The 60,948-nt window shown below is 41.2% G+C and overlaps 1 long non-coding RNA gene across 3 annotated transcripts; it reads right to left on the bottom strand.

Moving 5' to 3' along the window:
* Nucleotides 1–8,068: 8,068 nt before the first annotated feature.
* Gm33651 lies at nucleotides 8,069–30,301 on the bottom strand. Of its 3 annotated transcripts, none has more exons than XR_376148.2 (4): nucleotides 30,231–30,301; nucleotides 17,135–17,273; nucleotides 9,080–9,176; nucleotides 8,069–8,342 (listed from the first exon to the last, which is right to left on the bottom strand). It is a non-coding gene; the product is annotated as a predicted gene, 33651 (long non-coding RNA). The 3 variants fall into 3 exon arrangements; XR_376149.2 differs by having other exon boundaries at nucleotides 8,116–8,342; nucleotides 9,073–9,176; XR_376150.1 differs by lacking the exon at nucleotides 17,135–17,273 and having other exon boundaries at nucleotides 8,174–8,342.
* Between the last annotated feature and the right edge of the window lie 30,647 nt (nucleotides 30,302–60,948).

The following is a 60,948-nucleotide window of genomic DNA, read 5'->3' as shown; positions in this document are numbered from 1 at the left end:
GATAAAATGCTGCAGTCTACTGATCAAGGAAGACATCGGAAAATTACCATGAAAGCATCCTTAGCCTGGCAGATTCAAGGTGAAAAAAGGGCTCCGTCTGCCAACCGGCAGCCAGACATTCCAGGCAGACTTAGCCGGCTCCCTTCCTCCAGCCAGATTATCACTCCATGTAACCTGAATGCTTTCTCACTGCAGAGGCAAGCACTGGCACCATCAGAGAAGCCTGGGCTTCGTCATGTCTTCTCCTGACGCCATAGTGACTCATCATGTCCTCTGTGGAGGCATTTCAGAAGACATCGTTTCTAGGAGTAGATCAAATTTTCTCCAGTACTGATTTTTTTTTTGACAGCAACAAAACATATTAAAGACAAATAAGATATCTTTCAAGACATAGAAATCTCACCAAGCAAACTATTCACTAGGAATTTATGAACACTTAAATACAATTGAAAAATAAGAGGTAACTCCTTAATTCTAGTTCATTTAAGTGTCTGTTTATTGAATAAGTATATTTTGCATCTTGGGCTGAATTAAATTTACAGAAGTAATGAATTCTTTAGTATTAAAAGAAAAAAATGTAAAGATTGAAACCACTAGATAATTTTATTATCAGGAGAATTAAACAAACAAACAGATAAACACAACCCCCAAATGTGAGTTTTAAAAGTCAAGAAACTAGAAAGAAAGTAGCATCCGGTTTCAAAGCTCAGCCTCCTTAGACTTCATGTAACAGCTAATTAAACATATGGCATATATTATCTGAACCACAAATTAATTTGTTTGGCTAGAGTAGGTACAAACAAATGAAAACAAAGGGAATCTGCACAGTTTTAACTTGAGCAAGATGTGGAGCGCCCTGCTGGCCACTGGCATTTGGTTCCTGTCTGAGCCACTCACACTGGAACAGCTAGCACTGTGCCTACGGGAGTCCCCTTTCCAAGTGGAAAAGTGAAAGTGGCAAACTTCACATGGGAGCACAGATGAGGGTAGTTGACAGCCTAAATGACAGGCAAGGAAAAGGAACAGAAATGAGAAAAAAAATGGAGAAGGGATGAGAGGGAAGAGGATAGAGGGGGAGGGGAAGGTAGACTGGGAAGCGAAGGCAAGCAAGGAACCAAGTCATTGATCCCAAGGCACTGAGACCCTCTGGACAACACAGCACTGGGCAGTCTACATCTATCCTTACTGTAATGTTGACTCTTCATAGCCATGTTGATAGAAAGACTAGCCCTTTAAAAGAAGTACTTTACTCACAAGGGAAACTGAGAGACTACTTGATATTAAAAAGAGTCACTGGGAAAATCCATATTTGGAGCCTTCAATCGATTGTTGGAGATTTTATGTAACATATGTGCTTATTCTTCAAACAAATGGAGTCCTTGTCTGAAAATGCTGTGGGTAGAGGCCTGGTGCCCAGAGTAAAATAACCAAGTGAGTGGTTAAGATGAGGCCCTGCTCTGGGTTAGCAGTCCATCACTCAGTGTGTCCTGCTGCCTGTGTATCAGATGCAACCCTTCTTATCTGTTAAGTGCATAGAACAATTTAGACCAAGCATGCTGAGTGGATTAACTAATGATCGTGAACCACTTTGGAAATAGAAAATTCCCCCTGTGCATGCAGAATTAATAATGATTAGATAACACCGTCCTAAATTCTACTTTTGATTCAAATAAACCTTTTCTTGATGGCGAAAGTTATGCTATTAAACAAAAGACTTTATTTCAACTAGAGGCTTTCACGGTATTTTCATTTGAGTTGAATTTCTGTTCTTCAGATCCATATTTCTGCCAATTTCTATCTCTTGTGCTTTCTCTGGCACAACCAAAAGAACAAAGTTAATAACAGAGAAAGGACAAGCTTTAAGAGTGCTGCATTTATCGTCAGCTGTAATTCTGCTATTAAGTGGTCTTGGCATTTGCGAAATTCCTCTCAATCTTATTTTTTTTTTCCTCAGAGGGGGAGAAAAGCCACTGAAAACATGGAGTTTAATCCAAAAATAACCCTTCTCCACATTCTATGTTCTAAGACTTTTCACTTGGCACTCAGTGTGAACTTTTGTCTCCATGGGACAATCTGCAAGATAAACACCCTGTCTTTGTATCTCCTTAACCATTTTAGAAGGAACACATATGCATGCCCTTGGGCACACACATACACACACACACATAAGCACATGCACACACACATGAATGCTGGTGTGTGTGTGTGTGTGTGTGTGTGTGTGTGTGTGTGCACATGCATGTGGGTCCTCATGTACCTGTGACACACAGAGGATCTGTAGAGGATTTTTTTTCACTTGATTTCTGCCTGTGGAGCAGATTGAAGATTTTACTCCACTGTGATCTTCAGATCTTCCACCCAGTTATTCGCCTGCCAAGCACAGTGACCAGTGCGGCTGCTCCTGATGGTGGGGAGCATATGGTACCGCTGTGAATAGTTTTGCTCTCACTGCTGTGAAATCCCACGCCTTCCTACAGAATGTGTTTGGAGGAGCAAATGGTGTCTCTCTTTGCTGTAGCTCCCCTTCCCTGCCTGCGGATCCTAGTCGATTCAACTTCAGAAGGAAGGGAACCCTGCAAACTCCTAGGCACTGGTTAATGCTGGTTTGGGCGTTAATGATACAAGTTAACTATTTCTTCTTCTCTCCACTGATTCATGCTGAACTTCCAAGATCAATAATCCTGAACCAACCAGCCCTCACTTATGTTTGTTTTATTCTCTGTCCTCTGTCTCTTCCTCTCTCTAAAGAGGAAAATCTCCAAGCAGGACAGGATTTCTAAATGAAGATGGGAGGCTGGACTTGCAATTGGAAATATCAAGCTCTCATTAGCCTTGCCACCTTGGCTGAATTTATGCTGAGTCTCTTCTGTGAAACAGGGATTATGGATCCTTCGCATCCTTTCTAGTCCCAAGATGCTCTGTGCTTGGCACATGGCGTCCAGGTCTGCTTCACCCCCAACCACCTCTCTGAGAGGGTCTCTTGCTACACATTCAAAACTAATTGCTGCCTTTCATTTCATAGAGCATCTCTAGAAACTAACTTGGTCACTTGTCCCTGAGTTTATATCTGAACTCCCCTCGAGTGCTTCTGCGCAGCCGTGTACATAAGCGGGCTCTTACCCTTCTGAATTTGGTAAAAGAGGAAAACACTTTAGACTTCAGCTGGAGTTACTTTCCTTATTTATATTGACTCTTCTTTATGTCACTCTGAAGCTTTGGCCCTTGAGACATGCACCCCAATGTCCTTAGAGTCACTCACCTGCGCCCTTCGGCCTCTCCCTGTCACTGATCTCCCGTTCTGCCATCACAGACATGGGCTGGATTGGCTGCTGAGATGGAGCCGTTCAGAAGTTTGGCTGTGAGTCCCTGTGAGCCATCTTTAGGACTTTGCGAGCAGAGGGGTTTGAGAGCATCTTGTGCTGAAGAGGGCTCTGCAAACTTCGGTCCTCGGCATGCGTCAGTGAGAGGATGAGGGTTTGCCCGATGGGAGGCTTCAAGTGCACCGGCACTTGTACATCTACTTATCTTCAGTCTCAATGATGCTGTTTATGAGCGAGCTATTTAAATGGGAGAAGCAGCTCACAGAGAAGGAGAAATCACAGGTTGGAGTGATTATGTTGAGCAGGAGAGGCCTGAACACAAGTCCAGTGGGAACCAAGGAAGGGGATCAAATTAAGAATGATTAATGGCAGGTCCCCAGAGGCGTCACTGCATCGGAAGGAGAGAACAAGCTGAGTAGGAAGCACTTGATGTTGAAAACGAGCATGCGTGCGAAGGAAAATGGATCATTCTGCAGATGTTAGCAGCTTCTGAGGAAGGGGAAGAAATGCGGTGGAAAGAGACGCTGGACAGCTTGTGCCCAAGGCACCCTAGCTGCTGTGGCATCTCCCCTGGCCTTTCAGAGAAACCCCTCCAGATGCGTTTTGATAGGGCCTCTCTCATGAATGACTCTTGCCTTAGAATGGGGTGTGACTCCAGAGCAATAGGTACCAGCTTGTGGGGAAACTAAGGGCTGCACTATCTCCCTTTTACTTGCATAATAGAATGATGTGACCAGAAGCAACTTCGAGGAGAACAGAGCTTCTTTGACTTACAGGTGGAGAGGGAGAGAATCCATCATGGTGGTCCTGACCTGCTGACAGTCAGGAAAAGCATGGCCTCACGAACTCAAGCAGGCTGCTCATAATTACATCCAAAGCCAGGAAGCAAGTAAAGGGGACAGGAATCCAGGTCCAGTTGCAAGACCTAAAACCAAGCGCTCAGAGGCATACTTCCTCTAGCAAGACCTAACCCCTTAAGGTCCCATAAGCTTCTCAAAGAGTGTCACCAACTGGGGACCAAGTGTTCAAATGCATGAGCCTGTAGTGGACATTTCTTATTCAAGACACCATAAGGGCCAAGACACCTCTCCTTGTAAGCCTGTCCATGGAAGTCTTGCAAAGTGTGTGTGTGTGTGTGTGTGTGTGTGTGTGTGTGTGTGTATGAAAATATTTGCCTGAGAATAAAAATATAAGAAAATATTTCTAGTTGCAAAAGTCCCAGAGTCATATTGCGGTGAGGGTGAGCATGTGTGTATTCGCATGTGTGTGCTGGTGTATGTGGTGTGTGTGTGTGTGTGTGTGTGTGTGCACTCACACTGGTGTAGATGGTGTATTCGTGTGTGTGTGCTGGCATATGTGGTGTATGTGGTACATGTGTGTGTGTGCACTGGTGTATGTGGAGGCCAGAAGTAGATATTGAGTCATTCTAGATTACTTTCCACCTTGTATATTGAGGCAGAGTCTCTCATTTGAACCCAGAGTTTGAGAACTCAGCTTGCTCCAGGGAACTCCTGTTTCTGCCTGGCAATTATGGGGAATCTAAGAAGCCTCTCATGCTTTCGTGGCACTTCAATGGGTTCTCAGTATCTGACTCCAGTCTTCACAGCTGTGTATGAGCCTTTTCCACTTCTGCCTCTCCGGAGTGGATAAACCTCATAAGCAATTTTGTCCTGCTCATTAAGTGGAAGATAATCTACTGAGTGTTTCATAGATGTCAAATGCTATCATTTACCTCTTGTATACATGAGAAAACCGAGGAACAAAGATATAATCAACCCACAGTCAAGGAGTTACTGGGCAAAGAGTTTAGATTCAAAATAGTGTCTGTCTTCTGTCATCAGACTGCAAGCCTGGGAAGAATAACAATTACATAGAGTTTGTAACCATATCCTTGATGCTTTGGTGTAGTGAGAAATCAAGCGTATTAGTTAAACAGTTGAATACTGAGACTAAAGCTTTATTATCAATATGATACCAGGTCGAGAGTAAATAACTGTTCTCCAAAACCAAGGGAAACAATAGACAATGATAGCTAAGATATCGATTTGATCCCCATTCACTCAGTACATATTCATGGCGCACCATCTTTGTGCCAGGACTTTTGTAGCATCGTTCTCTTTGTGTGGTGAGGGAAATGACTGTTGTGTGACTTGTGTTGGTCACCTCTAGTGCCCACTCTAGTTGGACTCTAACTTTCCTTGACAAGCCTCTGCCTCCTCCCAATGAGCCTGGCACCATCCAGAAACCAGTTTTGTTGCCATGCAAGAAGCTTAAGGCTATGTTTTTCTCCTTTCCCATCAGTCTTGGGCTTTCAGGACCCACTGGGGATAATGACTTTGTTCTGGGGAGGGTGTAGAGGTTGTGTACGGGATGGGGTGCAAATTGCAGGCATTTTATTGTTTCTTCCCCCTTTTCTCTGAAAACTTTCCAGAAGGAGAGATCTATTTGAATAGTTTTCACAATCCATCTTAAGGTCAGCTCTAATACAGTTGGGACCTGGCAACTGTATGATTTCAGCATCATTACACAGCTGCCAAACCATGCTAGATGCCCACCTTCCCCTCAGGAGTGTGACTCCGGCTGCCTGCACAGCTGCCCTGCAGCCCCCTGGGCCAACCCATTCTCCCAATTTCTGGCAATTTGGTCAGTGCCAAATAGAAAATCTGTCCTATGGATGGATGGAAATAGATGGCTACAGGAGTGGGAATCTTGTTTTTTGGTAAATTTCAGGGTTGGGCACCCATTGAGTCCCACTGTAAATATCCCTGTGACCTTCCTTTTCTCTTCATTTTAGTAATCGGCTTAGTGCTTTGGCAACAGAGACTCAGGCTCATATAGTGTCTGGCCCAAAGCAGATATTCAATGAATGTATGTCCAGTGACTAAACCAGAAAGCACAAAGGAGAAATGAAGACTCAAGGGACCTTTGTCCTAGCGTCTCTAATTTTATAATTAACATGATAAGAGCATGGAAAACCACCCTTCTTTGAAACAGTTGCATTTGTAAAATAAGATTAAATAAGATGAGTATTTATTTTTTTTCTTGTTTGTAAATTTTACAAAGAGAAGTTTCGAAACTTAATTCCATAGTAGTAATAAAATACACCAAAACCAGAATGAAAAGACCAGAGGTAGTTTTTTCCTCTGCCTGCCCCTGACTAGCTGTGAAAATTCAGAGAAGGATGTAACTAAATCAGCATATAGGCTTCAAGAGGATGATAAAGGACACCTGGGGCAGAACAACACTAGCTTTGGACAGGTAAGCTAGAGGAATCCCAGTGAAGTCAGCATTGAAAAGCTACATAAATCATTGTTTCAAGCCACCTACTTTCTGAAAGTGTTGTTATGCAGCAGTTCTATAGCAATATCTAACTGATACAACACTCTATGATTACATCAGAAAGCAGGAAGGATAGATTCTTTGTTTTGAAATTGAAGTCTGTAAGCTCCATTTTAAAATACATTTGCTCTTCTACATTTGATGAAACTAAATAATACATTTTGGTAAAGTTTTAATAAATGAGAGAGAGTAAAAATTGGCTCAAATTATCTTCCTGGTTCAAAATGGAGGTTCTAATGGTGCCAGAAGCATTGTAGTAGGTAAATGAGAAACATTTGAGGCTGTCATTAGCTCTGAGCATTCTGATTTTGATTTTAGATTTGGGAAGTTTTATTAGAGAGGGGCTTAATATATGGAAGCCCAAAATTTGATTACACAGTAGTTTTCTGCATTTCTTAACAATATAGTCCACTTGTAACACCCCCACCTTAGGCAGTCTAGCTATAGTTTTATTCAGATTAATGAAGTTATAAAACATAGTGCCAGAGGTAGACACTGATGGATAAAAGAGCACCTGCTCACAAAGGCTGCTGGGTCACGTAAAAGGAAGAAGCCTGGAAGATTCCAGTCACCTGTGGTCTATCTTAAGCACTTAAGTACCTAGGTAAGTACCTGCCAGGCTGTGGGCAGACACTTATTCTTCTAGGCATGAGGACTGAAACTAGCTTGTAGGATTCAGCATAGCAGGTAAGAGGACACGGGAGCTGCTTGGTTAGCAGGAGACTAGCAAAAGTTCTCATCATTTTACTCTCATCAGAAAGGTAGTTCAACCTGGAAGAATGTGTCACCCCCAGTACCTGTCGGAAACCACCTCCATGTTCCCTCTTCTTGTGGACCATAAATACCTCAAAGACAGGACACTTGCCTTGTCACACTTCTTTTGGATCCTTCAAGCCCACCAGGATACCTTCTCTTAACAACTCTTCTATATTATGAAATAAATGAATGATAGTATCACCCTGACTCATAAGTGAGGATGCCGAGAATCAGCAGGGTAAACTAATCTTTGGGAATCACCCATATGGACAAAGCTGAGTGTTGAACAAGTACCCAACTGTGATGAGTCTATAGCCTACCTCCTTGTATCACACTTGAGTCAGAATTTTGTGACAGTAAAGCAAAAAGCTCATGTAAAGAATGTAGCCTGGTGGCAGACTCCAAATAAGTGCTACTTGCTTTCTTTATATCTCCTGATGCCATGAAATCTCACTCCTGGAAGGTCATCTTCCTCTCCTGAATGTTGTTTTCTTAGGAGATACTAGCACAGTGTTGACCAAGAGATAATAGAGAAGAAAGCAAATTTTCCAATAGAATAAAGGCTAACTTATGGTATTGAAATTAATCAGATTATTATAAATTCATTAGCAACTATGCATATTAATAGTTTAAATACATAGGAAATCCAGTAGTAACATTGCATTTTTTTATTTAAAAGAGATCATATGGTATTTTTAATATAATTGTATATTTGCAGATTACCAATATGCTGTTATCAAAACTGAAAGAGACATTCAAAACTACTGTAAATAAATATACACAGCATTTTTCTCCAGGAGATCAGGCTAATGCTTTCCATTTTTCTAGTTTATTGAAATTTCGCATTTCAGGAAATGAACAAGGGCCACCTGTATTTTTATTGAAGATTTCACAATGGTCTCCATGTTTCCATCTCTGTTTCTGCATCTGTTGAATCAGACAGAGTACAGTTACTAATTGGCTTCAGCCTTACCAATGGTTCTCTAATTTATCATAGTATCTACAGTTCTAGATTGCAATTAGTTATTTCACATCAGTCTTGCCCTCTGCTTGAGTATAAACTTACTACATACATTGTCTGCTCTGGCATCTCCCTAGCACTTGAACAGTACAGCCTGTTGTGAGTTCATAAATCTTTGCTAAGTGGATGATATTCTCACTACAGAATTAAGAATCATACCATGATCTCCAAGGAAATAGAGGAAAAGAGAAAATGCATATAGTTATGTCTGTGTGTGGTAACTGAGTCAGAGCTTCCAAATACTGTATGACATGTTTTCATGTCTTATTTCAATTTTGCACATGTACAAATTAGAAAATAAAAATTTAAATGTAGGGAGCTGTTTTTCCTCCCACATTGCCTTTCCTGAATAACGATGAATAGTTCTCAATATGTGTTGGTCTAACACAAAATCTGTAAATTTTCTGAATACAAGGAAAATGTATGGAAATCACATCAGAACTAATTAAGTTTGCTTTCTTAAAATTAGGATGCAAAATATTTAGTTTCATGAGAAGAACAACTGATACAATTAGTGCTCATTCCTTGCCCACTCTTTTACTAAACAAATCCGCTAAGAAAAGGCAGGAAACAGTGAGGTTCGCAGCCTCCCCGTCAGGGTTCCAAGTTTCATATGTTAAACAAAGACAGAGCAACCTTAAACCTTTTGATAAATATGAGGCTTGTGGTAACTGCAGCATTCACTTCGGATTCCATTTCTCCAAGTTCCTGTCAGCCAGATGTCACTTGCAATGCAAACACTAGAAAAATATGAAATAATAATTTCATACATCATCTATGTGTGCATGAGCCGGTCAAACATTCAATACAAATTCAAACTGCTCCTACATACAGCAAATATCATCCAAATAATATTTAAAATGATTGAAAGGCTTTTGATTTGGAAGTGTATTCTCTTAAGCTAAGTGGTCCCCAAGACCATCTAGAAAATTCAATTGTTTCATTTTTAAAATGTTTTCTGCCCAAAATTATATCAAACCCTAATGTCTCAATAGAAATACATGCGATTGGATTGCTGACTGGGCGCCGGATGTCAAAGGAAAAATCTAATTTCAGGATGGCATTTCCTCATACTGTCTCACCAAAATACAAAATTGATAAAATTTTAATGGATAATTTTCAGAAGCAGAATGTTAAGGTTGGAAGATCTCAAAGGAAACAGCGTTGTGGTGTAGGCGCAGCAGAGGAGAGAGTGGACTATAAATTCATATATACGGCACTATAAAAAAATTCTTAAAAGGGCCCTCTTATCAAAAACAGAACTTCAACTCGTGGAACAGCCCTATGATCAAAATCTAAGCTTCGTGTGTGTGTGTGTGTGTGTGTGTGTGTGTGTGTGTGTGTGTGTGTGTGTGTTCTGCTTCTCTTTCCTTGTCTTTTCCATTCTGTATGTAATGAATCAGGAATCAGACAACTGCTTGCTTCAACTATTAGATATACATTAGTCTTCTGTCTATTTCTATTTTTGACATTGGCTACAAAAGTGGGCCTTTGGACACCTGGCTTCAATTAAGAGATAAGAGAACAGTATCTGACTCTGCCCTGCCTTTTTGCATTAAGGTAGTAAGCAAGCTCTGTTTTAACTTTCTGTGGAGCAAGGAGGCTCTCTGCCTGTTAAGGGGGAAGAAGAGCCTTTCCCCTCTGTTTTAGGGGGGGAAAAGTGGTACTACAAAGAGCAGAGTTTCCTTGCAAGGTAGTCCTTCCTCAGTACCTTCTGCCTGTCTGTCTCCTGTGTCTCTGTCCCTCACTACTTGCAAGAGATTCAATGGTCCTAAATATGTCATTTCCTTGTGAGGTCAGGAGCTCATATAGACTCCACTGTCCTGCTTGGTGCAAAGTAGAACTGTGACATTATACTAGTTCTTTGTTAGGTTACTTTATTTTTTTTAATAGTTTAATATCTATATCCTTAGATTCTGCCGCTATTTTTTTCTAACTAATTGTTATAACAAACACTGCAGCCATGAGTAGCTAAGGGCAGCTTCATCATAGAATACATTGGCCAAGGTCATTGTGGTCATTAGTGTGGCAAGTTATGCAATGGCTTAAACCACTGCAGACATCAAAAGGTCATGGGGTAACCTACGTCCATGGACAGTCAGGTCGGGAGACAGTGCAAATGAAGGTACTGGGCACACCAGAGAGGCAGATGTGGTCTGAAGGAAATGAAAGCACTCTTTCTTTCGTCTCTTTGGTCTTCGTAAAGAACTTTGTATCTGGTGCCTGTTTAATAGTTATTTTGTATTAAAACTGAAATTAACTTTTACTCTTGTGGCAGCTTAGCCAAGTAAAAGTTTAAACACTAGTTTAAGTAACAGTTTAAATACTAAGATGAGAGTATGGTTGAGACTCTGGATGCTGATATATAAGACTCATAACCAGAGCCTGAGGAAATGGCTGTGTCAGTAAGTGGTTGTTATGCAAGCATGATGCTCTAAGTTTGCATTCCCAGCATCCACGTGGAAAGTGTAGAAAACAGGCATGGCACCACTTTCCTGCAAGCCCAGCACTGGGGAGGTGCACATAGCCACATCCTGGAGGCCAAACTTCTGAACTCCAGGTTCAGTGTTTCAAAAACAGAGTGAACAACTGATGTCAATCTCTGCTTTCCACTCAAGTAGATGAGTGCCCATTTCCAGGGGAACATATACAACATACATACACACACACACACACACACACACACACACACACACACACACACACACACATTAAAATAGAACCAGTCTGCTAGTCACGAGTTACCATCAGGAGCAAATATCTTAATGTCAAGTCTTTTTTTTTTTCCCCTCAATGATAAATTGAGATTAATAATTCTTCTTCATGGTTATAAGTAAACTTCCCGAATAAAATATAGGAAGTCTAGTTAAACATGAATTTTTGAAATATTGTGTGGAACAAACTTACACTATTTGTCTGAAATTCACATTTACTTGGTTAATACATATTTTTATTTGCAAAATGAGGCAACTCTAAACCCAGTTGAGGACAGTTCCTTCATTGTTACCAAACCACATCCTCTCTGCTGGGTTTGACATGGGTGAAGTGTTTGACACAAGGCACAAAAACAATAGACTTTCTGTCCCATCCAAGGTTGTACCCAAAAGATGTTATGATCTCTGCCTAAAAATGAGATGCTAGCCTCAGCTGCTGGTGACATTTGTCTCTAGGCCTGACTTCCTTCCTATTCCTTGATCTGTGTAGCAGGTAACGGAGGGCATGGATGGTTTGTTAAAGAGACCAAGCAGCAGGGACAGACCACTTCAATAGTCTGCCCTCACTTTAAAGCAACTTAGTCTTTGACAGTCTGGACTTACTGTAAGGCAGATGTACTAAGGCATGATTACTCTCCTTACTTTATAAAGTAAGCTCTCTACAAAGTTCCAAAATAACTGGAGGAAGGGATGTGACTTATGAAGCACAAGAGTAAGATAGCCCGCTCAGTGAAGTCTGTCTCCTGGAGTGAGTGACATCTTTGCTTCTACAGCCACCCCCACCCTGCAAGTCACGTCTTCTGGACACTGTTATTTATCTGGCAAGAAAGGCTTTCAATTGCAACTGTTGCCAAATGCCCTCTTGGGTGGTGGCAAGGCATGAAGAACTTGAGTGTCCACAAAAGATATCAGCAAGGGTCTCAAGGACATGTTGTTCGTGGTCTTCTCTGAGAAGCCAGAGATAGTGCATAGGATATGACTCAATGGAAAGTCTTTGTAAGAGAGAGCCGCTGTTTGAATGTGGGCTATCTGAGGATCAGCACATTTGGAGTCCGGCTGACTGTGTTTCCAGAATTACAGCTGGCTTGGCTGGACCAGAGGCAGCTGACAGCACCCAGCTCCTCTCAGACAGAAACCGTCTCCTGTCCTAGTTCTGGGAAGAAAAAAATCTCCATGTGTGGAAAATAGTTAGGGCCTTGAGACCCAAAATATGTCTAGATTGTATGTAGGACAATTTCAATGGTATATATATTAGTTGACAGCAGGAAGCAGCTACTGTCCTCTGTGTAGGATCCCAAGCTCATGTAAACAACTGCCCAGCACTTGGCACTGTCTGTGGTTTCTGGGTGGTCCTGCAAAGAAATTCCCAGTGGATCACAATGCAGTCCCATGGCTGGTGGTCACACCTATAGAACCAGCATCTATTAGAGTAATTAAAGTCATGTAGGCTTTCTACATTTTGGCATTAGGTAGAAAACCAAATTAAAGTCAAATATATCAGAGAATTGTGTTTTCCAAAACTGAAAACAAAAAACAAAACAGTGACCAAACAAAACAAGATGAAACCATAAAAGCAAAGAATGGGTTGATTGTACTGGCAGGCTGATCTGCCTTTAGGCACTGGTTTCCTGTTCCCTTGGCTATATGGAAGTAGAGTCTCTTAAAATGCATGTTAATTCACTGAGATTACTTCATACTAAAGTGTGATGTTATTGAGGGCCCAATGTCTTTTCTTAGGCAGGTGTAAAAAGAATTAGTGGATTGGAATCCAACTGTTCAGTTTTTGACAAATTACTTGACCTCTCTGTGCCTGTGTTTTGTCATCTGTAAATAAATGGCTCTTGGAGTTCTCTCAATGAATATATATGTATATTCATTGAATGCATATATATATGTATATATATATATATATATATATATATATATATATATACACACACACACACACACACACACACACACACACACAGAATATCAAGTTTGGAATAGTGCCAGGCATAAACTAAACCCTAAGCAAATATATAATTTAAATAACAGGAATTACTATGCTGTCTCTGTGTGTGGTACCTGAGACCTCTCCTGCCCCTTAAGAGAAGAGGGATAAAATAGGAGTAATCACATGGCTATATGATTGCATAGAAAGAGGTCTAAGTAGAAGCTCAGTTGGTGAAGTGCCTGCTAGTCCTGTGCTCCAGAACTCACATAAAAAAGCCAGGTGCAGTGGCCTAGGCATGGAATCCCTGCCAATGGGGGGATCAAAGGGAGAGGCAAGTGTGCTCTCTGGGAACTGCTGGCGGGAGTCTAGCCTAACTGATGATTTCCCTGTCTCAAAAGACAATGTGGGAACAACACCTGTTGTTGACCTCTGGCCTCTAGATGCATACACACATGTGCATGCCAACACACACACACACACACACACACACACACACACACACACTCACACACACATTGGGGAGACAGAGAGAGGGAGAGAGAGACAGAAGATAGATAGATAGATAGATAGATAGATAGATAGATAGATAGGTAGGTAGATAGATCAGAAATGTTGTGTATGTGACTAAGAAAGTGAAAGAGATGAAGACACAGCACTGCTATTCAGATCCAATAGAACAAGTGTGTAGATAGCCAAGAGGCAGAAACTGAAGGTATCAGGCAAATGCTTTCCTGGAACTCACTACCAAAGAACAGGAGTCATGGTGCATGGAGCAGACCACTATGTGAAGCAGCATGCAACAGTTTGAGAACAGATTAACTTTTTCATTTTACCCCAAAGTCAGTTGCAGGTGAACATTTAAGAATTGAATACACAGAAAATTAAAGAGTGCAGTGTAACCAGGAGAAAATTGAGAATTTATCAAGCATTTGGGGCAAGTTTACTTTTCTAAGCCTATACTCGGTAGAAGGATATTAATATATAATGGCATTGAACAAATATGTTTGAGTATTCATTTTCATTTTGATGCCTTTGAGCCAAATCAGGAAATTGATTTCAAGTCACATAGATATTACTTCCAATAGAGACTCTTTGTTTCTCTGGGTCCTTCAAGACACTTAGATACTGCATAATTTGTGCAGCACAATGTGAAGAGAAAATTTGGAAGTTCTTATTCAAAAATCCAGAAAAGGTGTTATTGAATGCACTCATTTCCTCTCTCTGTGGCATCTCCGGTATAAGGCCGTGATGTTTGTAACTTTTTATTTAATGCATTGTTAATAAGTAAAGGGAAACTCACAGTTTTAATCACTGGCATGAATTCTCCCACCTTTGCATTGTATTCTCTAATGCTAGCTCTAAATGTTTCTAGTAGAGCGTTTTCACTGTATATGACTTTTATGAAACTGTGCAATTGCAACGCCAACACGCATGTGTATTTCATTACCAAAACAGTGGTACAAACAGAACTGTCATTACTTACCAGCACGTTCTATTAGCACTCTGCTCTGCGAGCTCTCATAAACAGGGACTCTAAGGAAAGAGAGCTATAAGGAGCTCGACCATTTCTTCTATATTTAGTCATCATTACCACCATAAGTGGCTGCATAACACATAGTATATAGTATGAATGGATATGACAGACTTTGGTGATTATTTCTACATCTTGAAATTCCATGCCTCTCTTCAGTGATCTTCATAGAATTGAAGTTTTAGAATAGTTGTTATTTATTCTCTCTTTCTCTCTCACTCTCTCTCTCTCTCTCTCACTCTCTCTCTCTCTCTTTCTCCCCCACGCCTCTCTCTCTCTGTGTAGGTTTCTAAGGAAGCCAGAAGAAGGTGTCAGATCCTCAGAAGTTGGAGTTAAAGAGCGTTGTGAGCCTGACATCATGGACCTGGGAACTGAACATAGGTTTTCTGCAAGAGCAGAAAGCGCTCTTAACCATGGAAGCATCTCTCTAGCCACAAAAAGCCAATCTTGCTAGAGTGGAACTAATGGCATCATAATGATACCAGTGCCTTGTTCCTTGGCTGCTTTCCTCCCCAGATAGCTCAGTCCTACACGCAGCGCCTTTGCTTTGCACTTTCTGAGCATTTCCCTGTACTACCACACATGTGGTTTCCTGTAGAATCATGTAACTCAGGCAGCACACATGCTGCATGTGAAGTGTTACATTAGCGAAATGGCCATTTGGACTATTCAGCCCTCTATGAATCTCTCTCTGTGCCCGCACAAGGTTTTTGACCCTTTAGAACTCACTTCTCCAACACCAAATCAGTGATTACATTATTTAGAACTTCAATATGGCAACGTCAAGGACGGTAACATTTATGAGATTTTCTGGGACTTATACAGGCCTCCCACACAGGAAGCCACCAATACCCTAGGCCAAGTTCTACTGTGTCTGTCTTGCTTGTAAAGCAGTGAACTCCCTTTAGAACACCATCAGTACTTACAATCTAAAAAAGTCTTATATGATTCATCCCAAGCCAGGAAGACTGTCTTTTAAAACATTTTGCACCACATTTTCATCTTCAGTGGATTTGACACTCTCTTGCATACACAGTAAGTAGCTTTGGTGGGTACAAGTCTTAGAAATAACAATAACCTTGTGTACTATCAGGCTCAGGCTCATGATCTGATTTATGGAATCTCTTAAACTAGAAGTTAGGAATATTTGATAGTCCACACCTAGTGGACAAACCTTTTATTATCAACTAGCAAAGGACCAAGGTACCCTGGCTAGTATTTCTGATTTTCTGAAGGGGAATTTCAAATCTTAAAGCATTGCTTTTCTAACATAAATAAAACTTCTGGTTCTCTCCAAGTTTTCTGGACACTAGTTCCAACCAAATCTCAGTCCATGGAAGTAAAAGATTCATCTACCACCTCTTTATATATCAACCACAAAGATGTTTTCCAGTATCTAGAGCCATGGATTCTGGACACTGAACATTTTGTGTGCCCAGGATGCAATCACTTAACTCTCATTAGCAAAACACAGAGAAATTACTGTGATTTAGGAACATAAAGCCCAGGCTATCCCACCCTAACCACAGCAAAGATTCAGAAATAAGACGGAAATGTTTGTCTATTTCTTTTTGTTCCAAACCTAGACACTCTAGCATAATGCAATAACCAGGTATGATGTGATGGGGAAAGATTCTGGGAGCATATGCTGATTATGTATCCAGTGGATTTGCAAGTTGTTACCCAGGGCCCAGAATCTAAGGCAACCAGGGAAATACTTGCAAAGTCAAAAGGCCTTCCTAGATCAAGTAGATGAGTATCCTCTTGGGCACTGAAGCCCAGATTATGATGCACACATGCTGGAGGCTGTAGCAGACCGCACACAGAAAGACAATTCACAGGGAGTTTAGGCCAAATATTGGTGGGTTCATCTGAATTTAAAGACAGGGAGTTTGGTCGACTAGTTACAGGATGAAGGACAAGACAGTGTGGTCATTGTCCTTTTGAGGATACAGGACCCCTCGTGGAAGGAAGAGACGTTAGGGAGTGCAGGCCATGTCCTTGTCTCCCAGTGAGTGAGAGAGGAGCTGATCTTGGGTCACTCTGAATAAAAGTAAAAATCTGCTCAGTGGGGCAAATGGTAAGAGAAAGGTAGAAAAAGAAACCGGAGCAAATAAGGATGGGGGACAAAGCAAGCTGGCATTTCTCTGAGAGCCCTTTGAGTGTACAAGGCCCTATACGTGCTAGTGAGATTATTTGAAGCCAATTGAAGATTGAAGAAATTAGAAAAAAAATATAAGCTGTGATTTAATTTGGACCAGTGAAATTTTTCTTTTTGGCTCTGGACAATAAAATCACCATGATTTACCCTTCGAGGAGAAGCTCAAAAGACAAACACTTAATTGAAATAGGTTGACGTCTTTCCTGAGGGTAGTCATTTTAGGATAGGGTCGAAGGCGAGGAAGAGAGGATAGAAAATGAAGGATAGAAAGATTGATACCTCACTCATCTATTTCCAATCAAAACCAGCTCAAGCGGTTCAGAGGGCAGCCCCTGTGGTATGGTTGCCAAACATACCATAGAAAAGTTGACTCCCGATGATCCACAGAGAGCAGACCAGCTGCGAGGGGCGAGCAGACAAAGGCTAGAAAGATCTCCTCAGCAGAGCTTCTCCAAGGGGCTATGGTTTCTGTGTTCATCAAGAAGCCTCGAAATCCTAGAAATTTGGAGGTAGTCAGCATTGATTTAATCCTTTTTTACCATAAATCTCATTTCTGAAAATGATTAACAGAGGCAGAGACATCAATGGTAAAGTCTGGATCAGGGGAAATCCTGTCAGCGTATCATCTAGATAGATTAGAAAATGAACGCTCGGGTTTCTCTGAAGGAAGACTAATGACATTAAGTCAAGATGAAATAGAAAAGAGCGTTGCACAGGCTCAAAAATCATAAACCATGTGTTCCCCCTGACAGAAGACCCCCAGCAACTTTCTGAACCGGAAAGCAACCAGAAGCTGGTAGGAGACTATTTTCTTAGGCCTCAGTCGCAGTCCCCAGCTTGTATATGGGGTTTGTCCTACAATTTGGGAAGACATTGCCAAGGCTCTGATATCTGCACAATCCTTCTGCCTGAAGCTTGTGGTGCAAGAAATTACACACCGGAAAAAAAAAAAAACTAGAAAACAAGGGCTGGCTCACTAAAATAAATAAATATTGGAGATCCTTCCACACTGTACAGTCATCTGATTGTCCAAGTTTCACAACTCCAGTTCCCTGCAGAAAGAAGACAGAGCTGTGGTCCTGAAATCAGTGGTGGCTAAAACCAACGTCCTTTGTTTAAACTCAGATCAAATGCTGAAGCAAGTATATAAATTCCTGCCAAATAAAGCTAAAGCAGGCCTTCTGCTCTGTTTAGAAGTATGATCATGCTGTACATCTGCTTCACATGTGGTACATCAGTTGATTACTTAAACCATGTCTCCATTTGAAACACACATGTGTGCATGTGCAGGCACATGTGCATGCTCCCCACCCCCACCCATAAGAGAAAGAGAGGGACCGTCAGAATGATATGTTTTAGAAATAAGCCAATGGAACAATCTCAAACCTAAGAATAAATTTGGTGCCCTTTGCTTGAGATGTGCTTTCACATAATGTGTTCTGTTCTGATGGAGCCTGCTTGCCTCAAAGTTGTATAACCCAGGTGAAAACTGCTGCTATTATCTTATGACCAGGCATGGTGGTCCACACCTGAAATCCTAGCACTCAGGAAGCTGAGGCTGGAAGCTTGCTGCCAGGGACATGGAGGAAGTACCTGTAGAAATCTAAAGCAAAAAGGAGGGATACCCTATCAACTAACTACAAGTCTTTCTCGTTCAAGCAACCTTGACCCTTGGGATTAGGGCACTGGCCTTGTGCCTATGCTTGGAATGGTCTCCAAATTCCCTAACTGCCTATAGCTGAGTTTTATAAAATGAGAAACAGGCCTATAAAAGTGTAACTCAAGGTAAATCTTTATCCTGTTCCAGAGTTGGGGTGGATATATGAAAATTAATTCTGTAACCCTCCCTCCATTCCTTATTAGGGCTACACTATAAGGAGGTAAAAATAGACGCTTCTTCAACTCAAATTCTCAGAATTGCTATATTTAAGAGCTAGATGGATAGTTAGGTGGGCAGGTAGATACTTACTGTTCAATTCCACCGTTTCTGACTTAAAATTTGAGGTCATTGTCTGCCTCCTGACACCTCTTACTACATCAACACCCCATTATATCATTACCGACTCATGAAGCAACTGCACTTTTACATTTTGCAGGATAATGACTCTTTTGTATTTCAGTTTTTATCATAATATAAATCTTGAATTGTAATTTGCATATCTTTTGTTTAGAAAAAGAGAACCCCCTATTTAAGATTTTGTCATTTTAATACATAGGTTCTAAAGTGGCTTTTTTTTTTTAAAAAGAAAGAAATGCACAAAAATATTCCAATTTATTCCTCAACTGAATCTGATTCCACCTCTGCTGCTGCATCAATAAATTAGCAAGTGTCCTGAACAATACATTTCTAACAATGATGGCTCAAATGCTCAGTCCTCTATGCCAGTAGGCTGCCTGCTGTTAGAAGTTCAGTTGTAAATCCATAAAGACAATTTGGACAAGACTGTCAGAGTGATATATACATACATGCACATGCAATCCATATGTGTGTATATGTGTGTGGTATTATTACATTTATTTATTTCATATGAAAAATACATAGCCTATTCATCAGCTCCTTGACATCCCTCCTGTTCTTTTGGTTCTTTTCTGGACTAGGACTGTCTTGAGGAAGCACTCTGGGAAATTGGTCATCATGGTAGACCTACAGGGATCTTGACAGAGCTTATAAGAGACAGAGCACCTGGCCTACCTCCACATAGCAGAAGGAAACAGAGAGAGAAGCAAAGGCACAGATAGCATTGATCTGCATTCTACCTAACACACAGGTGTTTACAAAACAGCTGCTAAGAAGGGAGGAGATGAAAGAACAAAAGAGACCTTGAGTCTTCTGTCCCCAATCTGCTCCCCAGGGTCAGGATGATGCCCCTACTCTGTCTGTAAAGAAGAAACAAGTCCTTTCCCTTTAAACTTCTTGATCATCACCTGTGGCCCCAGCAATATAAAACACATCAGTGAGAGAAAAGCTATAGGTTTACATAAAGCAAGTCAGTTGGGTAAAGTGAGGACTTGCCTCCAGATCCTTAACACCCAGGTAAAGTTGGCCATGATGGCAAATACTTGTATCTCTTGTGCTGAGGTTGGGGCAGGAGGGTCTTCCAGGCTTGCTGGCTAGCAAGTCTAGCAGAATTGATGAGCACCAGGATCAGTGAGAGACCCTGTCTGAAAATCTAAGATGGAGAGAGAGCACAGAGGTGGAGCACAGAGGTGGAGCACAGAAACTGACCGCTTCCAGCTTGCACAGAAGCAGGCACAGGTGAATCGTATATACATAAGCAGGCAGGAAGAGCAAGAGAAAGGGGAATACGTCTCCATTGCCCATTAGCTAGTGTTTCAATTTCAGCAAGTTACTGAACTTATTTAAGACTCAACTTCCTTGTTTATTGAGTGGGGGTTGTAACATCTGCTTTATGACACGTTTGTTACAATTGCACCACGTGACAGTGAGCATGGAATACTTGTTTAGTTGACATTATTTCACAACCCTTGTTCACCTCCAGTCCTGACACCCCACCTTTCCCCACATAATTTCAAATTAATTTTCCTTTTTGTTTATGGAAAGACGGGAACATTCACCTTTGGCTTCAAAGAGTGCCAGAAGGAGGTAGAAGGAGCCTGTGGGAAGAGAACTAAAATAGCCGGAGCAGAAAGTCAGTCTAGCTCGTGAAGGTAAGCGCCTCCCTCTCAGGCCTTCGGCCTCCACTTGACCTTCCCCTTGGACCAGGACGTGCTCCCTGGACACATCAAGAAGTCCACATTTGGCCAACCTGGCTGACAGTGACACTGTGGGAGCTTTGCAACCCCCCATAAACATCTGCAATTAAGCCCCTAAAAGCTCTTAGGCTTATTGCCCAGTAAACTCGCAATGAATAGCAACCTTAATAAATGTTATAAATCTCACCTCAGAGCCAACAGGAAATTCAAACTTTTGCATGTGTGGGAGCCAAAGAGCTGCTGAAACAAAAGGGAGGTTTGGGGACAAGGAGGACATTGTGCTCTGTCCCCCATCTCCTGGCAGCTCCAAAGAGCCCCAGGCCTGGGAAAGGCCCTTAATTGTATTTTGTGAGGCAGCTCTCTGGCCACCCCTTTGCCTTCCTTTACCTGATTTAACTCTTTCCATCCCCATGGTCCAAGGGGCCATTCATGCACAAACATCTCCCACAGATTGAAATAAATGATGGAAAGATTTGATGGGGGGTAAATTATAAGAGAGCAAGTGGCTTTTTTAGGTCAACGTTTAAGTCAGAAGCAATTTTGGAAACTTAATTAAATCCTAAAACTGAAACGTAAACTCAGCACTATTAAAAGGGGCGGGGGGTGGGGAAGAAATATCAAAGAATAAAAATCAGTGGCTATTTTGATCCACACCCTCACAAAAGGGTGTTAGTTTTAATAAACAGTCACAATTTAGGGTTGTTACGAACCATAAGGCACCCTCCTGGCCGTGTTTCCAATTTCCTCCCTTGCCTTTACTGCTATTATAGTCTGCTAGGTCTGTGCAGAGGCAAAATGTTTATTAAAAAAAGGTGAGGAGAGCAATATTCCAGATTAGATTATTGCACCTGTCCTAACTGCCCACCAGCCAATCAGAGTTGTGCATGGAAGGTTAAGCCCGTCATTGCTCCTACCTCCTGGCTGAGGTGGGGGAGGCGTAGCCCGGGCTTTCAAAGCCGAATGCAGATTAGCTTATTTTAATTGCTGACTTCTGAATATGGAATACATTTTCCAGTCATAGGGAAAGGTGAATAAATGCACCCGGAGCCTCCTCCATGATGGAGATAATTACACTGGGATTGAAAAACATCCTCGGGAGCAAAGAGCAACGGGGCTGGATCGATCGAGACAGATCTTCCATGATGCCCTTTGTGTCTGATGTGCCTTCCAATGGAAATGGAGAGTGTTCTCTTTGATGGTACCCTTCCTGCGCAGAACTCGTCCTCGGATGAAATGGAGGGAAAGGTTCAGCATGCTGGAAATAACCTAGAACGCAGTCCTCACACAGCAGAATCCCATTAAAACAGCACATGCCCTTGATTCTCTTGAGAGTTTCTTAAAGACAATAGGTTTTCTTAAAGGGAATCCTCTGGGACTTTCAAACCCTTTAATTGTTCTGAATTTCTCTAATTGTAGGAGTTGCTGAAAGGTACTTTATATATTGAGCGAATTGTCTGTATTCCCCAGGGCTCATCCCCCTCCTTGGGCCTTTCCTTTCCTGTTGTCAGGTATACAATGCTGCTATTTCAAGTCAATGTCATGAAAGGGCTAGAACACTTTATTACGGTTTAGGACAGTCCACTGGGCACTAGCATCGCCCGACCTTTATAATAACGAGGTGAGCTTCGGAAACATGTTTTGAAATCGCCCATATAAATGCTCATCTTGTCTCCTCCCACATTCAGCCTTCTGTTGGTAAACATTCTGCAGTCCAGCAAACACCACCTGAAACCGGACTCACACCTTACACCACACGGGGCGAGCCCAGTATGAAACTTTACATGATTTGTGGCCTCAGAACATTAAAAGGTGTAGGTGAAATGAACTTTAGCAGTACATTTTTATCTGAACATATTCCAAATATCTTTACTTTAACATATAACTGGATTCATATTTTTCTGAGAGAGGCCTTTTGAAAAATCAGACATTTCACAAGTTGGTTCTGTGTTCTCTATAGACAGCTCATCTCGGTTCATCCTGGTGATTATTCCCTGGCTCGGTGGTCACTGTGATTGTGGTATCCTAGGTCAGCTCTGCACATGCTCAAAGCTTTCTAACTCGTTAAGGAGTTGAGCTGATTTCACTCTGGGTTTTATTAGCTTTGGCATCTATCAGTGCTACTAGTTTCCTATCAGCAACGTGTGCTTCAAAACTCCACACGCCTTGGAAGGTCTGAGGAAAGCCAGGGCCCTATCAAGTAACAACAGGCCCTTGTGGGCTCCAGTGAGCTAAACCTGATATAGCGCAGTGTTTACTCTAAGAACAGAAAGTCCTCTTCGTTTAAGATGACTGTTTTCTTCATGTGTGTCCTCGGAACTACCAATCAGCACAAACAAGAAGAAAGGGCTTTTGCTACGGGAGGCAAAAAGCAAAGCATCTGATTCTGTTCTCTGACCATGTTTTATTGAGGCCTGGCAAGAGTTTCCAGTTCCTCTGGAGTCTGTCTCCTCCCTACAGGACATTTTCAAACCCATAGCTTTGCAGAGTTTGTCTTTGGACTGGTGTTCCTCTCTGGATATTCTGCTACATGTTCACCCTGACAGGCAGTCACTGCAAACATCTCAAGCCTGTCTTCACTGTGAGATAATCAAGAAGGCTGTGGGTAGCTTTTAAGTTCAAACTTTAAGAAATATATTAGATTCTCAAAGCATATGTTTCTTCCCCTGTCTTCCCACGCACCCCAATCAAAAAAGCATGGAATCAGCTCTGTAATTGTTTCCCTAGGGGAAAAATAGTACGTCCCTGTGAATGTGATCTTTAGCATCTATCAGTATGAAGGAATGTCCTCCTAGTTTTACAGAGTCAAACTGCTTGAAATGTTGAGCTATGAAAGCAGTCACGAAGTAGGGGACCAGCTCAGTAGTGAAGAAAGAAAACTGAGGGCAGCTCCTTTCCCAGGTTCTATTCTTATAAAATTTGTCCGAATATGTGTTCTAGAATGCTAACCCTTTCTGACCTATGGTTCAACTCCCTTTAAACTCTCCCCTATGGCTTCAGAAGTCCATGAACCTAAAGACTGTCTTTTGATTCCATATTGTCCACAACACAACAAAAGCCTCAGCATATTAACTGGTTTGAAGGGAAATTAAAGCAAAGAAAAGGCCAAGAATCATGGGGGTCAAAATTTTAGATTTAGAAGGAAAGTTAATCATGAGTTAAGTACTTGTATCATAACTTACATCTTTCAACTTAGTCCGATTTTATTTCCTTTCCAGTTGGTATTAATTGTTGATATTTATTCATTAGATATTAGACTATTACAGAAAAGGTATGAATGAAATGATATGATTTTTAGTAGTTTCTTTCATTTTTCTAGTTAGCTAAGCCTGGGTACTTGCTGGTTAAACCAAGGCAACAAAGAGGACAAGATGCTAACACTCACTTGATAACAACTATCTGTGTGTCTCCAACATTGGACAAGCCTGATAAAGAAGGAAATAGATGGAAACCCATATGAGAGAAGCAGAGCCCACAAAGCTCTGCTTTTTGTTTGTTTGTTTGCTTGCTTGCTTGCTTGCTTGCTTGTTTTTGCTGTGGCTTCTGCTGCCATGTGAGCTGGGTCCTTCTTGCTGGGTCCAAATAGAGTCTTTGTTCAGACATAGCTTACAAGACTTTCCGGACGAGTGGAGTGGGGCACTCAAGGTTTTAGGACTGTTTGGAAGGCACAGATCCTGTGCTCGCCCATCCTGAGGCTGAACCATATACCCTGATTGTGTGTGGCAAAGGTGTGAGGCACTTGGAAGATGATGGATAAGAGGGGGTTCTGTAACTGTAAGTAAACCCCAAACATAACAAAGCCTCTAATTTTGTCACTGACTAAAATGAGTCACGAGGAAAGAAAACACTATGTTTTCATGTCCAATGAGATCTTATGAAAAGACCTGGCATAAAATTCAATGTATGTTATTAAGAGAAAGAAGTCATTCTGGAAAGCTACTGCATTACCCCAACTGAGACATTCATGAAACTACAAAACTATGGAGCCCACAGAAAAATTCAAGATTGCTAGGGGGCAACATGATTCCAAGTTGAGTGGGCAGAACATAGAATAGTTTTAAGGACAGGGAAACTTCTGTGATTCAATTATGTATGATTGTACAAATGATTTATACATTCATTTAAAACCATAGCATGTCTAGAAATGGCCACTTTCTGTAACCAGGCAGGACTCCTAGTGGAGGGATAAGGACAGTAACCCACCCACAAAACCTTTGACCCAAAATGTATCCTGCCTATAAGATGTTCAGGGACAAAGACAGAGGAAAGATGGAGGGAATAGCCAACCAACAACTGGCCCAAATTGAGACCCATCCCATGGGCAAGAAACAATCTCTGACACTATTAATGATACTCTGTTATGCTTGCAGACATGATCCTAACATAACTGTCCTTTGAGTGGCTCCACCCAGCAGCCAATGGAAACAGATGCCACAGCAGGACCTGGGGCATCCTTTTCCACTGAGGTCAGACATGGTAGCCCAGTTAGGGGAACAGGATCCACAGGCAGGCAACAGTTTCAGCTACAGTTGTTGGGGTACCCGCATGAAGACCAAATTATACCTCTGCTACATATATGTGAATACCCACAACCAAGCATTAGATGGAGCTCAGTGAGCCTTGTGAAAGAGTTGGAGGAAGAACTGAGAGACCCAAAGAAGACAGGGATTCCACTGGAAGACCAACAGAGTTCACTAACTTGGACACTTGGGGGCTCCCAGAAACTGAGCCACCAAAGGGTCCTATCCCCCCCAACACATATATGTAGCAGAGGTGTAATTTGGTCTTCATGCGGTTACCCCAACAACTGTAGCTGAAACTGTTGCCTGCCTGTGGATCCTGTTCCCCTAACTGGGCTACCATGTCTGGCCTCAATGGAAAAGGATGTACCATGTCCTGCTGTGACATGATGTGCCATAGTAGGGGGATACCCAAGGGTGGGGTGGGGAAAGCTTCCCTTTCTCAGAGGAAAGGGAGGGGTGGGGAGAGAGGAGAAAGATCTGTGTGAGAGAGTACTGGAAGCAGGGGACTGATAGTCAGATGTGAAGTAAATAAATAAATTAATGAAAATAATAAAAATACAAGTAGAAATAACATAAAAACCCATAGCATGTGCATTACCAAAAGTTAACCTTGGTGTAAACTGTTAACTTAGAGTGATGGCTATGTGTTGGTGGAAGTTCACCAATCTTACAAATGTGTATTTCTGAGGGGCATGCGGATCATTAGTGAGACTGCACACATGTAAGGAGATAAATGAAAAAAAATTGTTAGCTTTCCATTAATTTTGTTGTCAGTGTAAAGTCTTTCTAAAACAATAATGTGTCTATTTAAAAAAACAACAAAGAAAAAGATCTTTGCTAAAAGAATTCTTGTCAGGCTGGTGTAACTCTTACTGGTAAACTATTTAGCTTGTTCAAACTCTTGGGGTCAATCTCCAGAAAACAAGAAAGGAAGGAAAGAAGGGAGGAAGGAAGAGAAAGAAGGAGGGATGAAAAGATCCTGGAAATTCAGTTTTAAGTATGTTAAGTGACTTAAGTAAAATCAAACCCTTAACTAGTGAGGGAACATGGGCTACTTTGTATCAATGACTTGAGAATTAAGACTGCAACTGCAAGCCTGTGACAATACCCTTGAGGCCTGGGCTGGAGCATCATGTATTTGAGGCCACCTTGGACAGTATAGACCCTACCAAAAATTAATAAAAAAAAATCAGGGAAGGAACATAAAGAAAAATGGAAGCATGCCCTATGAGAAGCAGCAACTTGATGGTCCTGGTATCTTCTGAATTAGAGCATCCTGAGACTTCAGAATACACTGGAAGTGTATTCTGGCTGGTATCAAATGACTAGGAGACCAGGCAAAGTTAGATAGTCTGGTTTTTTCCTCTTTTTCTCTTTCTTTTTTTTCTCCCATCTACAAGGGAACATTTATCCCCCAAACACAACTGTGGGCCCTGGCTTTTGTTGTTGGCCTCAACTTCAAGAGAGAAGGAACTGTGTCTATTTTCTCCTTTTCTGCCTTAGTCTCAGTACCCAACCTAGGGCACAACTTCTCAATGAATAGATTCTGAATGAACGAATGGACAAGAAGAAAGGGTACGAAGGAATCCTGAGAAGGGAAGCTCTTCACAGCAGCAAAGCTCCTGGATCTATATACACAGTGTGTTCCATTAAGGGGATAGGAGAGGTTTACCTCATCCTTAATTACAGGGTCCTTTCCTACCTTGTGATGTCATTGCTTGGTGTAAGCATTCTCTTACCTCATTAACCATCGCAACAAACACAAGCAACCAGAGAGGACCTTCCTAAAAGTCACACATTCTCCATGTGTTAGTGAAGACAAATGACGCCCCCTGCATCTGCTTTGTAAGTTGAGATCTCTGTGTGTGCCCTGACTATTGCTTTATTACCTGGAGTCATTTGTCTAAAGCAAGACTATAGCCACCACCAGCCAGGAACAAAAGGCGACACCTCTGAAAGGGCTGAGGCCCTGCAGGGCTGTGACAAGTGATTAAAAAGCAGGAAAGGGCCATGCCTCAAGAACTCTTGCTCTCAGCTGCTCCCCTTGACCCCTGGGAGACCTGGGTGGCCATCAATTCTGTACCAAGTGAAGCTGTGTTTTTCAATTGAGAGGCAGTCAGGGGGACAGAGACAAACACCTTGGTATGTCAACCTTGAAGTCCCACCTGGAGGGCGCAAGCCTTTCACAGTTTAATAGTGGACAGAATGTCATGGTGAGGGCCTGGGTCAGGTGGTGAACGAAGCAGCCACAGATCCCGAAACAACAGATGTCATGGTGACAGCTGTAATATCGAAGACTTATTTTTCTCTTTCGACAGCAGAAGCAAATAACAGACAACCGCTCTGGCACTATAGTGCAAGCATTGCCCTTTCTTTATTAGTGTGTGGATTTGGGCTGTGCATTGTTAACGACTCACATCATGTGGGTTGCACTGAAATGGCTCAGTGTGCCAATCAGAAAGAGGATATATGCTGCTCCAAGTAGGCCTTTAACAGCTAATTAAAACAAATAACTATTTTGGTGCTCTGATCTCCAAATTCTTCTTAGTTCCCAGAAAGAAAAGTATTTGGCTTTTATAAAAAACAATAATTTTTAAGATTATATTTACCTCACTTTTCCTGCCCTTATCAAACTCCAAACTCTTTTGTTCCCCTTACCCCTTGCTCTCTTTTAAATCCATGGCCTCTCTTTTTCTTCTTTAATTGTTGTTGTTGTTAGTTATGTGTATATATGTTACAAAATACATAAATATAACCTACTCAGTCTTAAAATGCTACCTGTGTGCACTGTCTGAGCTGACCATTTAATACTGATAACCAATTGGTATGGCTTTTAAAAGCCTGCCAGCAGATGGTAGACAATTACAAAGGGGCAATAGCTTAACGTCCAGAATATCATGATTATGAATATGCCATACAAGTTTTAAATGGCCCAGTATATGGGAGAGTATTTAAGACTATAAATTTCATTGATTCATAAGACTCTGTAGTGCCTTTATAGTATTAAACAATGAACGGATAAAACTGTCCAACCTAACATGGAATATAGTAGACAATAAATACTAAATAAATGAACCCTGAATGCCCCAGGGCTGATTCTGGAGCCTCAGTTAATTGTATCATGCTTTTAATGGTTTACTAACTTGCCCTCACACACACTTTTTCTAACCCTAAATACCTTTCTGCCTTTCTCTATTTACACCTTGCTAATTAATCCTGTCCTACATAATATGATACACTGGGGTTTTTTTTTATTTGTTTGTACTTAAACTATATGAGGAGCAATAAAAGTAAATTAAATACCACAAGTTAAAAAAATTCTTAACAAAAAACCCCAACAAAATGCCAGCATCCTCTACACTAGACTTTCACATGCCTTCGCCATCAGAATGATGCTCTGTGGTTCTCAGCCTTGGGTGAAACTGGGTGAGCATCTCCTGATGAGCCTGTCTGTGTTCCCAGCCTAGCCGTCATCTTCTGAGAACGGCTACCCACATTATCCTATACAGACATCAATAGATTTTGCCGTCACTGTCCCTATCACAGTATTCTCTAGATCTTCATCACAGTCCACAAGGACATTCTCCATCAATCCTGAACAAAGTTGGTTAAGGTTATGGATTTATGGCTTCCCCGCTGGTAGAAGGAATAGAAGGAAGAATTGGTGAAGACATGTCCTTGGTCATGACCATTGTCCTCTTGAAAGCCAGCCACAGCTTTTATTATGGAAATCTGGGCTCAACCAAGAGAACTTCCTTCACTAAATAAGGTAAACAGCAATTGAGGCGGTCTCCAGACATCAACCTCCAGCCTTTACATAAACTCATGCACACACACACACACACACACACACACACACACACACACACACTCACCCCTCACATAATGATGCCCTACGCACCCCCACACACATACACATGCACTCCCATGAACATGCACACACTCATGCCTCTCTCCTTTCTCTGTCTCTCTGTCTCTCTGTCTGTCTCTGTCTGTCTCTCTGTCTGTCTCTCTCTCTCTCTCTCTGTCTCCCTGTCTCCCTGTCTCTCTGTCTGTCTGTCTGTCTGTCTGTCTCTCTCTCTCTCTCTCTCACACACACACACACACACACACACACACACACACACACACACAGAGTGTATCCAAATTGGAAATCTAATACTGGCTGTCCCTAGAGGTATTATATACAAGTGGAAAACACAACATGTTTTCTTAGAAAATTCAGAAATGAGCACAAGAAGAAAACCAGCAACATAAAATGTGTAGCTCATGAACACAGCCCAAATGATGCTGTAGGCATTCGAGGAGGGCATGAACGATAGCAGAGGGATGGCTTAGATGGAATCCCATGACACTGGAGGAGCTGTTGAAACTAGAATTCTAAAGAAATGAAACTATGGAACGCCAAGAATAAAGGGGAGGAGGAAGAGGAGGAAGAGATGGAGAAGGAAGAAAAGGAGAAGATAGAGGAATGGAGAGTCAATTCAAACCACAGTTCAAACAAACAAACAATCCCTGAAAACAGGAGAAAAAGGGTTTTATATTTGTAACTAGCCGATTCGAAACTAAACCGAGCAAGGAGCGTTATGAAAGCAAGTTTGATTGCATGTGCCTGACAGAGTTGAAACTTTCAAATAATGTTGGAGAGTGGGGGAAAGAAATCCCTGAACTTCTAGGAGCCTCCTGACAAGAGCCCCTCCCGCCTACCTGTGGGTGGCCTGAGCTAATCATATGAGCGATTAGGACTGAGTGTGACAGGCCACAGCCTAGGTGAGCCCTAGAAATATAACCAAACATGCAGCGTTAAGAACGGAGAAGCAGAAGACACAGTGTGGAACCCTCGGTGGGATGAAACCCAATTTTAAGCCTCCAGAGCCTAGCAGAGCCCGCTATTCATTAAGGGAGGTCCCACCAGCTATTTTCTCAGGAAGCTTGTGTTCACGTTAATGAATGAAAGAGAGAATTTTAATGTGCACCTCTGAGAGAAAGAAGACCCCCCAAATGTTCATTCCCCAGATCCCTCTGGGTTTTCCGCTTCATCCCCCTTTCCTAGTGCATAATAATGAGGTCTGATGGTTTGCAGAGACAGAGCCTCTGAACCAGAGAGCCTCTGTTACCTGTGACCTATGCTTTCTCCCAAGCTTCTGTCTGTCTGCGGGCTCTGAGAAAGGAGGCCTGTGGCAAGGATGTTCAGGAGCGCCCAGATCAACCATCATACCTTCAGAGCAAGCCTCCACACACCTCCAGCCTTGGCAGCAGGCTCCCAGCGTGTTAGTCTGAACCCTTCCCTCCAACGCAAAGAATAAAATAAACTCCTGTCAGACTTAAAAGAATGGCTTAAAGGCAGCAAGCCAAAAAGTCAGGATGTCCAACTTATTTGCCCCCAAATATCCCTGAACTTGTAGAAATTCCTATTTGTTTATGTTGTAAGTTCACTAAATGAGCTAATTATAGTGATCACAACTCACAATTAAAAACAAACACAGTTAGAAATTTCAAAGACTTTCAATATCTTTTCTTTAATCATTCACCCGGGCTCAAAATATGCATTTTTCAGATTAAAGCATTAAAGTTGCTAATTATATTCTCAGAACTAACAATTATTTCTTTACCCTTTTACTACCTTCTTTTGGCAACAAAAAAAAATGTCAGCACTGATTTAATTTTTTGTTATTATAGGATTAAAAGAAGTTTCTAAAACTGCAATTAAATTCGCCCTGTAGCTGGGCTGACTTCCCTATCGCATCTGAAACCTCTTCCCTAAAACAATAAGCATTAAAGAAAAAAAAATCAAAAATTTCCTGACTTTTGCGACGAGATCCTTCTGTGATTATCTCCAATAACAACTGAGCCGTTTTAATGAAACTCTCCGCATGTCACGTCCTCATGAAAGGTAGAACATATTACATTAATAAAGAAAATGAAAGTTAAATTGGCTGTCGGAGCACGAAGCCCTGCCTGTGTCATCCATGGGGTCCTCACCTTTGGGATCCTAGTTCAACTTCAGCCGGAGGCCCTAAGTGAAAAGTTCAGAAGGCTTGAGCGTGTCCCCACTTAACACATCACAAAATCAATTATTTTATAGTGGCACACTTGGTAACCTCTGCTCAGACAGAATCAAGTTTTGCTCCCACCGGGGATTCACCAATTATCTATTCAGTGAATTATTTTCAGATAGAGAAAAAATACCTGCCGTCAGCAGAGGGAGTATCTGCCTCGGACGGGTATCATTCGGAGCCTGCCTTGTTTCTGCGTTTGTCACGTGCAGGATGGGTACTTCGAGACTGTGGATGGATTTATCACATTGCCGCGATGCTTGATGGGACCCTCGAGCATGATTCGGTGCCCAAAGTTAGAGCTAAAGCACTGTAGCAAAGAGATCCAAAATGAAGCCCTGGGAAAAAAATCAGGGAAGGGGGTAATCAAGTGTGCAGATGCCGCGACTCATCTGTCTTGCCTGATTTCCAATAAGTCAGCACAAATAAAATTTGTGATAATTCAGCACAATTTCCTTTTACTGGCTATTGACCTGGGCCAGATTCAAAGCAGGAACCAAAGAAGGGCACCACGGATGTTGATTCCACGATTGGGACAAAGGTCAGACTTGAGACAAGGGTGGTTTATGAGGGCAGCTACCCCTCATTGTCTACCAGAACTCTGCCTCTCTCAAGGTTTCTCTTTTCTCCTCAGAGACCAGACAGTCTTAAGATATCCACAGTGCATATTTTTCTGTTGGGGGAAATTAATAATGTCTGAAAGTCAAACAAAAGAACCAACCTGGAAAAGTATCTTGCATTTCAAAATTTCATGGATGTAGTGCATGAACACCAGATCTCATGACAACTTCCCCCACCCCAAAGCATAAACAAACAAACAAACACCTACTGTGTGCACAGTATAGTCGTAATAGAGGCATCTGAGACTACCTACAGAGAAATATCACTATCTGCCTGCTGTGGTTATTTTCTTCTCAAGACTCATTGGCAGTCAAAGATGCTGAGTCAGGAATGATGTAAAAAGATGCTAGGAGATTATGAGGGAAGTTTATAGAAGCAGTTAGATCTATATTCACATTCTATATTTTTTCTAATCATTAGCTGCGTTGTATCAGGCATTGATTCAACTCTTTAAGCTTTCACTTTACCCCGAGGATGATGCACTATTTGAGCTGGTGAGAAAATGACTCAGCAGTAAAGACACTTGTCACCAAATCCAATGACCTGAGTTTGAGTCCCATGATCCGCATGGTGGGAGAAGTGATTTCCACTACCTCTCCTGTGACTCCACACACTTGCTGTGGTATGAGTGCACTTCCATACAATAAATGGGAGAAAAAGCGTAGTTGTTTGAGAATTATCAAGGGAGTTAGTAACATAAGTAAACACCTAGCATCAGACTTTTCACAGTTCTCTCAAAAATTTCTTATTGTTTTCAAGGCAGTAGTAATAGCTATTATTGTTATTGTACTGTTATTCATGCAGAAGGGTCTGGCATGTAAATGTGGAAGATGAGTAGGATTGACCCATACAATTTTGGGTTGAAAGATTTGATACAAGCAGCCAATAGTGAATGAGCTCGAGGCCAAAAGCCAAAGAGGTGAAGGATTTGGACCAGGCATTAATATTGCTGCAAAGAATACTAAGTCAGCTCAGTTACCTTTGCCGATAAACGGGAGAAGAGTGATCTATCACAGCAGCTGACTCAACAAGCTGGCATTTTCTTCCTAAATGAAATCTCACGAGAGGCAGACACACACACACACACACACACACACACACACACACACACACACACACACACACAACCTATTAGATTCTCCTCTGTATCTTGACTCTGCTCCTGGCTCTGATTCCTGGTAGGTGCCTGGAACTCATTCCTGTCTCTGAGAGCTTAACCTTCCTGAAAATAATTATACTGCTGCCACATGTCCTCTTAGGTCTCAGCCGAAAGAGGGCTTTATTGAGACCCAACCTCACATGCATTGCTCAACTACTCTCTCACTCAAACCTCTACCCTCTCCACCTGCCTAATACATTATTTCAGGATCAGAAAAATCTACTCATTTTATGTCAAGTTGCTTTTAGATATCTCATCGTATTGTAAAGGAATAACCTACACAAAGATAAGTGAATCTCCTTTCTCAAATACAACACCACTAGATCTTCCTAGGAAAAACACATTTCTATTTTCCTGTTGGTCCTACTCAGGACAATCAGGAAGTAAGTATACTCAATGCATACTTCCAGAAGGACTTGTCATGAGACACAGGAGTCATGTCTTAAGTGTGGACTTTCTGCTGAATCTCTGATTCTAAGCCCCAGTCTCCTGCCTTTGTCCCTCCCCTCTGCTGCGGCTCTTACTTCCTCAACCCTGGCCAGCACCATAAACAAAGACCTGTGGTCACAGGGCCAACTTTTCTCACCATCTGAACAACTAGAAGAGACAAATTAGTGGGGGACATACAGGAAAACACAGAACACATTTAAGCTTTTTATTCCTTGGCATGACGTTCAGGTAGAGTGCAAGTTTGAGAGGAACTTTAGGTAAATATCAGCCTTGCGTGTCCCCCTTCATCCTGACCACCACAGTGTTTGCCTCCTCCCTTAACTCAAAACTCGGTAGACCAGATAGCAGAATTGTAATGATTTGACAGACATTCATTCATTATACAAATAATTATTCAACAGTGATTTATTAATTCATTCCTTCTGCAAATATTTATACCAGTAGGTGCTGTCCTAAGGGGGGAGAGAGAGAGACAGAGAAAGAGAGAGAGAGAGAGAGACAGACAGACAGATAGACAGACAGACACAGACACAGAGACACACACAAACAGGGAGAGACAGACAGAAACAGAGGGAGACAGATAGAGGGACACACACAAACAGAGAGAGAGACAGAGACAGAGAAAGAGAGAGAAGCTAAAATAGATGAACAGATACTTGTTTCTAACCAGAGTGCATTTTTTAATCCACAATGGATTTTGCAAAGTCTAGAGAAAACATTGGTTGTTTAGCTGGTTAATGGGTGTGGCTGGATCTAAGAAGTAAACGCTCTCATTAATCATGGCCTAATAGAAGAAGGCTGGGAAGCCCATGAGACACACCGGTTCCCCAACCTCTTCACTACTAACAAAAACCCTGTTTCTTTTTGTCTACCTGAACTCCAGCACTTTGAAAGGTTTGGGGATCCTGCTTTAGAGAAAGTAAGAAGAAACTCAAAATTAATCTAATTTGACTTCGTTTGCACATAAATACACTACGTAGAAATTTGAACGACTCCAGAGGAATCTGTCAGGATAACATGTTCACAATAATACAGAGATAAAACTGTCCCCAGTTGAGGATTCCAGGAAAGTCATGTTGGAATCTGTTATATGTGTTAAAGACTATATCCTTTCCCTCCGTACCCTACTAGTCTGTCCTCCACAGCTCAGAGGGTAAGTCAGCCTCAAGTATTATAACCCAGAGGCTGAATATCTTGAAATGTTAGGCACCACAAGCTACACTTGATATGAGAGGGTGTCAGGAGAAGACAGGGGGTGGGGGACTCATTCTGCTCATAAGTCAAATCTAATCTGAGAGGAAAGTGGCTTTTAACTACACACGGGATGTGGGTGAGATTTTGAAGGATGGACATAGAGTTACAGGAAGTAGAGAATAAGTTTCTAGCAAAAAGAGGAAAATTGGAGTTTTTAAAATGTGCTTTGGTCCAGGGGGGAATCCAAGAGTAAATAGAATCAGTTGAGGAGCAAGATGGAAAAGTTGGTAGAAGAAGAAACAGAATTTTCCAGGATTCACATCCGGGCTGAAGAAATTAGCTTTTCCTTGTCAGAGACTATTCATTTGAACCATTAGTCTGGTAAAAGCCAAATTAATTAATACTTTTACAGGCCAAAATAACTTCATATTTGAAAATGAATGGTGGGCATCTTCTCTTCAGATACCTGTGTGTGACAGGTGAGGATGCTGTAGTCTAGGGAGGGTTTGTGAGTTGGCCATACAGATAGAACCTGTTGTGAAAGACGAGGGGATACTCTTTTCTCTCAGCCTTTGTTATTCAACATTCATTGCTCTGATGAAAGCCGGAGCCAATCAAGGTAAGGAAGGCAAGTGTATTGAGGCATATTGGTTCAGCCTGGGTTCAGCTGACTCCATTGCTTTGAGATCTGTGTAAACAAGGAAAGGTGGCCGAGAAAACTGGTTATCCATGGCAACCAGACGATAGGTACAAAGAGAATGAGCCAGGAACAAGATACAACCTTCTAGAACATGCTTCTACCAACTAGGCCTCCCCTCCCACTTTTTAATTTTTCCCCATAATATCATCAAGTTATGAAACTCTCCCTGGATTAATACACTGAAGAGTGTTGGCCTTCACAATACACTCCCTTCTCAATGGTGCTACAGCCTAGGTATGAAGCCTACAAACCATGTATTCCAGGGACATTTCACTCGTAAGCCACGGCAGCAGTTTTGTTGCTTCTCTGATACGCTCCTTGATTGCAGAAGATGCTACCATCTACGTGTTGGATACGTGATGTTATCTTATGTGTTCAAGATCAGGAGAATGTCAGTTGGCAGTGCCTGGGGCACCTACTTCAGCCATTCTCCACTGCTGCGTTAGATGTGATGTGTTGGTGTAGGGAGAGTAGCAATGTGTCTAGTCAGCAGTAAGCTGTTCAGAATCATGTAAGGATGATCCAGCAAAGCCCTTTGGATGCTCTTATACATGTCCCAAAGTTTTCCAAGATGTCCAGCCAGAGCTCATTGTGCTTCACCACTTTTTCCAGTGGCCAACGAGCAAAAACAGAGTTGAGAGAAGTTATGTATGCTTTAATGCACACAACAGACTCTGACATGACTTCCCTGGAATCTTTGAGCTGGGGAGGGAAGGGGAAGGGGGTAGTTTTATCTCTGTATTATTGTGTACATGCATTCTTGACCTAGGTTCTTTCAGAGTCTCCCAAAATCCTGTGTCATGTGGTTATGTGTACATAAAGTTAAATTAAATTGATTTTGACTTCCTTCCCACCACCTTCCCTGGATGCAATACCCAAACCATTGAAAGCACTGGAGTTCAAGTGGACAAAAAGAAATAGGGACGTTCTAGATGGTGAAGAGGTTGGGAACCCTATCTCTTGTGGACTTCCCATGGCTGCCTTTCTTAGTCCACACTTAATTAACAGATTTCTATGTGCAAAAGAAACTATAAACAAACCCCACTATCTAACTTGTTTGAGGCTTATAGGAATGCTGAGATGAGAAAATTAGGTAACATCTCTCTCTCTCTCTCTCTCTCTCTCTCTCTCTCTCTCTCTCTCTCTCTCTCTCTCTCTCTGACAAAAGGTTGACAACTGTTGAAGCTTCATGTGTTGCTTGCATTTTCTTTTTCTTTCTTCTTTTTTGTATTTGCTTAAATAACTCTATGAAACAAAACACAGCACCCCCAATGTAGGAAAGTCTCTAAAAGCACAGCCCAGCAGGAGAGTGGTGCAGGACACATGATTGAGGTATAGTCTTCTCTGTGCAAACTTAATGTGCCAGTTGTTTTATTTAGGGAGAGAAAGGAGGGGTTGCATTAGAGAGAAAGTCCACAGCATAATTAGGAAACAATCAACACGTTTTTCTTGCTGTCCTAATTTTTTCTTCACTTTAAAATGCTCCATTGAGTTTAATTAAACTTGCCCTAGGCTTATAAGCCTAGCAAACTGGGGAACATTTTTTGAATCTTGCTTTCCTGTCAGAAAGGTTTTCTTCAAGCTGGCCCAGTACTGCTGCTCTTCAAGGTTTCAGGGGATGTTAAAACAACTGCAGCCAAATTAATGTAGATTATCTTTATTTTTTTCCTATTGATTTGAGCAGAGGGGATGGGGAAGCTGAACACTGCTGGATTTGGAAAGCAGAGTGATGCTGGTTTTGTGCTCTTTTGAAGGGCAGGGATACAGCGAGTATACCTTTGATGAATAATTACTGTCACTTCAATGGGTTCCTGTTAAGGATACCATTTCTTCTCTTCATCTTGATGTTAGCAACTTCTTTGTCTTTGGGGAACTACTTTCCTTTTCTGCGGTTCCAATGGGATTGCCAATTGTTTGAGCCTGCCTTCCAGCCATAACACTTCCCTTCCTCTGTGTTAGAGGGGGTGACAGGCTTCTGACTATTTGAACCGGAAGCAAATGTCTTATCTACCACCCATCCTCCATTCCTCTCTCCCCCCCCCACTTATATAATGTGTTTTTTTTCTTTTTTAAAATTAGATATTTTCTTTATATACATTTCAAATGTTATCCCAAAAGTTTCCTATACCTCCCCCCTTCTCCCTCCCCCCCCTGCCCTGCTTCCCTACTCACCCACTCCCACTTCTTGGCCCTGGCATTCCCCTGTACTGAGGCATATAAAGTTTGTACTAACAAGGGGCCTCTCTTCCCAGTGATGGCCGACTAGGCCATCTTCTGCTACATATGCAGCTAGAGACATGAGCTCTGGGGGTACTGGTTGGTTCATATTGTTGTTCCACTTATAGGGTTGCAGACCCCTTCAGCTCCTTGGGTGCTTTCTCTCGCTTCTCCATTGGGGGCCCTGTGTTTCATCCAATAGATGACTGTGAGCATCCACTTCAGTATGTGCCAGGCACTGTGGAATCACCATGCCTGACATTAAGCTGTACTACAGAGCAATTGTGGTAAAAACTGCATGGTACTGGTACAGTGACAGACAGGTAGATCAATGGAATAGAATTAAAGACCCAGAAATGAATCCACACACCTATGGTCACTTGATTTTTGACAAGGGAGCTAAAACCATCCAGTGGAAAAAGGACAGCATTTTCAACAAATGGTGCTGGCACAACTGGCAGTTATCATGTAGAAGAATTCGAATTCATCCATTCTTATCTCCTTGTACAAAGCTCAAGTCTAAGTGGATCAAAGACCTCCATTCCTCTCTTAAGCAATCGGATCTGGTCAGAGAGCCATAGAAACAGAAAGAGCTTCATATAAATTACAAACACTTCAGGACCACGTGAAGCTTATCTGAGATTTCCTATAGTGCCCCCTAGATTCCAGGATACTCAGTGTTTTGGGGTGTGTGTGTGTGTGTGTGTGTGTGTGTGTGTTGAGGCAGGGGAGTGTTCTTCAGCATTTAACTTTGTCCCTTAGTACTTGGTGGCACTAAAATAACCACAGCTCTGAAGCCAGAATGGCTTGCACAGCAGAAGGTAGCATCTTGCTCATGTTCACTGCCATCCAGAGATTGTCTGATGCTCCATACACTCCTCACTCTAGGATGCAGATGCAGTTTCTCTCTGGGAACTTGTCCCACTGGCAGCAAATAGAAAAGTGCAAAAGGCAACCATGTGGGGACCCCCAAATCTTCTTCTTGGGAGCAGCATATGTTTCCCCTCTACTTCCTGGGCTCAGACAAGGTTGTCATCTTCCTACAAGCAAGCGTATCCTTTAAATAGGTCCTAGTAGAGAGGAGACACAGAGAGAGCCAGCAGACATTGATCAGTAACACAAACGGAACTCCAGCTCTGCTGAGGAGTTGTGCAACAGTGCAACAGTGGTATTCCTGCGGGTCCTTGAGTTTCAGTCTCCACCTTTAAATTAAAGCCGTATACCCACCCCCCTCTTTGTCTAGACACATAGAAAATGGCACACACAGCCAGATGGGTCAGTGAAGCAAGCATCAGAGAAAAGCATTACTTCCAGGATTTGCCACTTGAGATTTTCCAGAATTTCTTTTCCATAGCTGCAGTGTCTGAGAGACTTAAAGTTTCAATGGACAGAGTCAATGTCAGCTTGGATATCGGAGTAGCTATCACCCAGAGTAAAGTCCATGCTATTGATCCAACCTGGACACCACTATGAAAGAAAAATTAGGCAATGAGTTGGTATGCTAATATGAAGACTTTATGGTGATGTTTTTCTGCCACAAACACTGGATTTTTCTGACTGCTACAATATTGGCAAACATGTACTATTTTATTTCTGATATTAAATGCCATCCTGTTTAGAATGCCCAGAGTAGCTTTAAACTTCTTCACTAATAAAGCTGATATAGGTTTCCAACCCAACAAAGAGGTGAGTAGGAGGGACCTCTTGTGATAAGTGACACCTGTCCTGTCTGAAGGAAGGCTCAGAATAAATGAACTGGGAAAGGAGCGATCTGTTCAGGGTTTATAGTGTTAAGAGAATCATGGATGGAGAAAAAGAATTACAGCTATCTGCATTCCATTCTGTCTGATGAGATTATAAAAATATAGTATTTGTGGAGATAAATAAGACATTTTCTTTCCTGCTATGGTGATTATAGAGGGAAGTTTTGTATCTAGTGCTAAGGTGAATTAAGTGAAAATACATAAATTGCATTGGAAAGAGTCTGCTAGATATTAAAGAGGAAGATAAGGAGGCGACAACATATGGATTTTAGATAAGTATCTTCATTTGCCACATGAAAAATGAGTTTGATGGTGAGTTGGTGGATAAAACAAAGACTAAGACATATAGAAGGTTGTTATGGGAGTTCTGGGGAAAGGTAATCGCCACAGTTAGTTTTAACTGGATGCAACCTAGACTTATCAGAGAGGAAAGCCTCAGTTGAGGAACTGTATAGATCAGATTGGCTTGTGGGCATGTCTTGGGGGTATTGTTGATTTTCAATTGATGCAGGAGAGTCCAGCCCACTGTAGGCAAAAACATTCTTAGACAAGTAGTCTTGAACTATACATAAAAGTGGCTAGTAGCTGACTGTGAGCATCCACTTCTGTGTTTGCTAGGCCCCGGCACAGTCTCACAAGAGACAGCAACATCTGGGTCCTTTCGATAAAATCTTGCTAGTGTATGCAATGGTGTCAGCATTTGGAAGCTGATTATGGGGTGGCGTTCCCCTGTACTGGGGCATATACAGTTTGCGTGTCCAAAGGGCCTCTCTGGGAATGGGTGGGTAGGGAAGTGGAGGGGAGGGTATGGGGGACTTTTGGGATAGCATTGGAAATGTAATTGAGGAAAATATGTAATAAAAAATATTTTAAAAAATAAAATAAAATAGATAATAAAAAAAGTGGCTAGTAGAAGGATAAATAAAAATCCAAAGACCAAGTTTCCTCAAAATTTAAAGAACAAGAACCCTGAAAACATTCTAATCATCAGATCCCATGGTTAGAAATAGAGAAAGTTGTCACAAGAATAAGTAATACGAGTTCCAAATATTTTCATAAATACTGCACATAAACTCATAGTCCTGAATTTGGGGGAAAGAAATAAAGACTAGGGGGATTATTTCACTGTTTCTAGTGACCACAACCCAAGGAGAAGTGCCCCATAAAAGACAGTGGTAGTCATAACCCCCAAAACTAGGGGATTTCCCTGAGAATTAAGGAATATTGACAAGACACATGAAAATTGAGATGACAGAGCCCATTCCAAATTGAATTTAGAAGTATCCCAGCCTGGAAAATAAATAAAACACAAAGTTATCCTTGTGAGTTGGAAAGTGAATTTTTAAGACTCACTTAAGTTTCAGCTAACAAGGGAGATGGAGAATGAATTTTATGCACAGATTCAGTAAGTGAGAGGCCTGAAGAGATGACCCGGGGGTTAAGAACACTTTCGCTCTCAGAGAGGATTTGAGAGTATTCCATTCCCAGTACCCACATCGTGACTCACAACAGTTATAATCCCATTTCCAAGGAATCAGAAACCCTCTTCTGGCCTCTAGACCTTCACATGGTACATATATGTAAGCATTCACAACTTCAAACAAAATAAAGTCTTTTCAAAGCCCAAGTGGGGAGCTGTGTGCCTAGGAGATGTTCTGGGAATAAGTTTGTACATGTGATTCCTTAAGTGTCTCCATGGTGACTGCATTACCCTTGGATCCTTCCTGTTTGCTCCGTAAACTCCCCTCAGTCACATGGCATGTTCACTCTGACCTCATTACTCCCATCTCCAAAGCCTTATCTAATATCTCTACCTATGTTTAAATCTTTCACAGCTCAGTTTGAGTCGGAGCTCTGTTATGAAATGGCCCATGATTATAACCAGCTTTCTGGACTATTCTATTCAATGCACCACTGTGCACTTTTGGAATGTGTCAATGTGGGGTGCATCATTATAAGCTGCCCATGAATCACTGTGTTGACTTTGCTCCTCTAAATAGCTTGCAAACTCTTTGAAAGCGTGATGTATCTGGTGGCTATTATGTTGCCTTCAATTTATTGCCTCACCCTCATGCTTTGAAGGAAGGGCCTCTTGCCAACAGTCGCTAGATATTTCTGTTGGAAATCGAGGTTGCTAGTTAAAATATTCACCCCATCTCTTCTCACAAAGAAAGAACTGAGTAGCTGTACCTCAAGATGGCTAACAAGCATCCATGCCTACAATCACCTAATCGGAGGATGGCTAACAAGCATCCATACCTACAATCACCTAGTGGAGGATGACTAACAAGCATCCATACCTACAATCACCTAAACGGAGGTTAGGTAGGACTAACAAGCATCCATACCTACAATCACCTAAACGGAGGTTAGGTAGGACTAACAAGCATCCATACCTACAATCACCTAACGGAGGATGGGTAGGAAGGGAAAACTTCCTGTTCAGTTCCTGTCATTAGGATGGAACTTCTTAGTTGATAGTTAGTGTACTCTCTGGTGGGGAACTCTGTGCATTCATTTGAGTAGGCCACAGAGCACACAGATGTATGATCAAACATTGCATGTGTTCTGTGTGTGGGGATGTGCATGCATGCATGGATCCAGGTGTTTATCAGCACAGGCATGTAAAAACCAGGAGACAATGCCAGTTGTTCTGCAGAGGGACTTTACCTTGGTTTCTTGAAACAGGGTCTTTTAAGCCAAATAGCTTGCAGAACTCTTTGGGCTGCAACTTACTAAAGAACCTAGGCCAGGGGGCTGGAGAGATGGCTCAGAGGTTAAAAGCCCTGGCTGCTCTTCCAGACATTCTGAGTTCAATACCCAGGAGCCACATGGTGGCTCACAACCATCTATAATAGGATCTGATGCCCTTTTCTGATATGCAAGGGTACATGCAGATAAAGCACACATATATATTAAATAAATGGATAGACAGACAGACAGACAGACAGACAGACAGATAGATAGATAGATAGATAGATAGATAAGAAGAGCCTACTCCAGCAGCTAGTTGGCAAACCCAGGGACCTGTCTAGCTTTTATTACCCAGTGCTCAGATTGCAAGCAAGCACCATGATGCCCAGCTTTTAAAATCTGAGTTCTGGGGGTAAACATGATCCATTTCCCTAACAATGTAGTCAATCATGTTTAAAGGATGTTTTTGTGAGATTCTTTTCTGTTGGAGCACCATTTCAGTTGGTAGGTTGAGTAAAACAGCTTACTCTCCAAAATTTGAGCTGTTACCATAAAAATAGTCAACGTTCTAATGAGAACAGAAAGTCCGATTCTCCCGTGGGTAATTCTTCTGCCTGGCTACCTTTGGCATACCTTAGCCTCAGGGTGAGACTAAGCCATCTTCTGCCCTGGTCTCAGCTATCTGACTGTCTCAGGAGATCAGAGGATTTGCAGGTCTTTGTAGCCCCACAGTCATTGACCCTTTCCAAATAAGGAAATGGAAAGTGAATAAAACTGACACCTAAAGAGGCAGAAAGAAAGAGAAACATGACATTAACATATTGTGTCTTAAGATTTTATTTCACTGTTGAGGTCTGTGTTTGCACTATTATTTCCTTCATTCCTTGAGCTAACCCAGAGTCCTTCTATCAATTCTCTTCTGGTGCTCTAAGGAGCCTGAGTTGTACTTCTGTGCTTTGTAACCCAAGGAATATTACTATAGAAGCCTGTTATAAATGACTAAACCTCTCCTCACACTAAACACTGCAGAGACCAAAGCTGACTTAATAAAACTTGTTGATTGACTGATTGATTGCTATTATTGGACTTAGACTACTGCTTGGCTCAGGTTTTTCCTGATGTATTCCTGGCCATCTCGATATTAAATTCTTAGCCTTATATTGAAGAAAATTTATCCAGCCCTTTCCTAGGAGAGGATCCAATTTTGAGAAAACAGCCTAGATTCACAAAAATAAAACAGATTAAATAAACCAGAAACTTTTGGCTGAAATCACAAAGATGCTATTAGCCAAAGGCTAAATTGTTCCATGACTACTTGATCCTGAGTCTCGATAGTGTACACGGTAACATGCTGGGTATAGCAACTTCTGAAATCTTGATAGTTAAATTAATTTAAATTGGCTGAATATGTAGATCTTAAATATTTGAATACAGAAAACATGGGATGAATATGATATGGGGAGGTGTCTGTTTGGGATGTGAAGACTGGATAATCAGATAATGGGGAATCAGTTTAACTCTGTTATTGAACTGTCTTCGCTAATAGTATCTGAAGGGGTAAACATCATGTTAAGGAAATCTTCAAAGCATTGGTAAGAACATTAATATATTAAACAAAGAACTTCAAGAGATATGAGAGATATGCTGACATAATAAAAGTTAGAATATTCAGGAGAAAAAATATTCTTCAGATCACTTAGATCCCAAATGCTTAATTAGAAAGAAAAGGAAAGTGAGTTGAGTAAGATAAAGTTGTCAGATCTTAAAAGGATGCTAAGGGCTTGCGTTAATTACACTGGAAGGCAAGGAGATATGACAGCCCATAAAGTAAGTAGGGTAGAATGGAGCATGTTCAGTACCGTCGCTTTTAAAGATAGAAAATGCGTACACAGATGCTATCTATGACCTTGAGAATCAACAGTTCTCCTAATAGTTGCTCCCACTTGCTCCTGATCGTTACCACTACAAGCTAACTTTCCCTACTGTTTGGTATGTAACTTTTAGGCAAACATGAGATGTATATAGTATATAGTATGTATAGTATAGTATGTATAGTATATAGTATGTATAGTATAGTATGTATAGTATATAGTATGTATAGTATAGTATGTATATAGTATGGCGAGGTGCCTGGTTAGAATATGAATACTCAATAAACAGATAAAGTGGTATTGGTTTAACTCTTTAATTGAACTCTTTGCTAATAGTATCTAAAGGGACAAACAGCATGTTAGGGATTTAGGCAAAAAAATTTGAAGGTCAGGACAAGGTGAACACGGTAAAATGTAATAAACTATATTGCAGCAGCATAAACTCAACCCTTTAGTGAACATTGAAAGGAAGTGTGCTCATTTCTCACAGAGTCTTCTAGGTGTCAGATGGTGAGGCAGCTTTGGTCTGATTGTCCTCCAAAGTCTCTCGTCATTAAAGAGATGACAATCTTGATCATGCTGAATGCAAGGAGGCCTGCGAAGCACTGTCAAGTTGTGTGTTCAAAGGAGGGGAAAGAAGAGTTGTATAGCGAGCTTGCAGTCTCCATGTCAAGCCCTGAAGACTCAAGGTTCTGGGTGGAACCATGGGATTCTTTCTCTGTGGTTTAAGGAATGGTCAGCCCCAGAAGTACATTCACTGGCTGCATTTGTCAGCTCTTCAGAGGGCTCTTCCACAGACTCCCCAAATTCTCATCATACCTTGTGATGGGTCTCAATGGTCTCTTGAGGAGAATAAAACTGTAGAAGTATTTTAAAAATGTCTTTACATCAGAATGCTAGAAAAAGGAGAAGCCAAATTGAGATCTGTCTTATTTTATAGGCAATCTCCTTCTCTAATCTACAGGACAGAGGGTAGATGAGCCCAGAACACTTCATCTGCCCGATCTTGTTTAATGTGAACCATATCTAAGCCTATCACTAATGTCGCTCTTAGTCACTCACTTTCCAGCCAACATTGGTGAGAGCTTGCCCTTTAGAGCCTTACCTCTTCCAGTCCCTGCAAGGAGGACATATCTATTTTTCACCATGTGTAAATTTGGCCAAAAAAAAAATTCCCATGAATAGGCATGTAGCAGTTCCTTATCTCCAAGCCTAGAGCTTCCCTCCCATCAAAACCATACAATCTACTCCCAGTGTCATGCATTTGCCCAGGCAGCTTTTATGGATATTGATCATGATCAATTTTAAAAGGAGGGCACATTAAATACACCCTACCTCTGTTTTCAAGGTAAAACTTAATTGAGGGACACAAAACACTTTACGCATTTATATAAATAACGTGCACGCACACACACACATACACACACATACACACACACACACACACACACACACACACACAGGTATGTAAGCAGAATGTAGTGGCATGGATTCCAGAGAAGGCCTGAATGATACACCTTAGAAATGCAATTAGACGCATTTAATATGGAAGGTTTGAGAGAGACGTCCGAGACAGAGAGAAAGGAAATAAGAGAGAATTCATCCAAGTTGGCCGAGGCTCCCAGCCAGCGAATCTGGAAACAGACTTGGTTCTGTATTAGATGAGCTGTTTTATAATACTTGTTATAATAAAGGGCGAGACAAGCAGACATGCTTCACAAATTGGAGTTCTTGAGGCTTGGGTTCTGTTTCTCTCCCTTGTCATGTGGCTGTCTCGAATTGGATTTTCTCAGAAGCACTTTAACTCTTGATCTGACGTGCCTCTGCCTGCCCACTTTATGGATGCGTAAATGTTACAGCACAAAGCTGAACTGGGAAGCTCTTTGCCTCCAGAGACTGCACACATTGGTTGAGTAGTAGCTGCCAGCGTTGCTCTTGTCAGAGCTATTTTCCTATGAATGTATCTGCAGGTAGCTTTGTTTAGCAAGACTTAAACTGGGACACTTCCTGGAAAACACTAGGCAACCCAGGAAGGATGGAGTGAAATCCTGGATTCCAAAACTCTTCTCATTATTGTCAGAATTGTCATTATTACTGACGTGTTGTCCCACTGAACCAAGGGCTTCGAATATTCAGCTCAGAGTTTCACTGGTTTGACCAAGTTGTCAAGGCTGGCCTTTACATCACAGGGGAGCATTGAGCAATTTTCCTTTTATCTGTCCAGTAGCTGGGGCTATAGACCAGCCACACCAGGCCCAACTAAAAATTCTTTTTAATGAAATGATGAATTTCCTTCTATCCTCCAAATAATATGGATACGTTTTGAAGAAAAATATTCCAGCCCTGCTGGAAAATTTTCTGTCCTAAAAATGCTCCTAAAACCTCCATTTTACTGGGAAGAATATGACTTCCGGGGGGGGGGGGGATGAGTCAAAGGGAGGAGACGGGTATGAATCATATGACACCTTAGTTGGTTCAGGTGTGTATTGGAGCCTTTTGAAGCACAGTTCTTGCTGCCCAACTTAGCATTGGTGCCAGAGATCTCAACAAAAGCCTGGATGGAAATTAACTAACTGCTCATAGCGTCCCTCTATCTTGCAGACATTTATCATGGGATAAATCTTTATTTTTCTGCACTATGAGTGAAGCACATTTTTATATATGAAGAACAGAACAGTAGGCCTAATAAGATGAGTAGTTGTTTTGTAAGGCAGAATACCTCAAGATAACAGGGTAAGAAAATGACGAGGATATGTCTGAAAGAGCTGGCTGGCATAATTCTGGAAGACAATAGAAACTTGTAAAGCAGCATTGACTAGAATGAAGTGTCAAGTATGCTTGGTTGATATGAGCACACTGTCAGATTATGAAGGCCTAATGATCCCGTCAGAGGGGCTAAGCAGATATAGAGTGAGCCACGAAGAAGGCCCATGTGACTGGTAAACAGTAACTAAAAGGATATACTAGGAGCAAGAGAAGTGGGGAACAGGAAAATGTGGCCCCATTTGATGCTGAATAACATTGGAGAAGTTACCATTATTTGAACAGAAGAGTGGATTTGTCTAATTTGTTTGTGTACATGTATATTTGTTGAGGTCAGAGGTTGACATATGGTGTCTTTCCCAATCCCTCCCTAATTTTTTTTTTTGACAGAGTTTCTCACTGTTGTGTTTTAAATATGCTTGGTCTAGGGAGTGGCTCTATTAGAAAGTGTTGCAATGTTGAAGTAGATGTAGCCTTGTTGGAGGATGTGTGTCACTGCACAAGTGGGCTTTGAAACTCCTATGTTAAAGTTCCACCCAGTACCAAAGAGACCCTCCTCCTAGCTGCCTGTTGGAGACAGTCTTTTCCTAGATGCCATCAGATCAAGATGTAGAACTTTCAGCTCCTTCAGCAAAGTCTGCCTGAACGCTGCCACGCTTCCCTCCATGATGATAATAGACTGAACCTCTGAAACTGTAAGCCAGCCCCAATTAAATGTTGTCCTTTATAAGAGTTGCCTTGGTCATATTGTCCCTAAACAGTCATAAAATCCTAACTAAGACACTCACTGAAAGTGGAGCTTGCTGGTCTGACTAGACTGGCTAGCCTGCACAGTGATCTTTTTCTGTGCATCATTTGCACTGGATTTACAGGTGTGCACCTGTTAATACCTAGGTTTTTACATGGATATAAACTTTGGAGGTAGAGCCAAACTTACACACTTGTGCTTGCATGCTAAGCATTTTACAGACTGAGCCATCTTCCCAGCCCTTTAACTTATTCTTAAAAGTTTCACTTATTACTATGTATTAACGCTTGTGCCTATATGACTGTGAGTGTGACACATGAGTGTTTGGTGTATGTTCACCTAAGTAGGGATGCACATCTGTGTAGGAGTATGCGCATCTGTGCACTCAGAGGTCAAAGCAGGATGCTGGATGTCCTGCTCTATCTCTCTAAACTTCCTTCTCTTGAGACAAGGTCCCTTGCTAACCTGAGCTAGGCTGTTTACCAGGCAGCCTCAGAGACTCTCCAGTCTCTACCTCTTACAGCGCTGGGACAAAGTATGGTTTCTTATATGGCTGCTTGGAGCTCAAGTCAACTTCTGTGTGCATATTAAGCACTCACTTAAGCACGGGGCCATCTTCCCTACATCCCACCTCCAAGTCTGGGGAACTGCCACCTAATTTCTAACAGATACTTAGATCCAGGTGCACTGGCACACTCATATAATCCCCCACAGTCAGGAGGTGGAGAGGGTAAGAAGATGATACAGCTGAGCCTGTCCTGCTTAACTACAAGGTGCTACTTCAGAGTAGATGGTAATGGGAAAGGGAAAGAAGACAGGAAACCACTCAGATACTCTGATAATAGCCCCAAATCTAGGAAGTGATGGCCCCCGGCCCCTGTCCTGTGGTGGGAGGTGAAGTCAAAGTGGTAGAAGAGGTTATGGTCCTATTTGGGCACAGTGAATAGAACTGTGTTGGTCAAAGTTGTACATTATGAGAAAATGAAGTTCAAATCAAGGATAAACCTTGGTTTGGGATCTAAAGTGAAGCAAGAGTGGGTTTGGAATTCAGTAATCCAGGAGAAGAAGGCAGGAGTGGGGTGTCTAAGGTAGAACTAAGCTTCCTGTGTGAAAGAGAGGTGTTAATTACTCACACCTGAGAAATGGGCTTCCTGAGGTGTACTACACAACTGGGAAATGGGTCCTTGGATGTAGGGATCTGGAGTTCAGGGGACAAGTTAAGGCTCAGCTGTACAGATGCTCTGCGGAAGCTCTCAGGTCCAGCATCCACCATAAGCACCTGACCAGGTAGGTTTGATAGACAGGGAGTAAGGAATGGAAGGGAGGGTTGAGGCTTCACTCTACTTGGAGGTTAGGAGTGTCACGGTGACTACAAATCAGCAGACAGCAGATTTGGAGGAAAGCCAACAGAGAAGTATATCCTGGAGGTGATTTTAGGTAACTGCTTCTGGAGGAAGAAGGATTGAGAGCCAGGTGAATGGCCACTGTCCTTCAGAAACTGAGAAGGAAGAAAGGAGACATCCTAGAGGTGGCTCCTAGAAGTGTACTCAGGTACAGCCGCCTGACTGTGAGTCACTTCTCTCTGTGGATCCTGGTCTGTCCCCATACAGCCCCTCTGCTTTTCTCCCGGGATGTCAACTTCTCGTACATACTTCCAACAGACAATACTACCTAAGCACCTAAGGGAAGAGGTGATTAGATGTGTTCACTTACATGGGCCACTCTTCTTACACCATCAGCCTTTTTACATAGCCATTGCTGCTGTCTTCCTTATCAGATCTTTTCTGGTAGCATCTACAGGAGCTACGGAACCAACATCTGTACATTCACACCGGTTCTCAGTTTGGCAGACATCCAAGAGCTACTTATTTCGCTTCTGTCTCCACACACCACACGAGAAAACTGAGATGGGAGAGGAAAGCGCTCACTGGCAAATGGCAGAGTGGGGACCCCAGGGTGCTTAAAGTCAGAGCCCAGGATTTTAATCACCTCCCTACTTTTGATTTAGTAACTTTCTTGTGCCTGGTGCACTCTCAGTAAAACAAATTTTATTTTATTTAAAGCACCCCTCCCCAAGGGCACGTATTAATATTCTAAGAAAAAAAGTTGTAAATCTTCCACAAATCCTTATGCTATCTCTCAGAAAAAATTTTCATCTAATGCTCCATTTTAAAACTCCTTCAGATATGAATGTAATTGTGCACTTCCATTCCCATCCATGCCTCAAGAACTCTCTTATTGTTTCTTGAGAAATGGGAGGTGGTTGGGTTTGGGTTTTGGTAGGGTATAATATAGATATAATACAAGCATACTTATGGTTTTCATTATGATGTGGTATGCATTTCTTTACTGCTTATATCACTTCTCTGGTAAAGCTTTCATGACTTATATCTACAAACTTAGTTAAAAGCCAAATTATATTTCTATAGCAGAAAGGGAGCAATGTCTCTCTCTACCCATTACATTTACTGCATTAGAATCTCTAAAACTGTTAGGATCTGCCATTTCTACCTCTGTTAAATCACATTATTTATAAGTTGTTTATATAGCTTAAGTTCTATTTGTACTATATTGATCATTTTTCTGCTATATAATATGTGTGACACAAATACTTTTAACTACAGTGTTTAATATCAGATTTTTAGATTCAGTTCTCCAATTTTGATGGTAGAAAATGGAAAATAGAGATTTGTACTTCTAAAAACCAATGCAACTGGGCTCAACTCCATTTGCCTTTTTACAAGATATCCATTTCGCTTCTCAGCTTAATGGAAACCAGAATAATATTTTAGTAGTCATGTAAATTGTACCCAACCATTATATTTAGTTAATACATGTTTTTTGTTCTAGTTGTATGGTTTCTATCTCATCATAAAACTTACATTTATATTCCAATGGCTTTTTTTTAGATACTACACCTCAAAAACATACAGTAACATACTCATAACTTAATGGGCTTTCAAACTCCACCAAGCCTCTTACTATTTCCAGTGGTTCAACAAATAGAATTCAGGCCCTCCATCTTGGAATTGCCATCACAACACAGTGAATAATTTTGGAAGTTAAGTTTCATTATAAATTTCACACACACACACACACACACACTACAACAGATTTCCATGCTCCAATGGGCCTTCTCTAAACACAATTCATTAAAACTGATGGACAAATATAAAATACAAACCCATAGCATCTCTATAAATTTATACAATGAAACTCTTTATTAAAAGTAAGACTTTGGGTCACATCTAAGTGTTCATTGACCCAGGAGTATAGAGTCAGTGTCACCTCTCATCCTCCCTTTTACCTCAGAAACTAATTTTAATTTTGTTCTCATCAAAATAACAATCTATATCTCTAGTTGCAATCACCTCTTTCCATTTCCGGCATCACCTTTAAGGTGCCTACAAAAATACTCCCTCCCTTTGAAAGCCTCCTGTGACGCCCAACTAGGAGCAGTTTAGGGACTGGTGAGCATGTCCCAGCCCTCCTATCATAATGGTGATTACACTGGAGCCTCTTGATTTCCTTGTCTCCCATCAACATCCTATTTTGGGTAATGAGGACAGGGACTCATCTTATACGCTTCATAACTGTGTTAAACAAAATGAAATGTGTCATGACAACAGCTAGGTAAATAAGACATTTGTATATGATCGAGTCTGGTTTAAGATTCAGGCTTCCCTAAACTGAAAAGCACTGGACTTGAACAGTCAACTAGTTTAATTTACTGACCTAAGCAACTTACTTATTCTAGTTTAAAATCAGCTCCTACTCTATGAAAAGGAGAGATATGGTGAAAATAGATATTTATTCAAAAAATAATGATTTTTATAATTACATATGTATCACTATATTTGGTATATTAGTATTAAGGAATAATAAAATATACTCACAGACCAAGGTGAGAATTACTTTTGTAGTAGTGGTTACAAATTTCACTGGGAACTAGAAAAATAACCGTTGGAAAAGTTCATTGAATAAAAAGTAATAACACATTGAAATTATAGTCATAATTAATAAACAAAAATTAAGATAAGGATTGGCATTGGCTAACCGTGAAATCCTTGTCTAAGCATCAAGGAGAATGAACATGTCCCTTTCTCTTAGTCACTGCTAATTGAATAAACACAGATTAATTACGTATACCTAAGCTGAAAAGCAATTAATGACAGCATTAAAATGAAATTACTTCCAAATAGAGAAGCTTACAAAATGTGTATCCTATCAAGGGAGACAAAGAAAGGAAACATCAAGATATACCAAAAGGAAAAAAAAGAAAGAAAGAAAGAAAGAAAGAAAGAAAGAAAGAAAGAAAGAAAGAAAGAAAGAAAGAAAAAAGGAAAAAGAAAATGGACAAAACTCACAAAATATGGCAAGTGTAAGGGCAAACATACTCATCACAAAACCATGTGTCTATGTGAAGTGCTTATTAACATGGCAGGATCTAGAATCACCTAGGAAACAAACCTCTGGGCACACCTGTGAGGGTTAATGTGGGTTCAATGAGACTCTGAGGTTAATTGAGATAAGAAGACCCATCATCTGACAAGCTGAGATCCTGGGCATGGGATAAAGGAGAAAGTGGCACAGTGGCCCACATCGCTTTGCTCCGTGATGATGGATGTCATGTTACCCATGACCTTACTATCCTGCCACTGTGATTTCTCTTCCATAATGGGCTACACCCTTGAACTGTGAGCCAAGATAAACCCCGCCTTTCTGAATTGCTACTGTCAGGGATTTAACGCAATAAGTTATTAACACAATATGTGAAGACTTTGTGCATCCTACTAAACCAAGACCTCTAAGGATAATAGTTTTAGAAGTTAACTCCATTTTATACATAGCAATTCTAGCCATATCAAAATGGAAGAGTCATTAACAATCAGAAACTGTCTTTTAATTTTAAGTTTTTTTGACATTAGATAGCTATCACTTCTTTAATTAGACAGAAAGTTGTTTGAGCCAAGACACATCGAACTCTCATTACAGTATCGGTCATAGGGTAAGCGCGACTTAAAGGCTGGTTTATATATAGCCCTGGTCATTACCTTAGCTGTGCCAATATCTTCTGCATGCATGATACATCAAGATGGAGACCTTAGCCACAGCTCACAATGTGAAGCTCCTAGGGGTTTACTGCATAGCTGGTCATGTGTGGGCAGCCTCCAGGGTGATGTCTCATGTGGTGATGTCAGTTCAGTGTGGCATGGCTCATTCATCACCACCATCATCATCATCCCCCTTATTTGGAAAGCAATGCATGGCATACAGCAGATACTTTCATTATTTTCACTAAAGGAGCAATAATGACATTTAAATTGCTCTGCAGTTTGTAAAGTGGCTCCAGTTCTATTTTCTGAGATAAGAGATTAATTAGGCAAATTGTCCTTTGCCTTCTTTCTCCTTCCTGCCAAGCAAATTCAGCTCTAGTGTTGATGTAGTTCTGTCGTTGGCTTGTATGTTAGTCCCTTAGCAGCTGTTGTGCACATGTATAAAGGCGAGTGAAAGTATGCGTGTGGTACCTGTCCTTTGGAAGCTTATTTTCTATTGGAAGACAAGAACTAATGCATTGCCCTACCTAAAGGAAGTACGCTGGATTTAACTGAGCTCATGGTTTCAGAGGGTGAGATTCCACAAGCCAAAGCAAAGGCAATGCATCGGGAATAACTAAGAGATCTCATCTTTACTCAAAATAGCACAGATCTTCAAGTTCAAAGCCTGGCCCCAGAGACATGTTCTCCAGCAAGACCATACCTCTTAACCCTTCCAAACAATATCAAATAGAGACCAAGTATTCAAACCTGTGGACCTTTGGGGGCTATTCTCATTCAAGTCCCCACATTCCACTCCCCAGCCCCATAGGTTCATGGTCATAGCATAATGCAAAACCTATATACTCCAACTTCAAAATTCCCCATAGTCTTTTACTGTCTAAACACCATTTTAAAGGCCACAGTCCAGCATCTTTTTTGAGATTACAGGAAATATCTTTATCATAACTACTCTAAAATCAAAGCAATCTTCTACATCCAGCATACAGTGACACACAATATGACCATCCCAAAAGGGAGGAGTGTGAGCATGGTGAGGAAATACTGGACCAAAACAAGATTGAAACCCAGCAGGGCAAACTCCTAATCCTGTAACTTCATATCTAACATGGAAGGGCTTCTAGCTAGATCTATCCTTCCAGCCTGCAAGATTCATCTCTCTCTGCTCAAACACCCACACTTGAATCTGACACTGAAGAAACAATCTTTTTTATGCATAGTTCACAGTAATAATGGTACTTGCACATGGTCCCAAAACACATCAAAAATTGTGTGTGTGTGTGTGTGTGTGTGCGTGCGTGTGTGTCTGTATGCATGTGTTTTCCCGGGTGTATGCACGTGCATTCACCCACTCACATGCACATCGATATGTTATGGATGATACAAAAATTAACATGAATTAATATAACAAAAATCATAACTCAAATGTCTAAATAACTCAAATGATAAGCACTTAATTAAGCATATAAATTTAAGGAAAGATTTATTTTGGAGAATGAGATACACATAAATAAGCTCATTTTTCTCAATAAATCTCAATTACTTTATATATGTTCTACACTTAATGGTATATGCAGAACTTGTCTAAGAGCTGCCCTTCTAAATTGATCAAGCCTGAGTTTAAATCTTCTCTAGAATTTTGTCTACATCTGATACTTGTGACAAGTCTGCCTGGAAGCTTCTTCGACTCTGCACGCAAGCATGGATTCTAAAGTATTGACTCCTAGCATAACTCTGCCTTCACATGTACAGAAAACAAAATCCAGCGTTTCTGTGACCTTCTTAAACTTACAGATTTCTTTCTTTCTTTCCATGGCATAGGTTCAGAAAAAGCAGTAAAAGAAACACAGTGTCCACCACAGCCCTGCTTAGATTTCAGAAACTCCTTGTGATTACTTCAAAAGTGCCCAAGAAGTACTTGCCTGTTCCTCCCTAAACACCAATGAAGAGAGAGCAGTGTGCTATGCTGTAGTCAGTAAAGTGCATTCTGACTCACCAAATGGAAGCTTCTAGCACGTGGAACAACACACCACAGAACACTGTTTCCTTAAGCAAAACACTAACAACCCTGCTTAGCCTGACACACGGTTGCTCTCTTGCCAAATACTTTCATGCTATTACAAAATTCTTAAATGAATGCAGCGAGGATTTTCAAAGCACATTAAAAATGGTTATCTGATAGCATCCATGACTGAGGGGCTTGCCCAGACTCTTTTTCCAAATGGCCAGGAACCTGATTGTTTTGTATCTTCTTTATTCAAAAGCAAGTCTGAGCCATATTTCATTCAAATTACTCACAAGAGGGGATCTTGGGAGGCAATTTTCAACCCCGTGATTTTAGAATCTATTAAACCTCTTGTTCTTATAATTATCTTCACATTTTCTCCATTACTTAATATAGATGGCAGAATAAAGAAGCTGCAATTTTGATTACAAGATTGTTTTAATCTCGTTACTTTCATAGCCACATTTTCTCTTTAATTTCTAATTTGAAACATATTAAAATAATACAAATTTCTCAATGATTTTCATACTAATTATTTGACAGGTCTAAGATCCCAATCTTTCAAACATCTTAGTTATGTCAATGAAGCACCTACAATTTTAAGCACTAAGAAAAAATAATTTTAATTTATCAAATAAATGAAGAACATTATATTTAATTTGATAACTCGTCGGTTATCAAACTGAGTTTGAAGAGGAGAAATAACATTATCAGAACCCCTAAAGCAAAGCTTTCTGCTCTTTGCTAGGAAGATTAGCCTGGCATCTTTCATCTCACAGTCATGGTACACAGTGTGAGACAGGTGTGTTCTTTTGCCACACAGAACCCTGATCCTGGAACTGTACTATATCCTTAGACACAAAGGCTAACAATATGCTGGCCTCAAGAAGCCCACACATCATAAACTGTAGAATGGCTGATATAGTGAGGTGAAGAAAGGTGTGTGTGTGTGTGTGTGTGTGTGTGTGTGTGTGTGTGTGTGTGTGTGGTGTGTTCATTGTGAGCCATTTTAAAAACCAGTGGCCCTTCCTGGTTTTGTTAGAGTGAATGGGATTTCAAAGAAGATATAGATGAACAGTTTGATGACTGCAGTATGCAGTTATTTATATAACATTTGCAGATTATTTTCTCTTTATAGATATGTGTAGAATTTCTTTGCTTTGATAGTTTACAAGGCATTTGCAAAGTGATGGAACAAGGGGAAAGGGACAGGCCAAAGAAGGTTCTGTCTTCTTTTTCCAGCTTCTGTGAAATACCTTCTTCCACTTCCACAACATAAACTCTTTAGCTGAATTTTATACAGGTGCTTGAGCTACAAAATGAAGTCAGTATGTTCACTATTTGCAAACTCAAACCATTGGGCATGCATGTGCATATGCATAAGCATGTATATATCTGTGCCAAAGTATAGATATAGTGTATGCTTACAAATAAATGCATATATTTTTAAGTATACGTGTGTCTAGTAATAGTCATAGCGAAATAAATACAAACAGAAGATTCATTAAGGTACAGCCACTGGCCAGCTGTGGTGCACCCAGAATAAAGCTTGCTTTTATTTAGTCCCAATTTATGGTGTTGGTCTTCTTAGCATTGCATCTTTTGTAAAAACTCTCTATTGGACTGGGAGTGAAGAAAGGAAATGGGGACATATTCCTGCTCGTGAAATTAAAAGAAAAGGAAGACCTGAAACAAGTCGAGTATCTTCACCAGCTCAGTGGATGAAACCAGACTGAAAGGGGTAGACACTTTCTCGCTTTGCTAATAACTAAGGCATTTAAGAACAAAGAGACTAACAGTTCTTTTATAAGTGGACCACAGCACACTGTGACTTACCCACCTTCACTGACAACCGAGCCCCCTTCATAAAACTCTTCTTCACACATAACCGTCACTATGTGATATTTTAAGAGGTCATACCAATATTCAGTTGTGTGATATGGCATGAAAGACAGAGAGTTGTCCCAGTAATTAGATGGAGAGAACTGAGAGGGAATGTGGGAAAGACAAGCCTCTGATCTGGAAATCCACATGTGTGAAGGAAGAGATGCTGAGAATGCCATTTCTAGTGAAACAGAGACAAGATGGCCCTAAGGAAACTACACTACTAGATTGGACAATTTGACCCAGACATAATCTTTCTCAATGTCTCAATATTTAATTATATCCTGCACTTAGATTTTGGTAGTAAAATAATGAAAAGAAAGAAGATTCAGGAGGAGAGAAAGAAAGAAGTTAAAGGAGCTATATTCCTATTCTCAATATTGATTTAATCTCTGAGATTTGTGGATATTACTTAAAATTAAACCCTTAATACATCATCCAAGATTGCTTTCAAGTGTGTCATATGTGATCATTCTCAAAATGTCCAAAATCAGACTCCAAAATGTTTCTTGAGCTTTATCTCCCACTAAGTGTATGTGCTGCAATCTCAGATGGTTGGCTGATACCCTCATTTGCTTTCTATTGCTACAATAAGACATCCTGATCAAAAGCTGCTTGAGGAGGTCTTGCGCGCGCTCGACTGGCCAGCAGTAACGACGCTGCAACAGGATCCTTCTGCACACGTTTATTGGGAGAGCTTGATTGCAGAGGCAAAGAGACCCCGAGCCCAGAACTGGTGCTGCGTATATAGGCCTAGGAGAGGCGTGTCTCACACCCGGATTGGTTATGCACTAAGCCTCATTTGCATGTTCCTCATCTGATTGGCTACTCTCTCTCTCTGTACCTCACAGAGCCTCATTATCATACTTCATTTGCATGTCTCACATCTGATTGGTTATACTCTCAAAGCCTCATTATCATGCCAGGGCCAGGCAGTGTCTTTGCAAAAAACTTTACTGCATATGTACACATTGGTTGTTTGTCCAAACTTATGCGTGGTGGCCAGCAGTAGTCAGTGCCACTCTGCAACGGCACATGTGGCTTCCCACAAGGAGGGAAGGGTTTCTTTCATCTTACATCCTACTGCTCATCATGAAAGTGAGTCACGGCAGGAACTCAAGGCAGGAAGCAGTGGGTAGAAACTGAAGCAAAGACCATGGAGGAATATTGCTTACTGACTTGCTCTCCATGGCTTGCTCAGTTTGCTCTCTTACATGGCCCAGGACCACTTTCAGAAAGTGATACTTTCCCCGTTGGGTTGGGTCCTCTCACATCAGTGGTTAACCAAGACAATGTCCTATAGACTTGCCTACAGGCAAAGCAGAGGAGGAATTTTCTTATCTGAGTTTTCTTCTTCCAATATAGCACTGGCTTGGATCAAGTTGACAAAACAAAAAACAAAACGAAACAAACAAGAACAAAACAGAAACCAAACATAAACATCTGGTGATCGATCCCACATTGCGTTGCTATTTCTTTCAAACTGGAACATTTCCTTCATAAAGTGGGTGGGTAGGGGAGCAGGGTCGGGGGAGGGTATAGGGGACTTTCGGGTTAGCATTTGAAATGTTAATGAAGAAAATATCTAATAAAAAATTGAAAAAGAAAAGCTAAAAGAGTAGAGAAGAAAAGGAAGAAAGAAAAGAGGAAATACATAAAGCTAGTGAAATCAGCACAATGTACCAGGCTCAGGATGCTTTCAAGACTTACAAGGACCCACATGTCTCCTCCCCAAAGTTACAAAATACTTTTAAAAATGGCGGAGAGAGGACTGTCAGGTGAATCTGACTGAACGCTGTATGAAGAGCTCTAAGGATCCATAATTTTTAGTGATGTGGCTGCTTTGGGGTCACCCACATTCCTGTAATCTCTCACCTGTAAATAACCCCAGTGAATTTATTGATTCAGCAAACTACACTTAAGGTTGTTTCCTTGGTGGTCTATCTGAGTTGCCTGGTTGTTTGTTCCCACTCTCTTAGTAAAAGTCACTCAACGTGCCAGAACAAGCTGATTTGGGGCAGGCATGAACTGGGCAGACTCTCACCTCCTAAGGGCGGAGTAAGAAAAAGCGACCACAGCACCGAAGGCACAAGCAGTCATGTGCGCATCCCTTACCCCTTTCTTGGTAAGTAGGTGTGAATATTCTATTTACCTACCTCAGAGGATTGCATGGCATCTCAGGTAATGCACAAGTAAATCAGAGAGTGTGTTTTCTATGCATTATTTTAGTTATTCTTTGCTGAATAACCGAGAACATGGCTTCTTTGGTCTCTGAACATTGTCTTCATTGGTATCATGGAGACTTATGTTTATGACCTGAATAAGAGGATTGGGGTCAAAATCAAATTAATACGAAGAAGAGATACATCACTCAGAATTTGACAAACCAATGCTGGTCGTATCAGTCACTGAGAATTGTAATTAGTTCAGCAACTAGAATGTAAATCTCATGTTATTTGCGCTAAAGATGGGAAAAGCAAAGGCACAAACTATTCCATTCTCCCTGGCCATATTGTCCTTTCCTCTCCCACATGTTTCCTCACTAGGCATGGTGCTCACAGAGTCTCAGCCCAGTGAGCTTGGTCTCAGAGCTCTTACATCTCATTTCTCCAACTCCTTGGAAACTTCAAACATCAGCATCATCTTGTCTGCTCTGCCCTCTTCTCTAAAGAGTTGTCCAGTCTTTCTATCTAAAGTAAACTGCAAAATAATCCAAGGTACACAGTTACTTTCTGTCTGGCATTTACCATATTTAAAAATTCATTTAGCCTTGTCATCACCAATTTATCTATTATCTATCTATCTATCTATCTATCTATCTATCTATCTATCTATCTTTCTGTCTATCTATTTATCCTATATTAATATACCACCTACCTAGATTCTAACTTAACAATTACTTTTATCTAACTATATGAAACGTTTCCACTAGAATTTCATGGATCTTTTCTGTCAGTTCTCTACAGCATGCACAATAGTGTTACTATAAAGTAACCGCTCGTGTACGAATACATACATGGAAAGGTATTTCAGAAAGGGCAGGTCAGGATATTGTTGTTCCTGATTTCTTTGCTAATAGCAAATGATTCCCATCCAGTCCTCAAAACTGAAGAATGACTCGCCTTCAATTAGATAGTTCTGTTCATTGTTTAATGACTTTCTTCTGGGAATGCAGTAAGATTATACATAATTTTTAAAACATTGTAAACTACCTGAGGGCTAAATTAAGTTAGCTCTTCCACAAATTAATATGAACTATTATGTTTTTAGGAATGTAATGATCTATGATTCACCAAATATCTCAGACCCCTTTTCTTTGTTAAATAAAATCTAAAGGAAATGACTAATTAGTCAATTTGAATGATTTCCAAATAACATCAGCAGTCTGTGTTTGTCTACACTATCAAGGTGAATAATTCATTAGCATTTATGAGAAGTGCCTGAAGAACACTAGCCGTGGGAGTAAAACAACCTGGAATGGTTTTTAAATGACCTTCCGAGCAGCTTAGATTAGCACGGGCATTATTCTCCCTGTACAAATCAAGTTAAAATTTTCCATGTGTCAGGTCTCAGAAGAAGGCTATGAAGAAGGGCTGCCTCACAATGGAAGTGACCTTCTGCCTGTTCTTGCACTTAGATCCTGCTTTCTTACAGTGTGTGTGTGTGTGTGTGTGTGTGTGTGTGTGTTTGTGTGTGCGCGCCTGTCTGTCTGTCTATGGGAGAAACAGTGACAGAAGGCAGAAGGCAGGGAGACAAGAAAAAAGTAAAAATAACATGTACAAGAAAGAAAGAAATCAGCGGAGCAAGAGAAAGATAAAAAGAAGAGAAGACATTACAGGGAAAGGGGGAGCGAGGAGGGAGGGAGGGAGGGAAGGGAGTAGGAGGGAGGGAGGGAGGGAAGGGAGGAGGAGGGAGGGAGGGAGGAGGAGGGAGGAGGGAGGGGAACAGTGGTGACAGAGATGGCGGACTCCAAGGCAGCTTTCCCTTGAGTTGGCACACCTAGTTGCCAGGCACCCAGGAGTTCTCCCAGATGTGCAGGGTCACCTGATTTATAACTGATTAAAAGTGTAAATTGCAACACAAAGGGTAAAAGAAAGTAATTGTCACATTGCTTCTCTCCCATGAGGTCACACTCTGGCTGTAGGTGAGCCTGCTGATAGGCACACCCCTCTTGTTTAATAAAATTGTATTAACTTTATCCCTGCCCTTGATTTGTGGCTTTCTCACGTTGTGAGGAATAAATAATAAATGATTGTAAAGTACTTGTACATATGAAATGCCACATAAATGCTTAATAATAATCAGCTTAGTCCAGGAAGCCAGGGGGGTTGAATAGAAATCATGGCACACAACCATTCTTGTTTATGTGGCTAAAATCATCCTGCATGCCATGTCTCCTTCCAATCCTCCAGCAGATTTAATTTCCCCTCATTCAGGAATCTACTTCTTTGCAAACTAGCCAACCTTCGTTCCTCCCTTCCTGTAGTGCTGTGATCACCATGGCAGAACACCGGCAAAGATCCCATCTTCCCCCTCTTGTTTCAGCTACTTTCCCTGAAGTCCTCCATTTATCTGTCTGATGTTAAGCATCCTCACCCCAGAAATGCTTGGTTCCCTTTGGAGAAAGATCTACCACCTAGTCTTGGGTTTCATTCAGTGGAATTCAGGTAGAAAGCCAGATGGCTGAGTTGGCCTTCCCTCCATGGTCTTCATTTCTGCCTTTCTTGAACCACCCATTAAACAGTTGCAGATGA

This window comes from Mus musculus, chromosome 3 (genome assembly GCF_000001635.26).
Source record: "Mus musculus strain C57BL/6J chromosome 3, GRCm38.p6 C57BL/6J".
Lineage (NCBI taxonomy): Eukaryota > Metazoa > Chordata > Mammalia > Rodentia > Muridae > Mus > Mus musculus.
The sequence above is the reverse complement of the archived record's forward strand: the minus strand, read 5'-3'. Positions and strand labels throughout refer to the sequence as shown.